Below are 63,399 nucleotides of genomic sequence, written 5' to 3'. Positions count from 1 at the left end.
AGTAAATAATAAATAAATTAAAAAAAAAAAACAAAAAAAAAAACTCCGACATTATTGACATGGCTCCTGTAAAGCATAGGGAATGGTATTATCTCTTAGGGGACAACACAACTCAGTATGACAACTGGTCCTGTATTCAACAAAAATGTGCCTCTCTGCACTTAAACTGCTGCACTGTCTGTGCCCAGAGTACGGACTGTGCTCTGAGAGTGTGGTACAATGAAAAACCAAACGGTATACATATTTCAGCAGCGCTCCTAATGCAGCAAAAAAAAAAAAAAAAAAGAAAAAAACAACAACAACACATAGGTGCTGAGTTTAAGTCATGGCAGGCCCCCACATATAAATGAATCTTGCTTAAAGCTACAGTGCCCAGCTATTTTAGAAAACCGAGTCTACTTAGCCTTTTAGGAAATTATAAATTTGTGATGGGTTAGACCTGTGTTTTGTTGACAAAAATTAAAAAAAGACACTGGTCATCTGCTTACAAATCAAAAAAATGTTGTCTTATCTTTTGATTAAGGTGATGTTGGGTTCAAAAGAAGTCAACTAACAGGTTTTTATGGTTATTTAAGACAGAAACAATGAGAATCTGTCCAATGTGCAAAATCAAAACTTATCAAGCCTGCATTTCACATGTATTTGCATTAATGTTAAAACAGTACAAGAGGAATGCTTTCTTTTGAATTGTCCTTTGTTGGATATTTTTTTTATTAAAAGCATGTGTTGCTAACTGTTGGGATGCTGATATTAAAAGAGGCTGATAGCATCACATTGTTAATCAAAGGAGACAGATAATGTAATTAGCAGTGAGGTAGAATTTCATTTTCTGCATGGTAGTGAAAAGGAAAATGAAAGTGTAATAATATGGCTATGAAATTTGAGATTATTAATCTTAACCATTATATTAGCTGTCGTAGTATTTAATAAAGGACTGGAGGCATTTTTTAATGTATTATTTTGACTTATTACGGTGATTTAAAATTAGGATATGCTCCCATCACTGTAGTAGGAATGGATATGGGGAAAGAAGGGTGTAAAACAGATACACAACAGACAAATACGTGTAAGCAAAAATGTATGATATCAAGCAAAGTGAGAGTACCTACACATACACACAAACACACACACACAACAGGGTCCATTAGAGTAATCAGTTGTTCTTGGCACTGATACGGCTGGTTATCAGGCCGTCTGGCTGTCATATTGTCAAGGCAGCGTCGAGATACAGATAGAAGAATCACAGCGTAAAATAAACACTGAAAGGCTCCTGAACAGCAAGACAGGAGATGGACTCTTAAAGCATTTGTGTGTGTGTGTGTGTGTGTGTGTGTTTTTTTTTTTTTTTTTTTGTTTGTTCATGTACGTGCTTACACATGCTCACTAATGTTTCAACATATCTTTATTTATGGAGCCTGTCAGCGTTATTGCGTGTGCATGTGTGTGTTTGAGGCTGAATGACATGCAGTGACAGCGACAGCACAGTGTGTTTTATCAGTGCTGGTTAAATGTTTCCTGCCACTCTTCCTCCACGCTTTCAGCGACTCTAACCTTTACAAGGCTGCTGTTGATACAATCAGACACACACACACACACACACACACACACAGATGCATAAACACACTGATGCAGACCCATCTACATGCTCTTTCTCAGCTGTGTTCTATATGTTTTATATGTTCATATGAACAGCTGGGAGCTTACTGGTACAACCACAGTACGGCAGGACACCCAGTATGAGGCTGCCTCCACACAAACGGCGAATGTTGTTGTGCATGCACGTCATTGATAACCTGATTTATTCTCTCTAGTTTGTGTGAGGTGTGTTTTTTTTATGTACATTTATATCTTTTGGTCCTCATTTTGAGCTGTATTTTTATTTCTGTGTAAGTACACTGAGAGCAACATTGGTATAATGTCTTACTTGAAGTCTGACAAGTTGATTTTTTCTCTGACCTCTAAGATCCTTGTATGTGACTTTCACTATGACATTAGTTTTTCTGGGGATTTTCAGTCTGGGTTTAGACTGCATCATAGCAGAGCTGCTTTTGATACAACTGACCAACCAACCTATTACAAAGACTAGTACATCCTTAAAGGAACTGCACTAAACTGGTTAATCTCAATTAATGTTAATCCTGTATGCATGCTAAAGTTAGATATGGAATTCCACTACATTTTGTGCTTGGACCATTTCACTTTGTATATATGCGTCTCCTCAGCAGCATTATTACAAATCATTTTGTAAACTTCCATTGTTATGTAGATGATATGTAATTCTATCTACCGATTAAGCCAGAAGAAATCATTCAGTTATCCAAACTTGTCATAAGGACATAAAAACTTGGATGACCTAGAATTCGCTGGGGCTGTACTCACAAACATTTTGGGAACACTCCCAGAGAGCTCCTAACTTAACCTAAAAGCTTTTAGTAAAGAGTCCTGGCTCAGGAGTGATTAAGGACAGTTCTCAGCTCAACTCTATTATCTTATTTAGGACGTGTGGTTGTGCCCTTTGCTTGGTATGACACATTCTTTTAACATATGTGATTGGTTGTCACAGACACGCCCCTTTGTGAGGCTGCAAGGTGTTGACACACAGTGGAAATAAAATGACCTGGATCACAGCATGAGACTCTGAAAATGTTGTCAGTGTTCAACTGATCACACTGCTGATGAAAAGTTAAGACAGACTGGTATTTTCAAATCAAAAGACTTAAGTCCAAGTGAAGTCACTGTTGTCCTAAGTGGAGTTGCAAGGCCTTTTTGATTTTGTCAGATCAGGTCTAAAGTCATTGAATTTGTGAATTGCTGACATTAGCTTTCAACTCAAAGCCCAGCTGTGCCAGAACTGCCCTAGTAGCTAGCATGGTTTCAGACTTATAGTCTTTATAAAAAGTTGTTTTTTTTTCAGTGCTGTGACCTCTACTCCATTCACCTCCGTTATAATGGGTGCAGACAGAAATCTTAGTGAAGTGACCCTCACGATGATTACAGCAAGCTTTAGAAAATGGGTCAACTTTATTTTTTAGTGGCTCAAAGAACTAAATCATTCCCGCTTTCATTCAGAATAAAGGTGTATTTACCTTGCTTTGTAATGCAAACATTTTCACGTTTTTTACACAACACGTAACAGGTAACAACCATTTCTGCTGAGATAATGTTTAGTCATTGGGGAGTCATTGTAGGTCTGACCTCCAGCAGGTGCTGCCACAATAGACAGACAGACAGCCCGAGGCTGTGAGAGAAGAAAGAGCTGTCACGTTTAATTTGCATCCAGACCCACTAAGGACTGCACTCTGACTCATCCTCTGCTCTGAGAAAACGCACCCGATTTTAAGGTCATGGTCATGGGTGGCTTGTAATGTGTTAAGTTTCTACCATTAAATGTACCTAAGCAGCTAGTTTAACTAATTTCCTTTTCTTCGAGGAATTGTTTTGCAGAATATTTGTTACTTTTACTCAACTACATTTGCAAAAAATGTACCTCTGCTTCGTTTCATTGGGCTAAACTTCCTCGTACACTGACTGATACATTTAGGTATAAAAAATTTTCATATTCAGCTGAGCTCACTGTGCGTGAGCTCAGCTGAGTACTATTGATAGGCTGGAGGTCTGGCCCCAACCCCTCCACGACCTCCCCTCAGTTTGAGATTTTATGCATTTTAAATTTAAATTGTTTTTGATGAGTGTTAAGAGACTGTATACACTGGTTGATAGTTTATGGGGAACCTCACTTGTTAAGCCCCTCAAGAGGTTTCTGGGTGTCCCATGCGTGTCTCCTTTTATCAAAGTGTATAACACTGTCTTTTTTTAATGTTTTTTAATGTGCTACATCAAATCAAATCAAATCAAATCAAATCAGATAATGGCACAAGATGAAACGCCTCCATCTTTTTCTGAAGACACACGTGCACATGGCCCAAAATCCAGAACCTGTTTGCCTTTTTAAAGGACAGGCACAACCATCACATTATGTGCCGCCTACTTTGTCAACCCAAACTGGTGAATATCTCGACCATCAAAAGCTCCACATCCACAGCATGCATTTTGTCATTTGTCTGGTATAAGATATGACACACTAATGACAATTGCACTTTTCATTTGTCAGCAACTTTTTAGGGACCTGTAATACATTGTTTTAATAAGTTGCATTTCATGAAGTTATTCACTACTTACGGAGTTCTTTACAAGATACTCTAATCTTACTCAAGTAGTTTTACTGACATTTTAGTCAATAGGATTTTTGCATGATGTCATGTCACGGTGAAGAACTGCAGATGGGGGGCAGAAAGTGGTTTCTGCATGGAAAAGGGCTTTAAAAAGGCCAAAGTTTTGTGCTGTCATATCCCGAAAAAAACAAAAACTACTTTTAAGTCCCTAAAGTGGTGGCACATACAGGCGAGAAGTTTAAAAAGTCGACACGGCAGCAGACATGTGACCAGAAGGGAAGGTAGGCAGTGCTCAGTCTACCTGAGTGCCTGACCATTTTATAAAATACAGACTCATTCAAAGGAAGATGACAGAGACGTGGTTTTCAAGTGCAAATAACTGAATAATTTATTTAACAGTTGTGGTTGTAAATAACTGTGAAATAAGATTAAAAGGTGCATAAAAACTTTATTAAAACAGCAAAAAAAATTGAAAAGTCAAAGTTCAACTTAAAATGTTAAAAAGGCCCCAAAATGGCAGATAATAAAAGGGTTAAAACAAGTGCTGCGAGGGGCTTAAAACTATGCTGGCTCTGGGTAGTAATATTAAATATAAAATGTAAAAAAAACGTGTGTGCATGAAGGCAGACCGTGAGGAGCTGGATCCCAAAAAAGAAAGAGCAAAGCAAAAGACAAAAAAGTGCTTAAACTACTTTCACCACACATGCTACCCTCAACGACACAACACAATACAAAACACCCTTACCCTAAAGTGACAAAGCACCACACTATGGGCCAGCTCAACACACAGTGCTGCAGGGAAAAATACAATAAAAAAACTAAACAAAAACCCCAGAGACAGCACAGGAATAAAACCACAACCTGGGGGTTTAACGCAGTGGTTTTACCTCACAAGCACTACAAACAGCGGAAACAAAAGAGCAGGATAAAATCAGCTGAACTATAGACAAAACAAAAATACTAAAATAGTAGTATTCAACCTGATGTCATTGACCCAGCCACACACAAAATAGTTATAAGCCTCAAAACTCTGGTATGCCTTCTCTTGGCTAGCCGTGTAGTAGGAAGTCTGTAGGACTAAGTCATTTGTGATATCGAATTTTCTGTCATTTCTTGTGAAGTTGCTCATTGGCTTCCTCCCATATTTTGAAAGACAGTTTTTCTCAGGGTTTTCTCAGGTTTCAAAGGGTTAAAGCCACTTAAATTACAGTTGCACCCAGCTATAATCTAATGATAATAATTGCAGCAGCAATCATATATACTGTCATTCAATAGCAGCTTATGGAAAAGGTCAATTCAGTGTGATAAGCAGGTTTATCGGGCTCAATACTACGTTCACTATACGATGGGCTCTACTTGTTTTGTGTCAATATGTTTCAGTATGTTTTCATTTCAATGTCATTTTCCAGGTCATTTCAGTTTTATTCTGTTTAGTATCGTTCAGTCCCCCTCTTTTTATTGCAAATGTTATATAGTATTTCCATCTTTTTATTTGCCTCAATTCATAGATTAGTGTGGCTTTGTGGGGCAAAAAAGGATCATTTGGCAGCTTTAACACGGCCTCTTGGGTACACACAAACACAGACACATACAAACGTCATAGTCAGTTATTGCTCTTTTAGTGAAGCATTATCACAGGTAAAAGTATTTGTGGAAGGAACTATGGTGTGCTGGCTTCTCCAAACACACCTACATTCCCTACCAAGTACACACACACAGACAGACAAACGCAAGCACACACACACACACACACACACACACACACACACACACACACACACACACACACACCAACCACACACACACACACACACACACACAGTAGGGCACTTGGCTCCTGTGTTTGCTCAGGGAATAGATTATGGTTGAGAGCTAATCTCTGACATGTTTGTACAGCTTTTATTGACTCTGAGTGTGCCATGGGGACAGAAAGAGATCATGGAAGAGGACAATTACACTGGATGAATGGATGGATGGTTGTTTGGATAAATATCTAGAGTACACCTTTTTTTTGCCATTTTCATGCCTCCGAGCCACCGAAAGCTGTGGCCTAAGGCATTGAGTTGTCCATCACTCTGTCCTATTCTCAGATTCTCAAGAATACCTTGAGGGTATTTCTTCAAATTTTGCAAATACATCCACTTGGACTCAAGAATGAACTGATTAGATTTTGGTGGTCAAAACTCACTGTGACCTTACATCCGTTTCCTTCTTGTAAATTGAATATCTCAAGATGGCCTTTAGGGAATTTCTTGAAACTTGGCACAAACGTTCCCTTGGACTCAAGGATGGCCTGATTAGATTTTAGGGGTCAAAGGATACTATCACCTTACATCATAACTCGGGAAGACCTTAAGAATATGTCTTCACTGATTAGATTTTGGTGGTCAGCGCTCACTGTAACCTCATGTGTGTTTCATACTGCTGGATGGGATATCTCTAAAAGGCTTTTAGGGAATTTCTTCAAATTTGGCACAAACGTTCACTGGGACTCAAGGATTGACTGATTCAGTTTTGGTGGTCAGAGGTTACTGTGACCTTTAGTCTATCACATTTGTGTTCATGCTATATCTGAAGAAGGCCTTGTGAGGATTTTTTGAAATTTGGCATAAATATCCACTTGGACTCAAGAATGAACAGAGAAAGAAGAAAGAATTCAAGATTCAAGGTCAAGATCACTATCACAAAACATGTTTTTGACCATAACATTTATACACTAATTATGACAAAATTTCACAAAAATGTCTAATAGGTTAAAATTATTACATTTTGACATTTTATATCCAAAAAATCATCTTCACTGTGACATCAAAATTATACTTTTCAAGTCATTAGTCAATGCCCTAACTCAGAAACAGAATGGAAGACACATGGTCTAATAAATGAATAAATAAATTAATAAATTGATGACACTAATTTTGGGTGTCCACCTTGAAACTGTGCCTCTTGTATAGATCTTTTGTGCTGCCAGTGGTAAACTGTATGTAAAGCATCGGCATTTTAGTATATGTAGCTTCTTTGCAGCAGTGTCCTTTTTTTAAGCATGTCATGGCTACATATAAATCTGGGCATGTTAAGTGCAACTTCGCTGGTTTGTGGAGGCATACAACTGCAAGGCAGTAATTCTAATTTGTATACAGGAAAAGTGACTTAGACAAGAAAGACTAAAAATGAGGGGATGAAATGCATTTAAACCTAAATTATCATTTCTTAGAGTAATGTATAGTAAAAACTGACTGATGTCAAACCTTGTGTGTTTTGCTAAGATGTTTAATTTTATTAATCTTTAAATTTTATTGTTACAGCTTTCACTCTAATTAGTATTATTTAACATTGTGCATTATAGTGAAAAATGACATTTCTATAAAGCAGCATACCTCCATTTAACTACAAGCTGTATTTTCTATCATCTACATCAGAATATTTAACATTTTCTCACGTTCCACACAGCTGTTAGTTTCACCTCATACAAACACAGCATGAAAATTTAATTGCAGATAATTTAAATTTGCTAATAGGTTATCCATCACACTGCGTAAATCATCTCCTTTATTTATTTTTATTTTTTTTTTGGTAGCTAATCACAATCCAGGAGAATAATTACATTTATGTGATTGGATTTCACACTTTGCATAGGAGACAGAAATCTGATTGTGTTTTTTTCCTCTAGTATTGGAATGGTTTTGTTTTACATATGTCAAGATTTATACATCTACCTTCTCTGTGTCCTTTAATAAACTATTGGTTTATGCTATCCACATGTCCAGTAATGAGGGTAAGAGAGATGATTACGTGTGACATAATAAATGAGCAGTGGGTTTTGATTATTAATATCCTTTATATTAGTTATGATATGCAGATATGTGATACCTCACCTCTGTTAAAAATGCATGCTGATATGTTAAGTGTAGTACAGCAGATGTCTGTTCATTTCTGTCTGTGAACTATTATCCACACTGGTATGTTAAATGGAAGAGAAGGATACAAGAAAGAGAAAATATCAGCTTCAACTGCTCAGAGATTGCAACAGCTGGAGGACTGATGATTCAGTTTCAAACTGACGCCACACATTTGTGAGGGTATGATACACCGCCGGGGGGCATACGTTTACAATAACACCAGACAGCATCAGTTTGACAAGCTGCCGGTAACAACATGATATCAGGAAATGGAAAATTTTAACCACTTAAAACACTTTTAAAGGGGCAATTTAGCCCATCAAATTCAGTTTTACACTTGCCAGGAGTGATTTCAGCTCTTATCTTTTGACTGAAAGGTTATTTATGCTTAAAAGTGACTTGATATCACTTGAATGGTAATATGTGTTATATTATAGCTTATCCAGTCCTTTTTACCAGTTGAAATAACTTTCAACCCATAAAATGCTGTTTGCACTTACCAAAAAGTGATTTCAGCATTTTAGGTTATTATTATAAGGTTATTTATGCGTCACAATGACTTGTTTTCATTCCAGAGGGGTAGATGTGAAAGATTATAACTCACCCAGTCCTTTTTACTAGTTAAAAAATACCTGTAAAGGGGTAATTCAACCATTAAAATGCTGTTTTACATCTACTAAAAAGTAATTTCAACTCTTATCTTGTGACAGAGAGGTTATTTATGCTTTAATTCACAAGGGTTATATGTGATATGTACAGTCTTTTTTACCAGTTGAAATACCTTTAAATTATCAATTTAACCATTAATAATTTACAGAAAAAATGTGTGCAATAGTCCACCTTCCACCCTCTCTTACACATACATTGGAGACCACCACAGCATCCCAGGGTATGTTTGTCCCTGTCTATACACAGACTCTTCCAGGAGGGCGCATCAGTATGGAGGGACACTGTGTAACCCCGGATTTCCACCAGATCCATGTGTGATCTGGTTCCGCTCCGTCACAGCAGACGGAGCAAATAGATTACACTCTAGGCTGCGTTGCAGATCGACTCGGTCTCAGCTCCGGCAGTCCGGAGGCTTGCGGATCAGATAAGCAGGCCTCCAATTACTTTTTCCTCTGTACTGATATAATGCGCGTGATTCTGTAATTACTGCGAGAACTCCTCGGTATCGCCACTCCAGCTGATCCGGCCATAACGCAACATGCACATGCAACCTGTGGAAATCTGCCATCAGCTCTGGCAGTCGGGACACTTGCAGATCAGATACGCAAGCCTCCTATTTTTGCTGGACGCCGTATCACTCCGCATAAATTTAGCCGAATTTAACACAGAGCAGATAGGAAACCGGACAGCGATACAACATTAAAACATCCGGTTAATTTTCAGAGTAAAACACTCTGTGTTTACGCAGATTTTGTAATTACCGCGAGAACTCATCGTTCTCGCCACTCCAGCTGATCTGGCAGTGCTGTGCCATGCCGGACTCAAAATGCAACCACTGGGGATTGACGGATGACGGAGCACTGAGCAAAACCATAGCGGAGCCGTAATGCAACGCATACGCAACCAGTGGAAAACCGCCGTAACCCATATAAGATGAACAAACTTTAATTTTATGCATCATTCCTTCCTGACCTCATACTCTAGAACACCAAGCCCATTTCCTTTGTGCCCTTGAGGGTGAGGAGGATGTGTTTATTCTGAAAGTGACAAAAGTCAAATGATGAGTAAAGCCATAGTGCACGTGTGTTTGTGCGTCAAAGCCTCAGAGCGTCAATCTGTCATTCAGCTCCATTGTTGCAGTTGAATATTAGTGTGTGTCATATGTACAGAGGTGAAAGTCCACTCTAATCAAATGAAAGCAACAACAATAACAAGAACAACAACAACAGAAAAATGCTTTTCTTGGTCGTTGCCCTCTTACAGTGGTCTTCGGTAGTCTACAGCTTAGCAAGTGTGACATCTAGGTGTCTCACCATCCATCATTCCCTCCACCTCAGGATAATAATGCCAGAAAATATATAACATCACTTTGGAACATTGATATTACTTGTATGAAACATGCAATTGTAACATATTTTTGGTGTGCAGAAACATACAGTGACATCATTTTCTTCTGGTGACTGGGTTGGGATGTCACAAACAGTGCATGAAATAATCCCTTTATGGACATGTTCTGGTTGAGTGATTAATTTGGACATAAAAGTGATATTTTATTGATTTCCCATGATGTTTTTCTCCTTTCTTATTATGAAGGTCATAGGTCAATATACTGCAGGGGTGGGAATTTGGAGTCTTGATCTAATGGAAGATTATAAAAGAGAGGATGATGACTGGGACCCAGTTTGGGTATTCTGGAGGAAACAGATGGAAATAAACATTCTGGGGTTTTTTTTCTCACACTGATGCAGCTTTTGAGTGTCATGGCCCAAAATGTCATCTGTTAACTATCTAAAACACAGGACTGCCTGATGCGTAATATCTCCAACATCATCACCATCTGACGCATTCGGCCCCCCACCCTTTCGCATCACACACGCACACGAAAACACGCACGCACTGTGGTGTAAGCGTTCCCTCCTCCGGTGCTGCTAAACTATATAAATCAACTCTGACGGAGTTTGGTACCAAAGTGCAGCGACCTGCAGAGTAAAAAGCAACAGGAGAGAAGAAAACAAACAGACCTCTGCTGCTACTGCCAGAAACCACCTGTCGTCCCGACTTCTACCTGAAACCTTCAAAGTCTCCTCAGAGTAAGTCTTCATACTTCTTTCTCACTTGCTTTCATTCGCTCCATCTTGAATGTTATTACGGATCCGACGGGCATTCAGATGTTTAAATTGCAGACAATGACATGTGTGATCATTGTACTGTGTGCAATGTCTATATAGAAATTAAATTGTATTCGAACAAATTATTTAACTTCATTAATACTTAGTTTTAATATTTTTTTTAGTGTTTGGCTTTGAAAAGCATCAATATTTGCCGTGTTTTACTGTATTTAAAAAAAACAACGTACATTTGTTACAATGTATGTCGCAAATTTCTCTTTAGCCAGTGTTTTTTTGTTCAACTATTGCATGTAAAATCAATTGCACGCCGTCCTACTATTTTATTCCAAAAAGCTCACACAATTTCTCTCTCTCCCTATCTCTCTCTCTCTCAACTTTCTTTATGTTAGGATGAGCAGTTTCTAATTTAAAATATAGCTAACGTTTTTAAAGTTAGAGTACATATGTGTCTTGACCTTGCTTTATAGTAAAGGTTCGGTGTTAAATGGACAGTAAATAGCTCCAAGTTTCCGCTGAAGGAAGTTCAGCACCGCGGACAACGCCGCATCCAAACCGCATCAGCACATATATGACAGATGTTCAGGCAAGTCTGAATAGTCGCTTCGCTTTGTTTAATATTGGCATAAAATTATTGAAGACATAAATAGTTGCGGGCTTACTGTTTTTTAGTATTCTGAAAATCTGTCTTATCGTGTGTAAACATCACAGGCAATTCAGTGTGAACCTGGAAAAGCTCCGCAATATAAGAGAGTATGGAGCAGACAGAGGGGCAGCAAAGTCATGAAGTTCACCTAAAGCTCATTATAACTGAAATTAATCTTTTAAAAAAATGTTAATACCTGGGGGTATTAGAAATAAAAAGAGCAGCCTTATCTGTTTATACCCTTTATTCATGGTTTGAGGACACAACACTTTTCCAAAGGCAGATAGCTAAAATAGGAGCCCAAAAAACTAAAAACCGCTTAATTATTTTAGCAATTATTTTACAGCTGAATAATGACAGTGGCAAGTTTGCATCCCTTTGTTTTTACTTTAATTTAATTATTTTTTTTATTTTTCACCTAATGTTTTCACAGCCAGAGAGCAGTCATCCAAGGATTATGAGAATCTGTTTAGCTGACTTTTCAATTACGTTTAATTTTACTTGCACATTTAGATGTGTTTATAATAATTACTGGGGGAAAAAAAACATTAAAAAAGGAAATAGATTACATTTGCAGGTTAGGTAGAGGTTTGGGCTTTTCTAAGGACCTCGCCTAAGGATAGATCTGTGCATACAGAAATATACACAGATTTGAAAATACAACATGGTGCAAAGTAAAAAAGATAAATATTCAGTGGTCATATGTTCTTATTGATTTGTAGATATGTCAAATTAGGTATTTTTGTTTGTTTGTTTTGTTTTGTTTTGTTTTGTTTTGCTTCTCCATAGAAACTAGGGGCCAACATTAGTATTATCATTATTAGTAGTAGTACTATTAGTAGTAGTAATCACAGCTCACATAAATGAAAACGATATTACTGTCTCATATAACACTAAAATAGACATCAAGCTGCTGCAATAGCATACAGAGTATTATCAACACATCTTTCATGTGCAGCACACTACTATAAACTATGTCTATTTTATAATTTCACTGGTGTTGTGTGAAATTAGTTCCTTCCACTGAAGTCAATCCATTTTATTCATCTTCCTCAGGAGCTTAACTGACCCATCAGTCACACTGCAGCCTGAAGCGGCTTTCATTTTTCTTTTACATGATACATATTGACTTGTTTAGCTGCTTCGCACACCTCAATTTACTCGTCAGTAAACTTAGCCTGAGCAGACGTTTCCTGGGAAAACAAATGATGCCATTTTTCCAAACTGCGTCCCTCAGGAGAGGTTTAGCACACACCAAACGTTTTTGGTTTGGTTTTTTTTCATCAGAAAAAAATGATAAAATGTCTTTATCAGCTCATCAATCTCCAATTCCTTCTGTGTTTTTGTGATGGGATGTATTCAATCAAACATGATAGAGGTTAATATTTTCTTTTAGTCACCGATTGAAGATTTTCACATCTTCTTCATAATTTTTGACCAATGTTATAGTCTAAGATAAAACTAAGACTGGCATTCCACAATTACCGAAATCGACCACTTATAGAAAAAATATCAAATAACCGTAATATTTATTATTAAAGATTTCTAAAATCATTCTAATTATTGCATTGGAGCTAATTCCAAACTTTGGATCCTTAACCTCCATAACACCCTGCTGTCCTGTTCCAGATGGCCGTGATGCTGAAGCCATGGACGGTGCTGGTGGCCTTAGTGCTGTGTGTGCTGGTGTGTTTGGGAACGCTGGCGGATGCCTACCCCCCCAAACCTGAGAACCCCGGAGAAGATGCCCCACCTGAAGAGCTGGCCAAGTACTACACTGCCCTGAGACATTACATCAATCTGATCACCAGGCAGAGGTATGTACACACATATAGTACATGAAGTACATATACATGGCACAGGTGTTACACTATTTTTGATAAGTGAATTTCTGTATTTCTGACACCTAAGTGGCATCATTAGGCATAGAAATTAATCGAAAGTGAGGAAACCTCGGGCTATTATAGGGGGGCATATTTATTGTTGTATTTTAGATATTCTGATTATATTAATGAAGTTTTATTTTGATCTTCCAAATGTTTTGATTTACCAAATCAAGTAAACTACCAAATGAATAGCCCAGTCGCCTAAAGAAAATGTTGCCATTATATGATTCTACAAACCTTGAATATGTTGCATATCAATATTTCTAAAGTGACATGATATATGAGCTGACTATGTCATCAGGAGGTGGAGGGGATGGTGGAAGGCATCTCACCTCGATAAGATGCCTGCCAAGCTGCAGACCACTGTCTGTTTTTGTAGCAACCCAAGCCACGAAGAGTGGTTATTTCTTACCGAAACATTGTGTCTTTTCCTGCCTAAACTATGCCCCCAACACCAGGCATTTCAAGCTAAAACATGATTTTTTTTTCCAAACCATAACCAAGTGGTTTTTGTACATAAATATGACCACATGCTAATGCTTTAAAACCCAGAAATTAACAAGAAATTTGTAAAAGCACAAGAAAACTGATGTCAGTCCAGGTTTCTAAGTGTTAACCACAGCACTGTCGATATGTTAAGTTTCAACATATCCCAGAGTTTCCCACACATTTATTTATTTGTGGCAGCCTGACACAATTAAAACATCTACCACCACATTATTTACAAAGACAGAGCAGCAGAAAGTCAAAAAAGAGCTCTGAGCACAGCGACTGATCACTTCATAATAACATGCAAAAGTAGTGTATTCGTGGTTCGCTATAATGTACGATGCAAACATTTTTTTGCCAATTGGATGTAAATATAAGCTTGTTGACTCAATTCCATCTCTAAATTGAATAAAAGTTTTCACTGTAGCCCCCAGTGTACACATCACAAATTAAATTAAAAATTGCCACATCCATGAGAAACTTAACAATCTAATGAATACTCCAGATAATGTTCTAATTTTTAAATAAAATTACATGTGAATGAGTAAACTGGGCACTTTCATCGCCAATGGTAATCTTATTGTCACCATGACAATGTGATAATGGAAGGCAGAGATATGATAAATCTACAGTTGCACCTCAATTCTTGCTAAAAAGTCAGGCTCCCCTCTTTTCAGCCAAAAGAAAGATGGCAAAAACCTCCCCCTTTTCTGTTCACCTCTCCCTTCTTAATAGTTTTTATCCAGTCCAAAAAGATAAATCTTGAGGCTATGGAGAGTCCCCAAGAGGACAGATGAAGGTATGCATCACCTCTGTGTAATGAACCATATATGGATCCCTGAAATTTAAAGGAACTCTTCCCCAAAATGATTTTCATGTGTTAAGCTCATAAAAGTGTAACAGAGTAAGTCTTTTTGGCTTCTTCACATTTGCTCCTTTATTTCATTTTCTTTTATTCAAGTCATTATAGCAACTTGAGTTCCATGAGTTTCCTGCTCATACTTAAGCCCGAAGCTCTGTCGATGTATGATGCACTCCCACACCTCCTCCCACACCTCCTCCCACACCTCCTCCTACACCTCCTCCATCCCCGCAGCCCTGTGCCCGCACATAGCAGCTCGGTAGATTAGATTACTGGCCACTCTCCAAAACCTCCAGGCCTTCAAATCAACGGGACCAGAGCAATAAAATCGACACAGATGGACCCAAGAAGGAATCCCAAATCCAGTTAGCGAGGCCTGAGCCGAGGCCTGCTGCTCTCAGGTATGAAAGTTGCCTGGACGGAATTGTCAGATGGAATATTTTTTGATTTGAAGCAGTCTGGCTCATGAGCTATCTGATCTTACTCATGAAAGCCAAATAGGTCGTTGATATTTAGATCTGTGGTTTAAAGAAGAACCATTATGCCATAGAGAGTCAAATGGTTCAGAGTAGAAGGTGTTTACATTTCACTGGAGAGTTGGAGATGAAGACATATTATATGCAGTGAAGGTAACTAATGGTTATATAAAGGTTTGGCTGTTTCAAATGAAATGCTGGGAAATGTGATGGCCGTCAGCTTTAGGCTATAGACTCCAGATAAAATTTATGGATCTGAGCAGTCAGGTGCCTGGGGTGCATTACTAGATACTGCAGTTTATAGTATTGTGTAACTGCCCTACTGAAAGCACCAGCAAAAACATATTATGCTGGTAGATGGTTTTAGTTGGTTTTAGCTGGACGTCTTGACGGTCCTGACCCAGTTATTGCTTGTCTTTGATGGTTTAGCTAGGTTGGCCACCAGTCGGACATGCTGGTGTGACCAGTCAAGCTATGCACGTTTATATTTACACATATGCCATGCCAGTAGACTTAACTGATTTATGCCCTTTGCCTGTCATACTCCCCCCTTATGACAGTTACTTCGCCATACTCAAGGAAATTGTTTTGGTTTCAATTTTACTGGACCTTCAGTGGATGAAGCAGCCAGACTGACCATCACAAGCTGGTATGACCTGTTAAGCCGTCAAAAGTTATGCAAAAACTGGTCAAACAAGCTGGTCAACCAGTTTAACCATCTTAAAATGATCGAGCTGTTTTTTCCAGCAAAGTGGACAATATACTGGTGCCTTGACTCAAGACATGAAAATCAGAACTGTAGTTTCCACAGCAACTTATTCTCATAGAATAGGTCATATGATCACCTACGAAAATGCACGCACAACAGTTCACATGTCACCATACATATTAGTACCCTGCGAATGACATTACAGCCTTAATATACAGTTAGCTAATGAAGTTACAGAGGTTGGGTTTTTTTTTTTTTTTACCCCTTCCCAACCAAAATCAGCACTAAATTAGTGTGGCTTCTCACGGCTAAACCCACTAAAGAAAGGAGCTTGACTGCATTCCAACTCCCAGTGAGCACATCACTACAGCACATGGGTTTGCCTATCTGTCACCTTTTTTGCATGTGTGTGTGGGGGTTGTTTTGTTAATGTGTCCATGTGACATCGTGGATAGGCAGGAGAACAGTTGAACAGCTGAACAGCAGACAGCAGCAACGGCGGTCTTTTCAGTGGCTTCTCTTCTTGATCTCTTACTTATTCAGTCTCTCTTTTAAACTCTTTGCAGATGTGTCTGGATTGTTGTTTTAGCTGCTTGGGAAGAGACAGATGGTAATTAGTGATGGTACGCCATTGCATCTCACCGGTTAAGGAACTGAAATTACCGCGTTCACCCAGGTGTTGTATTCCCATCAAGGCCAATAGGAGCCGTGTCTAGTGCAGAGTCATTTGACTCGTGTGTGAATGCTGATCGTACACATTCTCACTGCATTAAAAAGCCAGATCAATTGTATAAGGGGGGGTATGGCTTTCCCTAAAGAGGGACAGATTTTAGCCTAAATTTTAGAGCCAAAAGTTCTGACAGTAAATCTACTTTAGTTAGCTGAGTTTATAAGCAGCTGGGGATTTTTAGAATACATTTGCCGAAAGCACTTTTCTGAATTTAGATGAAGACAGCAGAAAATATAATTTAACAAATATGCCAGGGTGCTCATGTTTTTAGATATCTGATAGCTTGTGATGCTGATGTGGCACAGCAGAAGCTCAGACAGGGGTTATAATTCTAAAAACAATAATGAAGATTACTGCGATAGAGAGCAAAAGACAGAAAGAGACAAGCTGATCATTGGGTGGAAAGAGCAAGAAAGACGTGAACAGACAATCAGACCGATAGACAATAAGAGGAGGACCAATCAGAGAGACTTGAGGAGATATACTGACGCAGACGGGCCATTATCAGAGAGGAAAGCATTTTACATCCTGATGTGTGGCACAGTGTGGCAGCTGAGACAGAGCTGTATGATTGCCTTCCTACAGGGCACAACACTCACACAACTCCCTGTGTGTAACGAAGCGCAAGATTGGGTGCTGGGGGCATAGTGGGAGGTGGAACAGGTGGTTGATGGGAAAACAGAGGAACTGCAGGTTGCGCTGCAGGGGTGGTGTTAAAAAGCACTGTTTTACGCTCATACACACACACAAACATACACATTAGGAAGTAAAGTTTCTGTTAAACGGCTCTGTGGTTTTCACATGTGCAACTCTCTCGGTTTCCTTATCATGACAATGATGAGACATATCCAGACTTGGAAATAGCACCCTCTTACATGCCAGCATGAAAACACACTCATTCTTGCATGCACAGTCTGAACCTGACTATGAAATGAAAACCTAAGGAAATAAGGGAAGCGGAGAGAACCAATATATTAAAAGATAGGCAGACAAGATGACACAGACAATACACACAATATAGCTATGGCATAGTGTCTGTGCTTTGTTTCATAAGTTGGGTTACCATGATCACCCTGATCAAAGGTTTTAACCCTTGAAACCTGAGCAAATTGCTTTGATTTCTTTTGAAAACATGGGGAAAAGGAAATGAGCAGTGTCAGAAATTGCAAGACATTAAAAAATAGGTGACAAGAAAATTACCTGGAAATTAGTTTTACACAGCAGGGATTATTTGAATATTATCAAACAAAAACATACTATGGAAAATCATAACAAAACAATATTTATAATTAATTTTCTTATATATTTAAAATTTTGTCAGATAATTTGTTTTTCAGTTTTCAGGACTTTTTGGTGCCATTCTCTAGTTTATGTTTTTATTTCATTTATTTATTTTTTGTAAGTGATAAGTGAAAAGTCTGACCTACAAGTGGCACTAAATGAAAAGTCAGGGGTTCAGACAAGCCATCAGGATTCATCCTCTGGTAACCATGAATGCACAAACTTTTAGGCCAGTCTATCCAATATATGTTGAAATATTTAATCTGATAAGTGAAAAGTCTAACCTACAAGTGTCTCTAGAGGAAATGTCAGGGGTACAGCAAAATTAGTATGATTCATCTTCTGGCCAAAATTGACCAAATTTCACAGCAATCAATCAATCAATAGTTGTAAAGAACTTTGCTGCTAACATGGCTAAAAACTACTCTGCCTATCTCTCTCCCAGGTATGGAAAGCGTTCAACTCAGGAGGATGTGGTTGCAGAGCTGCTGTTTGGTGGCGACAGCAACAGAGACCAGAGATCAAGGTAAAGACCCTCACACGCATACGCTAAAGAAGTCATGTGACCTGTCGTGAACCCATATGAATGTTAAAAATTTATACAAGCAATGATACATTCTTCATTGTGTTCTTCCGCAGATACGACGACTCCTACATGTGGTGACTGCGCCACCCCTCTCCCTCCTCATCAGGCATTCCCTCTGGGTACAACCCACAATGCACCTGGAGGGGCCGACATGTGCCTCTCACCTCTGACTCCTGAACCCCAACGGAAAACCATCACTGGCCGAAAAATAAGCTCTCTCTGTCTCTCTTGCCACCGTCTCACATCTTTCTCATCACAATAAAATTGTACATAATTTATTATTGAAATAAAATATATATATGAGATCAGAGCTACTAATCAGAAGGTGGAACTGTGTCTGTGTGTGTGTGAGCATTACTGTCCCTCTACTGTCTGACACTGTTTAAAGGAGGAAATTCTTATTTTACTGTTGCTTCTGTAAAAAGTAACATCAGAATAAATGAATAAAAACTGTTCTGTGTGATTAAAAGTTGTTGATAAATCAGAATGGTTTTCTTTGGGGATTTGTGTAATGATGCTGTAATGCTATAAGGTGTATTCATTTTTACCTTAACCTCTGGATAATAGATAATTTAACTTTCAACATCCATTTATTGAGTATTCAAAACCACTTACCCAACGACCCTTAACAAGAACTTTCAACATGCCACACTTTAACCCTTAATAACCACTTTAATCTTACACACACTCATATCCCTCAGTGCAATAATTGTGCTTTTCAAAATCAAGCTTTAAAAAGTATTATACATTATTATTTTTTACTTTCATTTGGTTAAGTTAAGTCATAATTATTATATCACATATTAATCAATTTTTAGAATTTTAACCCAATTTGTCAGGATTTTGTCATGATGCCACTGTTTTTAGATTAAAAAAAAAGAATCAATAATCTCGATTATTTAGACCCTAAGTAAGATTTTTCTTTTCTAAATTATCAAAGCCTAGGATATGTCAGTGATAAATAGCAACATTGATTTTTATATCTAATTATTTTTTGTGCAGAGTTAAATACTCACACTCATACAAATCAGCACACAAAATGTGCTTTTCAAAATCAGGCTATAAAAAATATTTTGCACTAACATGCTTTTCTACTTTCATTGAGTTTTTTTTTAATCATCATCAGTCCTAATCATGAATATCAAATATTTAATATTTTTCAGAATTCTAACCCTTTAAATGACAGACTTTTGTCATGATTTTACTATGTTTTAGATGAATACTCTTAATGCAAATTAGATATCATTATATTTATTTATTTTAAACAAACTGACCCTCCTGTACATTGCAGACAAATTAAAATTTAAATTAAATTAACACAAAAAATTAAAGACAAAAGTAGCCTACCTTAGTATTACCCTGTTATTCCCAAGATATTCCTCCAAAAAAGTTTATATGTTTTTTTTTTCTTTTGGTTTTTGTTTCCCACTTTGATATAATGTAACACCCATTATTGTTGACCCCAGAAAATTTCCACAGCTGCCACACAAATCAACTTCAATCTGGTGTAATACTCAAATCTCTCCACTGCATGCTGCTGTTACTCAGTTTTCATCTTGGCACATAGAGTCTGTCTACTGTTATGCCATCCTCCAAACCATAAAACTGCATTGTTTTTTTTTTTTTCTTTTTTTGGTAATTGTTATTAATCTCCAATAATATTTAGTTTCTAAACAATAAAAATGGAGAGGCATGCGTGACAGGAAAACACACACAAAAAAATCACAACAAATTTGGACTTTTATACTATTTTAGAACTTTCCAGTTACTATTTTTGTTTTGTTTTGTTTTGTTTTGTTTTGTCTCACACAGAGTGTAATCTAACCTGCTGGATGACAGAGAGAAAATATTAATGAACTGGATCTCAATTTGTCAGATAAGTGTTATAAAACCCAGCTTTTGGGTTTGTAATAAGCCCACTGTTTTTATTCCCTCCAATCTATGATTGCACCTTACTTACTTTAGGTGTATGTTTTGTTTCTCGTTTTTTTTTTAATTGCAGAGAAAATACTACGAGCAAAATAACGCACTGGCCCTTTAAAACTCCCATAACACCACGTACCGCATCGATAGCATGGATGTATTATAGTGAATCGATAGGTGTCAAAATCCCAGCAATGTGCAGAATTGAAGCGGATATATTTCAAATCTGCCTTCAACATTAATTTTAAATCGTTTTAATTGTTTAACGTGCGAAACTCTAACCTACTGTATAATGCATATCATGTAGGTTACGTCTAAAGGGTGTATTCTAGTTTTAAAAGTATTGTTTATCATTAGTTTTTATAGTTAAAATTTAATACCGATTCGCCAAAAGCATTTTATTCTGAAATTTTTTCGGAAGTCATATGTGTTTTCCTGCTGGTATTGACACCATCTGCCCTGACGGCTACAAGAAGCCAGACGACAACAAGAAGCGCACGCGACATCACAGACAGCGGGAAGCTTGTCTCATTGTGTTGAAAGGTAGGTGAGCGGCATATTATGTAACTGGAGGCTTTATTCAAAAGCATCACAGTGACAGTTGGACATACTGGGCTTCCTTCTCTCCCTTTCCCGCCGAGGCTCGATTACCGTAAGATATTAATGGGACTGGTTTGACAATGGTGCGTGCGTGGTGCGCGCGTGAGTTTCTCTCGTACAGGAGGAGCGCTAAAATAACGTTAGCCAAATTGTATTGCGTTAGCATTTTGTTTTTCGGACAGCCTTTGTGTGTGTGTATGTGTCAGGCTTTGTTATACGTGACCCCTGAGACTAATTAGGAGACCCCTCAGCGCGCGCGTGTGTGTGTCTGCGTACTATGTAGTTGTGTGTGTGTGTGTGTGTGTGTGTGTGTGTGTGTGTGTAACTCACGTATGTTATGATGGGATAACATTAGTCTAATGCTTACAGTATAAAAGTTAACATAAAAAAAAGGTCTAACAAAGAAAAGAGGCTATCAAACACAGCCTGAAAACACTGCTGATGGGTTTCAGGTGACGTCAGAAAACCGTGACCACGCACTTCACACCCCCTACCCACACAGACACACACACACACACACACACACACATACACACACACCCTGCCTATTACACCCTTAGGTACTGTACTTTATTAATCAGAGGACCAGGGTGGCTGGGGTGTGACTTAATTTTATTTATTTATTTATTGTATCCATTCCCAAAGCTACATTTTTTTTCTTGAGCCTCCCTGAGTGACTGCAGACAAAATGTAGACCCTCCCTTCATCATAAACAGCCAACTTCTATTATATAGACACCTAACATAGGTTGGAGCTAGTGCAATGAGCAAACAGCACAGCAGTGAGAGTTATTACCAAAACACACAGCTGATTTCTTCAGCTAAATGCAAATTCTCAATACAGATCATATAAACATTAGCTGTGTGTGCACTTCAGCAGAAAAGTGGGGCATAACAGAAGTCATTTAACTCTTTGTTACCTCAGCAAATTGCTGTAATTTCTTTCAAAAACAAGGGAAGAAGGCAGTGAGCAACTGGAAAAAAATGAACCCAGAATCTGCAATAATTTTGTAAAAAATAAATAATTCAAAAAAAGAAAATTAAATTTTCTTGTTCCTCCCCTAAGTCAAATGCAAAAACAAAAACTAAGTCCCTCCCCAGTTCTTAAAAAAATAATTTGAAATGCCTTCCCCATTTTGCACCCCTCGCTCCCCTTATAAATAGACATTCCCTTATACAGTATGGATTACACCCTAATCGGCATAAAGATTATCATGGAAAAATGTCAGAAAATATGAGGGAAACAACAGCATCAGGCAACTAATACTTTAAAATAAATAGTTTTCAGTTTTAATTTAGTGTGTGTGTGTGTGTGTGTGTGTGTGTGTGTGTGTGTGCACCTGGAAAGATTTGCTTCTTTACATATTGGAGCAGCTGAGCAGATGGATGATGGTTGGGGGGGGGAGGGGGGGGGGGGGGCAGTGGCGGAGGGGGAGGGGGGGGGGGGTAAAGAAGGGAGTAATGAAGGGGAGGATGGAGTGAGAAGGAGGGAACATTAGGAGGCACGTGAGCAAAGGGAAAGCATAAAGAGGGAAAGGAGAGGGTGGGGCGGAGGGGGAGTTGTTGATGTTGGGGATTGGAAAAGGAGGAGACGTGTGGAAAACAGTGAGGAGACAAAAGTAGGAGGAAAGATAATGGAGGGAGTGAGGAGGCGCAGGAGAAGCAAGATGAGGAGGAACAGGGCAGCAGATGGGAGTGCACAGCAGTGTGAGATCAGTGTATGTTTGGCTGTTTTTTTTAATTTAGGTAAACAGTAGCTGAGCACGCTTTTTTCTCTTATTTATTGCTCTCCTTATGTTCTGTATATTATTTTTACTAACACTGAATTGTTTATCATTTATTTGGGTTCCCATTAGCCATTGCAATTGTTATTCTTCCCGGGATTCACAAGAGAAAAACAAACAACAATTTTATGATTTAAATCAAACTGAAGTAAAAATATATTATGTAAAAAAATACATATGCATATACATATACATACATAAAGACATATTGGTAATTAAAAGGAATAAACCAATATGCAGCACTGTAGGATAGGGTACCAAACTCAGCACTTTGCTTGTTGAACAGCACAAAGTATCAAGAGAAAAAGAGAAAGAGAGACAACATCACTTCTACAGCTTGTTACAGAGCATACAGAGAGAAAGTACTGCTGGGTAAAAATTTCAGGTGTAGAAGTTTGGTTCAGAGGAGTGCTACTTCACGTGTGGGTCTCAAAAACAGGTGTTCTTTGGATTCAAGGACAAAAATTACCAAAAAAAAAAAAAGAATGAGAGGTTAGACTTGTTATTTCTTTTGTAAATAAGTCAAAACCAAAACACCAGAGCAGACTTTTTTTTGCAAGTTAAAAAGCCTTTAATAAATGGGTTTGACCTCTCTTTGTTTCAACATACAGTCTTCACAGGGCCTGATGAAGACTGTATGTAAAAGTGCCAGGGGCATTAAAAGTTTCAGTTTTACTGACCTGGCACTCTGCTGCTCCGTCTCTGCCTGAGTATGCTCTGCGCTCCTATAATGTGGTACAATGAATAATCAATAGTGTATTTCAACGGCGCTCCTAATGGCCCAGCTCCAGAAAAAGAAAAACTATTTGTGGCAGCAGATGTTTTAATCATTGCTGGTGCCCACAAATAACTGAATGTGTTGGAAACCCTGATATATATGTTGGCCAGTGAGTAAAAAGAAATTGCAGCACAGAATCCTAAAGATATATTTGAAGTAATATAAAAATAGTGTTAGCCAGAAAGTACTTGCAAGTATATTTTTCATCATAAAACAGTTAAACTCTTATGCTGATATTGGTAATCCCTTGACAAATCCAGTTTTAGCCGCCACTAATTTTTATCACGGTTTCCCACTGCTGTCCTATGTCTCACTGAAAAATTGACAACTAGTTTCCTTGATCCAAAAATGACAGGAAGCTCTTCATCTGCCATTGGATAGGATTTACAACTATTGTGTTGTAACGTTTCACACCACACTTGCTGTTGTCAAGTTGTATGTAATAACTAAACAAAGATAGATAATAATGGGTGATATAGATGTATGTCTCATTTTTCCAGATATTGTGATATGATTTACATCCTTTTATTATATTTCTAGGTTTTCTTTCTACATCATCATCTTCTTCACTCTCCTACCCTTGCCTGAGGTGTTGTGTAATGCCTACTCTAGCATGAGCAGCAACGGAAGTGTGTGTGAAGGCAAAACTGAAGGAGCACAGGTTTCCATGGCAGCCAAGAGCTGTAGCTGGAGCTTTATTAGACAGATAGATAGATAGATAGATAGATAGATAGATAGATAGATAGTATTAAAGCTTTAGAACAGATTGAAGAGTTACATGAAGTGTGTGTGTGTGTGTGTCTTTGTTCTCCTCTCTTTCCCAATTTGCCATTGTATTGTGGCGGTTGTCATGGCAATGTATAAGGTTTACTACACGCCCCCGCCACACCCCCCCGTCTTGCGCTTTTGGTTTAGATGCTTGATTCCAGAACAATCGTTGGCGCTCCGCCCCACCTTGCTGATGTCACTGCCTGCTGTCTGTGTGTATGTGTGTGTTTTTGTTGTGATGGGAAAAGGGGGCGTTTGCCGTAGGGAGATAATACAAACATGCATGCACACACTCTGCTGGCGACAGTAGTTTCATATACAGGGTACAGACGGAGTGGTGTTGATCTTCTCATCTGACTCTCAGCAAGAAAGCATAAGTGAATTTCCATAAAAGCTGATGTAACCTCTAGCTTTGTTTTGAAGGAGCATATAAGGACAAGTAGATTTTATTGAAAAGTATTTATTTTCTCTTCAATCGGTGTAAGGTGAAGTGTTTGTGTTCAGTGGTTTCATTTCTACAATTGACAGAAAGTAAGATAAAATAAGATACAGCTTCATTAATCCCAATAGAAATTCTTGTGCCAGATTGCTCCAAAAATACAGTAGCAAAAAGAATACAACAGATCATTAAATAAGTGAAAATAAAATCCAAAGTAAAACGTTTATATTGCACATGGAATATACATACAAACTAAATTTCAGCAAAATCTTTTGAATACAGAAACAAATTAACAGCTTTTAATGACATCAGAATACATCTTTATTTTGATAAATCATAATGTCAAAATGAACTAGAGAGATGTGATGGAATACTAAACACATTACAGTAAACTACCACCTTAAAGTATGACGCACTGGGTCTACCTGCTTCAAAAGAATGAGCTCCTGTGTTCTCCAATCCAGCAGTCATGTGACTGCAACCCACTTAACGTCAGCATTACACAAAATGACTTTTCAAGCGATTCTCTGTTGCAGACAAATTTCAAATGTCGGAATAAAATTGTGAGAGTTTAAGCTCACTTGCTGAATGCTCCTGTGATCTTGATTGTTTGATGTAAAGAGTTTGTAAAACGCAGTCTGAATTGTTTGACGTTGCAACAAAATCAAATAACAGGGTTTCCCACACATTTAGATATTTGTGTCGGGCCCGCATGATCAGAACATCTGTCGCCGTAAATTGATTTCATGTTTTTGAAGCTGGACCGTTTCTTGCAAGTGCTACTGGAACTTATATAACATATCAGTTATGCATTGCATCACACTCTTGGAGAGCAGAGCGTCCGCAGCAGATACTTACTGTTCTGGGTTTCAGAGTTTACAGTCATCACCTCTGTAGCAGCTGCTGCTCTCACCAATGCATCTAATCCAATGAGAATGGATCAGCAGATCAATTATCCACCCTGTGACTCAAAGTAGGCAGGTTTCCGTTAACCCTCAAATTGCGCAAATTGTAATTGCCAATATAAACTATGCCTAATGGAAATACATCAGTTTTGAAAAAAACTCCTATTTATCGCTAAAAGGTTTTTACAGTCGCCTGAGGTGGTATTTCAGCTGATTTGAAAAAGCCATGTTTCACTAAACTGCAATGGAAACACCTTTTTGGCTTTTCTAGGTCACATGATGCTATGGCTTTGTGCTTGTCAGTAGGAAGTGGCTCCCTCATGATGCAGCAAGAGCTACAAGAGCTGTTACTGCATCACATTACTCTTCAAAAGTTGAGCAGATCATCCGGAATTTTTGAATCCACAATTCCTCTGTGAAATCATGGACTATCACCTCTCAGAAATCCCTCATATGTGGTCGTTCCCATGTATAAGGAGCTTGCCTTTTCATTATTATCCGCATCATGTGCCTCAATGGAAATGCAGTCATCTCGCAATTATATTTTATTTATTTTTCAGAAATACTGTTGAAGTTATTTGCAAAACTGTAATGGAATTCTGCGTAGTGCTGAGCTCATGAAGAGTGCCTCTACAGTCATGGACCCAGAAGACTGTCAGAATTTAGAGATACACACACACACACACACACACACAAACACACACACACAAGATAAAATCAATGGGAATCTCAAAAAGGATCTATTCATAGTCTTGCAAATATTGACCCTGTAAGATCCCCAGTCTTAGCAAAATCTCATTGTCTTTAGATGTTAGAGAGCATCAGACTTTATTCCTTAAAGTATTATCAGAGTCTTTTAGTGTATAGTAGGCAAAACTGAGTTGTTCTTTGTTTTTTTTTCATTTGTTTTTGACTTTTGGGTGCTATAGCCTCAGTGGAATGATGTGAGGGTTAAGTGTAGTAGTTACAGTCACCTTCACAAGTCATTTAAGGGTCAGTGTTTCTTTTCAAACTGTTCCTTTAATTTCACCAAAAGACTTAAAATGTTGGATTATGTTTGCAGCCACGCTGATTAAAATAATTTGTCTGATCAAATGTAAACGTTAAATGTTACTCTACAACTGCATGTGTATGGAAGTGGTTTTTGTCTTAATATGGTCACCATAGGATGAAAAAAAACCCTTGTATTTCCCCAGTGTCACCTGCTTAAATTAAAACCATAATTCACTACAAAACATGGACTATTTCATCCCCCCCTCTCTTCCTTTCTCTCAGATTAACTGAAGCTCTACCATGCCTGTGGCCTCCACCAGGACCGAGCCTGGTGAGTCCACACACACCTCTGTTCTTATTAGCTCCCAGCACCATTTGTTCATGCCATCACATGTTGTTTACAAAGGGGCTCTTGAAAGGGTAAACACAGGTACAGAAATAGTAAAAGTAATGTTTCACCCAAATGATATTGAAGTGGAGTTGGGTTTCTGATGAAAACTACCCATGGAATAGTAGCCTAAGATGTAGCTTTTTGGAGAAGAAAAGGGCTTAATATTTAAAAAATAATTTAATTTCGAATGCTTTAACAGCGTTTCAGCAGGATGCTCTCTTTTTTGCCGTTTCAAAATTATTGTGCTATAGAGTACACCCACATTTACAAGGAAAAAAGCTGTTACTGATGGTCATTAGATTTAATTAATTACTTTAAAACTGTGGCCTAAATAGTTTTTTTTGTTTTGTTTTTCTTAACACAAAAATCAGTCTATTGAAACCTTCTTTAGGATTTGTATATTCGTGACAATGAATTGACTCAGTGGAAGCATCAAAGAGAAAAAGTAACACCTGCATTTTTTTTTAACTTTTCTACCAATAAAAATCTTTGCCATCGAAAGAATGTAGAAGATTTTAAATTCATACACATAGACACACAGTGGATTTAACATTTAAGGAGATACATATTAAAGAGCTTTGACCCCTATGATAAGTATGAGTATAAATGAAGCCAACAAGATTAATATTGGTACCGTACTAGGCATTCATTTAAAGCAATCCTGCAGTTCAGCTAGAGGAGCTCTGCTGCTCTGTCTTATTTTTCTTGGCCCCACCCCCACCCCTGTTGTCCCTCTGCCCCTCTTCTGTGTGCCTTTGTGTGTGTCTTATAGTGCCCCAGGTGTTGGACGCAATGAGTGATAGCACCACCAGCTCCACCACGGCCAATGACCTGGACCTCATCTACCTCAAAGGCATCATGGAGAGCCCTCTGGTGTGGTACACACACACACGCACACACACACACACACACACACACACAAGCACGCTGCAAATACACAGAGAGGAATACACACTTTTAATGAAATCAAAAACAAAAATGAACTTACAGGTATTTGTATGTAGATTCACAGCGTGTCCCAGAGGTTGATCGCCATGGGGGTTAATGGGTGTAGGCTAACCCAGTTAATTACGAGGTTTACAAATCAAGTTTCATCACCATATTATTATTATCAATAAAACTGGCTCCACTTACACTCATAAAACCTAGTTCAGCAGCAAGAACATTTAACAGAACTTGGCTCAGTAATAACTGTCAAGGTTCATGGAGAAAACAATTGCTATTTGCTAAACATCATGATAAGTGTGAGCCTATGGCATTTCCTTTTATTGCAGGTAAGGCAACGAGTTGTCAGCAACTCAAGTGAGGTTGACGTCACCAAAACATTCTTTCCCCTCTCGTTCTCTACTGCAGCTCTTTGTTTCAGCCACATGTGTGTTTGGATGGGTGAAGCTCCACCCTCAATGAAACACAGAGAAGAGAAACTATATGAAAGTATTTTACTTCTTTAAAATAAACTGGCTAAAATGACAGGAAAACATCGTTAAGAATCTCTCCAACAAAAGGACACCACTGATGTGTATAGCATCAACCTTTTTAAAACTTAAGCAAATTGGCTTGATTTCTTCCAAAAATACTTGAAGAAGGCAATGAGCAATGCAGTGACCAACAACAAAAGGCCCAGAAATGAGCAAGAAATTAGTAAAATGTTACAAAAAAGAAAAAAGGAAACAATAAGCAAAATAAATTAATTAATTAAATTTTAGGTAATTATAAATTAGGTAATTATATTAAGAAAATGCTAGTAAAGTAAAAATTCAGTTTTCTGTTGTATGAATTAAAATTTACAATTATAAGCATTATGAATATTTCCCTTTTTTAAAAAAAAATTAAATCAAATCGAATAATACACTTGCAGCCAATTTTTCAAGTCAATTTCTTGTCACCTTTTAATTATTTTTTGCGATTTGCTGGTTATTTCTGAGTAGTAGCTCATTGCCTCTTGTCAATGTTTGTAAAAGAAATCAAACCAATTTTTTCAGGTATCAGAGGATTAAATGCATGTGAAAGACATCAACAGCTGTAAAATGTCTTTGAGTTTCTTGAAAAGCGCTCTACAAATAAGATGTATTATTATTATTATTTTTTAAAACTTTATTTTTATTGGTTTGACAAAAGTGTTAGAAGAAGAAAAACAAAAAAAACAGTATAACAAAGTAAACAAGTAACAAGTAAACAAAGAAGAAACTCTGGATTGCCATTTCTCACTAAAATCATTAGTTCCTATTTCATATTCAGTGGTTCAGTCTCCCGTCTCGTCGTTGACGTGTAAACATTGTCCTTTTCTCCTACTTTTCTCAACACTGCTCTTCTTGCTCTTCTTGGACCTTTACCTTATAACTTAACAATTCCGTATAATAAATTTATTTCACAATATTCAGCCATTCGTCTTGTGTTGGTGGCTCAGCCTTGTACCACCTCACGGTGATGGCTTTTTTGCATGCTGCCAAAAGGATTTTTAGTAAATATCTGTCTTCTCTTAACACAGTGTACCCTGTAACAACACAAAAAAAGAGAACTACACATGTTCTCGATTATAACATAGCACAGGATTTGGTTAATGGCCCAATGAACATTTATCCAAAATTGTACAATTTCAGGACAGATCCAAAATATATGGCTATGATCAACATTTACTGCCCCACATTTTCTCCAACGTGGTTGTGTAATATTTGCTTTTAATCTGGGGTGTAATAAAGAATATGATTACATTTTTCCAACAATGCACTCTCTAGGTATGTGAGGATGTTGTGGACTGTTGTGTTTTCCAAATATGCAACCATTCATCTTCTGTAATATTCACACCCAGTTATTTTTCCCACTTCAGTTTTACATTCAGTGTTGTATTTCCTCCTCTCTCTAATAGGTATTCATATAATGTAGATATTATCCAGTATTTCTTTGAATTGTAAACTCCAATTATAGTTCTAATTATCCCATTTTCATCCAAATTTACATTATTCTTTATTTCTGTATCAAAATAGTCCCTCAGTTGCAAATATCTCATGTGGTCCTGGTTGCTTAAAGTATAGTTTTGTTTTAACTCCTGGAAACTCATAACATTCCCATCTTTTATTACAGTGCAGTGCCGTTATACCATGTGGAATCCATTGTTTGAACCTTAGATCAAGAGTAGCTGGGGTGAAATGTTCATCATAGGCTATCCATTGAGTTAGCTTGAGTTCTTTCTCGAGTTTACATTTTCATATTAAATTAAACCACAATTGTAATGTGAACCGAGTGACTGCATCTACCTGCTGAAGTATATCCTTTGCATCATTCCCGTCTCCTATGAAGCTGTATATTTCCTTTCCTTGCATATATCGCTGTAAATCTTATTATTTTGCGTCATAATCCTTTGTACACCAGTAGACTTTTGGTCTGACTTGTGCTGCCTGACAATATATCTTGAGGTTTGGTAGTGCCATACCTCCTGCACCTTTCCCAATCTGTAATGTTTCAAATTTGATTTTAGGCCTTCAACCATTCCATATGAACCTTGAAATAATTGTGTCCCAGGATCGAAATTGATTTTCATTGATTTTTGAGTATTATTATTATTAGTATTATTGGTATTATTATTATTATCAAAGGGGAAACACTAATCTGTTTATTTGTATGTACTTGTGAAGAGACGTATGCTTTTGTGTGTTAGGAGCAAGAGGAGAGCCTGAAGGAACCGCGTCCCTCGCCAGTGAGGGAGAACAATGTGGAACTCCTGCAGGAGATTCTCAGAGACCTGGATCCCTTCACACACCACTCCGACACTGCAGCTGAGCTCACCCGCATACTCACACAGCCTCACTTCCAGGTGTAGAACACACACATATTCATGTCATTCATGTCAAAAAATGAAAAGATATAGCCCAATATCAAAATGTCCTTCATGTGGATTGTAACTATAACCAACAAAATAGCTGTTAACCCTCTGCACGCAGGAAAGATTTGAGTCTTTTTTCTTTACACACTTTGTTAAAAAAGAAATAGTGTTACGGATTGTGATATTCTTTCTAATATTAAATTCTTCCATTTGGCTTTTCAGTCTCTTCTGGAGACTCATGATTCAGTGGCGTCGCAGGCATGTGACAGCCCACCCCCCAGTCCATGTGATTTTGTGGATCATGAGCAGGAGGACAGCCAAGCACACAACACACACCTGCCGCCTGACGCCATCCGCATGGTGGGCATACGCAAAGTGGCTGGGGAGCACCTGGTAGGTAACGTATTTAAGAATAAAACACAGTCTACGCAGCTGAGTTAATTTCATGCTGATTTGCACTTTCTCCTGTAAACACTCTTCATGTTTGTTATATAAGCATTTATTAAGTAAATCAAAGACACAGTGGAAATACATAGAAATAAGTAAGTTGGGAAAAGTTGCTGATTCCTGACTGCTGTGATTTTAATAAAACAATAGATCATGTGTAGTCTGGGTTAAGTTCCTATTGTAAATGCTGATTTATTTTTTTGAACTGATAGAAACAAAAGCAAGCATTCATTGTTTCAGGGAGTGACGTTCAAGGTGGAGGGTGGTGAGCTGATAATAGCCCGCATCCTCCATGGAGGGATGATAGACCAGCAAGGGCTACTGCATGTAGGAGATATCATCAAAGAGGTAAGGTAGCCCGTTATAGACCCCTTATATCAGGCATGTCAAACTGGTCCACAGGGGGGCCGGTGTGGCTGCAGGTTTTGTTTCCAACCAAGTAGCAGCACACCAGACTTGACTCATTTAATCAACTGATCTCCGTCTTCAGACAGTTGATTGGTCAAACTGTGGCTGCAGGTTTTTGTGCCAACCAACCAAGAGCACACAGTTTGACCAATCAACTGTCTGAAGACGGAGATCAGTTGATTAAATGAGTCAAGTCGTGTGTGTGTGTGTGTGTGTGTGTGTGTGTGTGTGTGTGTGTGTGTTTTGGGGGGGGGGGGGGGCTGGAAATTACATTAGTTGTTCCTTTACTTTTGAAAGTTTTGATCTTTCCAGACACATAATTTGAGGCGAGTAAGCTTAGTCACTTTCTTCATTTGTTAGATAGGATATTGTTAACTCTATCTGTAAACTAAATATGAGGCTACCGCCAGTAGCTACTTAGCTTAGCATACCATAGAACTAAAGCAGTGGAAACAAGGAAAAGATGGTTAGGGGAAACGGGGGGAAGGCCTGGCTCTGTCAAAAGGTAAACACATATGTTAATGTCCTTGTCTGATCTTAGTTGTGGAGTGCCTCAAGGCTCTGTTCTGGGACCTCTATTGTAATGCTTTTGGCTCACTATGCTCTTCCATTACAGGTGCACCAAATTCAGTGATTAATACTGATATCCAAATGAAGCTTCATGTGGAAATCACTATGAACTATGAACTTTTTTTAAAAATTCTCTGAGTCCACTAGATGGCAGCATTTCTTCAACAAAGTGCTAAAAGCATTCTGAATTGCCATTTCTTTAGCCTTTTTTTTTTTTTTACCAAGCGTGTTATCTAGCGGGGTTAAAAATACAACTAATGTTTGATGAAGCTTCATTTGGACATCATTAGCTATTGATGTGTCAGTTTATAAATTTAGTTTACTCATGTGCTTGCAGGTGAATGGACGAGAGGTGGGCCAGGATGCCAGGGTGCTGCAGGAGGAGCTGCAAGCAGCCAGTGGAAGTGTAGTTCTGAAGATACTGCCCAGCTATCATGAAGCCATACCGCCAAGACAGGTGACAGATACAAACACGACACACAGTGTAGACACACATGGTCATACCACCAGTGATAAGTGTTGCTGGTGACTGTGGATAACTGAATGTACCAGAAATAAAATTAAATAGATAAAATTGTCAAATGAGGATATATATGTCCTTATCTGTTTCTCCAGGTGTTCTTTAAGTGTCACTATGACTATGACCCAGCCAACGACAACTTGATTCCATGTAAAGAGGCAGGCTTAAGGTTTGAGACAGGAGACATTCTGCAGATAGTCAACCAGGATGACGTCAACTGGTGGCAGGTGGAGTACAAAAACAACATTAGTACAAACGTTCACTTTTTGTGTCCTGGTGATTCTACAGAAGGCAGAAAGCTGTTCAGTCTCAGATCTTACTCAAATTAAAATGTAAGAAAGCCACAGGACCATTAGTGTTTCTCATTCATTAGTGTGTGTGTGTGTGTGTGTGTGTGTGTGTGTGCGTGTGTGTGTGTGTGTGTGTGTGTGTGTTATACAGGCCTGTCATGTGGAGGGTGGTAGTGCGGGACTGATCCCCAGTCAGATGCTGGAGGAGAAGAGGAAAGCGTTTGTCAAGAGAGACGTTGAACTGGCGCCAGCAGGTAACTGAAAAGAAGGAATAAGTAGAACAAAGAAAAGATAATCATGATCAACAAAGAATTGTTATTAATTGCGGAAAAATAAAATAATAAAAAATGAATAGAACAATGTCAGGGAGCAGATTGGAGAATTAAGTAAATAAACCTTTTTAATTGTTTATTTCATGCATGAGTGATACATGAAAAGCCCTTGACTGCTTCATGTGGGATTTAGGGTTAACACAGTCTGCTTGAGAGTTGAAGATGTAGCTTCAGTGTTTGGTACTGTACATGGTGTGCCATTGTTCCCATCTTCAGCTGTTTGCTGTTTTATACTGTCATCTGGTGGTGGAATGCCATGTCTGCATACGCAAATGTCATAAAAATTTCAATTACAATTTGATCAGAGATAATGTGCCCATTGTGAAATTATGGGCTGGTAACAATGTTAAAATAACAATATGGCCCATCAGCTTTACCTATCTTTTGTTGTTGTTGTTTATTTTGTTTTTCCTATTTGATTTTTAATTATTCCCCCATTTGAAGGGGGAATCAAAGAAATCTTCATTTTGAAAAAAAAAACCAATTTAACATTTTTAGTCAGTCAGCTTCATTACACTACCTTTAAATGAGCGGAAATTCAATCATGCAAATTTATGAAACAACCTGTAACATAACCACTCTCATGCAAATCATTATTAACAATAATAACTGCATCAAAAGCCTTTCTACTATATATAATCATTTATCAATCAACAGTCATAGGGTTGGGCAAATGATAGATATTATATGAATATCATGATATGAGACTAGATATCATCTTATTTTTTTGATATCATAGTAGAAATGCTGTCTTTTCATGTTATTTTTTCAAAGGCTGCATGATATTAAAGTGATGAAATTTTCTGAAACTACCAGACTGTTCTAGCTGTTTCAGATTTTTGCCTCTATCACATAATCATTATATCTACATTACTGATATATATATAAAATCTCATTATGTAAATCAGTTACGAAAGCACCAATGATCAACTTTACAATATCTTTTAAATCTAAATACTATAATATTTATATTTAATATCATAATTTCTATTATATAAATTGCTGTGAAAACATCAAATTTCTCCCTCAAACAGATTTATTTATTTAAATGTTTCACCAAGGACCGAATTCACAAGATTACATTGAACACATCACAATAACGTAATTTACCTTCACCAGGTCCTCATTTTTGCTTAATAGCCCTTCAGCACATCAAAATGTAGCTCAGTGCTGCCTCCATTAGCTGTTTGTTCCGACCACTGGCCACTAACAGCTAACATTAACTAGCTCTCCTGGTGTTGATTTCAACACGATTGGTTTCAAATGTAGCATTACCAGGGAAACAAAAGGTTGCATGCTCTGAGGCATCAATAGAGTTTACAGCTTTCTTTGTTCTCAAAGACATTCTGGATAAGATCACTGTTTATCTCTGTTTTCTGTTGTCTCCGGGAGGATGGGACACCATTAGTCTCGAGTTCTGCTTTTTAGTCTAAACAAAATTGATGTGACACAACAGAAAACCATGGGCCACTGCCATCAGCAAACGTCATCTCATTTGCCAATAGGCTGCTGCAACAAGGCGAATAATGGAGTTAATAAGAGTTACGGTATTTTCTAAAATTCAAGATCCCCCAAACTCCAAATGTTGTTGCTCTGCAGTAGGTGTAAAACAAGTAACATGATGTCTAAAGAAGCTGTAGATGTGAAAGACAATCACCATGACAGAGTGCCGCAGAGGATGACATCAAAGGCAAGAGATGTGAGAGTCACATATTTCCAATTTAACACACTAATAATAACCACCAATCATGATGGGAAAGTCAGAGGAGATGATTGATACCATTGCGTCTTGGGTGGTTTCAGTGAATTACCATCTACTGGTAGCGGAGGAAATTGTCCCGACTGAGAAATAATTTGGCACACAGCTCCAATGAATGAACTAGTGATAGGAAGGCATGAAAGATGACAGTCAGCTAAAGCAAGCCTGACCTCAGTGTCCTCACTAACACTATGCGCCATTAATGTGACAGGAAATCTTTGTACTGGTGTTGGAGGGAAGAAGAAGAAGAAAATGATGTACGTGACCACTAAAAATGCAGGTAATTAAGCGTGTGCTCTGAAATGTGTTAGTATTTGTCAGTCCCTGTAGTGAAATAATGTACTTAAACACAAAAATGCTAAGACTTTAAGTTTTGCAAATTTAGTTGATTACTGTAAAGTTCATGTTTAATGTTAAAATGAACTTGCTCCTCAACCTTTTTGCAACAACATCAAGAGAACATTTTTTGCTGAGACAACTTTTCCTGTAAAAGGAACAAAGTTCAGGAACTTGCAAGCTGATTTCTTGAAATCCGCTGCAAATCTCATGGCTTTTAAGAGAGCTACCAAACCTTGGTCATTACATCAACAAACCTACACTCATGTCAAGCTGTTAGATTTAATGCTTTTTGTGTGCTATTGTATCTCACTGTAAACAGTTCACCTCCTTTTTACCTCACTGAATTTTCTTTTTATGCCTCCAGGTTTAGCTGTGGTCAGAAGCATTACGCTTTCAGAATGTCCTTCCATCCAGTGGTCATAAACTTGATATCTTAAGAACACTTTAAGGGAATTTCTTTAAATTTAGCACACATGTCCACTTGGACCCACTTCTAGACAGATTAGATTTTGGTAGTCATAGGTCCCTGTGACCTTTTCTCTCTTTCTTGTGAAAGACATATCTCATAAACACCTTGATGGATTTTTTACAAATTTGACAGGAAGGTTTACTTACTGGACTTAAGGATGAACTGGTTCGAATTTGGTGGTCATAGGTTTAAGGTCAAGGTCACTGTGATCTTGCATTTGTTCCATTCTTGTAAAAGCAATATTTCAAGAAAAACCTTTAGGGAATTCCTTCAAATTTAGCAAAAACGTCACTTGGACCCACTGATGAACTGATTTGTCTTTGGTGGTCATAGGTCTGTGACGATGTCATCTATCTCATTATTATGAACACGGCATCTCTAGAAGGGGATTTTTACAAATTTGGCACAAAGGTTCACTTGGACTCAAGGAGAAATTGATTCAACTTTGATGGCAATAGGTCAAAGGTCGAGGTAACTGTGAACTTGCATTTGTCCCATTGTTGTGAAGGCGATATCTCAAGAACACCTTGAGGAAAAATTATTTGTTTGAGACATCCATGTTTTCAGACATGGATGTAAACTGTAAGTGTAACTTGACTGATGCGTGGAGGCATAAAACCAGGTGACGGTAATTTTATTAATCCTTTCTCTCTTTCTTCCTCTGTCAGAGTTCGACAGACATGAGATATTGCTCTACGAAGAGGTGGCCAAGGTCCCACCTTTCAAGAGGAAAACTCTGATTTTGATTGGTGCCCAGGGTGTCGGGCGACGGAGACTGAAGAACAAGCTTCTGCTGAGGGATCCACTACTGTTTGGCACCACCATTCCATGTATGAAATTTGATACATGAAAGAATTCTATTGATTTGATATGCTAAAATACTCTGTTGCTAGGTACATTATGGTGGAAATTTCATTAAATTTCTGCGTAAATAGAAACAAGTTGATACAGATGTTATGTGTCATACTGAGGGAAAGTTATATGTTATGTAACAAACTACAAGCTTCGTTATGAGAATCATAAGGGGAGATGAAAAGCATAAGTGACTGACTGGGTTTTTGTGTCTGTGCAGACACCTCCAGGAAGCCCAAAAAGGAAGATCGTGAGAATCGGATGTACGCCTTCACCAGCCGCAGCAAGATGGAGACTGACATCAAGAACGGGCGCTACCTTGAACACGGAGAGTATGACGGCAGCCTGTATGGAATCAAGATCGACTCTATACATGAGGTGGTGGAGGCAGGACGCGTCTGCATTCTGGACGCCAACCCTCAGGTATGCACACAACACATTAGACAGCAATTTAACACAGTGTTTTAACATATAAAAAAGCCAATACGAATTTTAAAAAATGCATGCAAAGCCGACTCAAATAGAAGTACTACTTCTTTATGTCAACACTAATAATTTGAAATGAATGAATGCATAAACTGAACTATATACATTGTTGTAATTTGTTGTCTCTTTCTCCCTGTCGTCATGCTCTGTATTTTCCCTGTTGTATGAGAAACGCCATCTGAGTGGAGACTTAAAGTTTACTTTTAGCAACGACAGCTGGTAAAGGGCACACTGCTGTGTATTTAGCAAATCAAGCGGCTTATTTCACCAATTTTAAGTGTGAGCTACGGATATAATCCGAAGCAGATAGGCTTAATTGTGTCTTTGGACTGTTGCTTGGCCTTAGTAATGTAACCGCTACCTGTCTCAGGATCCTGAGGCTTAAAGATGTTTCAGCAGTGATACCACTGATTGTGCTAGTTCAATCGAGTTTCACTAGCAGTCCTTGATGCTTGCATCCTTTCATCTTCACATCATTCAATATGTTTACATGCAGAGTTTAGTCAACCTACGGTTATAGCTCGATTAGGCCATTTAACTGGACTACTGTTCTTGTGCCAATATACAAACACCAGCGGAGAATCAATTTATTGATGGAAGTATGTCCAACTCCACCACAGCAGGTGGAGATATGCCCCCTTTCAGCTAATTGCTATGAACGTATATTATTTATACAGTCGATGGTATAGAGTTCATCACAATTCTAACTGTTTATTTACAATAACTTTGGGTTAGAAAACCACTGTATCATGTACATATAATTGAATGGTGCTGAGAAAACTCTGCCTTAAGTGATTAGTTTTAAGCACCTAAAAAATAAAAAATTTACGTGTACACTATATTTAGAATATTTTTACTGCTTTACCTTGCTGTAAAACAGTCCTTACTGACAAGGATTTGAAGTTGTTCAAACAGACTCCATTGAGAAAGAACAGTCATTTCACTCCACTGAACAGCGGAGTTGCTGCTCTACCGCTGCCTCAGTCAACTATTGTATAAGGTAACGAGAAGAAAATATTCAAATGTAGTGTACAATTAAACTGACATTGATTTTTTTAGGTGGCTAAAATATGTTTTGCTGCAGCTCCATCCCTTCAACAAGTGAGCAGTTCTCATTGAATAATGGGTTGAATAGGATTTCAGATCTTTGTTGATGCCACAACCCATTCACCACTGTTGCATCATTAACAAAAAAAACACAGATATCTCTTAAACTAACAAATGTAAAAAGTACAAAATATAAAAAGTAAAACTACTGAATCCATCACTTGTACCAAATAAAAAGAACCTGAAAAATGTATTTCTTGATTTAAGCTAAAAAGCTTAACTGTGTGTGAATCCAGTATGTCTCTGTGCAAAGCAGCAAATTAACTATGTCACCACCCCTGGGAGATGGTGGAATTTTTTCTATTTCCCTATGGCTAAAATTTATTAGACACTACTCTAAAAGTGTGCAGGAATTTCCCACATTAAAAGTGCTAGACATGTGCCAGAATTGATGGAAAAACCCACCATCCCACAGTGTAATTCAGCCCCTGCAAAGTTAGTCATGCATTGTCACCAGCCTGGAATCCCCTGTGGTTGAAACTCTCAAAGACTCTGTTCCAAATAGTGTGTTTGTGTGTTCACGCTGTATTTCAGTCTCTCAAAGTGCTGAGGACCTCGGAGTTCCTGCCCTACGTGGTGTTCCTTCAGTCTCCAGATTTTGAGGTGCTGAAGGCAATGAACCACTCCGCTGTAGAGGCAGGGGTGGTTACCAAGACACTGACGGTGAGAAACACTGGTGATATGTTTGTACACATAAAAAGGAAACTAACATTTTCAGCTCAAGATGTAGCACCATAGCTCAGTATGATCTGGGAATAGTTAAAAAATGAGGTGCTATGGCTACAATAACAATCCAAAAAGGACATGCAAAACCAAATCTTGTGTTTTCCATTCTTAGGATGAAGAGCTGCAGAGGACGTGCAATGAAAGCACTAAAATTCAGGCAGCCTACGGTCACTACTTTGACCTCAGCATCATCAACGACAACCTGGACGAGACCTACCGCACCGTCAAAGCCGCCCTAGAAACGGTTGCTAAAAACCCGCAGTGGGTCCCTGTCACCTGGGTGTTCTAGAGAGGCTGTGGAAGGCAGAGGGGTAACAAAGGCACTCAAAATATGCCTCTGTTTAAATACTGGAAGTTTCAACACAGATTAAATGTGACCATAGCAGTAGCTTAGCACCAGAAACCCATTTTCTTGCTAAAGTAACTGCTTTGTGGAGAAATTACAGGATATTTCCTGAAAGTATTTGAATACAACATCCATTATTTAAACGGGATGGACAGAAGGACAGGAAGGAGGGACTAGAAATGGGGTGAATGAAGTTGTTCACAGATTTTACCTGGACACAAGGTAAAAGGACAATGTGTGAGTGTGTGTGTATGTGTGAGTGCGGTTGCAGGTGTGTGTATGTGTGTCCCTGTTTGTGCATGGATTTTAGAGCAAAGACTTTTGTACGTTTTTAAATGATTTGTGCCATTACTGACGATCATCAGCAGCAGACTGTCATTGTTTACATTTCATAAATGGAGAGGTTGATACTGATGGTCGCACTACATCTCTGAGCTGCGAGGGCTAGTTTTTTGTTTTTCAATTGATTTGCTAAACGTATGACCTTAAGTGATTACAATAATGACAGGACACCACAAAAATATCTTAAAATGCTTATATATTCAATTTACAATAATTTACAATAACATGAAATCGCAATAGATAAGCAATTTCTATAATTGTCAACACTACATTGTTATGATAAATTATTTTACAAATTCGTCCAGCCCTCAGAAACACCAGCTTCAGCACTGAAATAATTCTAACACCGACACTTGCAACTCTTCAGCTGCTGTGTAAAGCACAATAAATGCAGATGCCAACAGATTTCCTCATGTTGAAAATGTTCATCAGAGAATGTTATACTTGACAAATCACGTGTGATTGAGCGCTAGTATCACAAGCAAACCTCGCAGTCCATCTGTACTCTTTTCTGTGCTGCGAGCATAGGCCGCCTTTCATATCTTGTTCCTTGTTTAATGTAGTTACATAAACAAACACACACACACACACACGGGCGTGAAAAACACAAACAGTTACACAGGAAATGAAAAGACTGAAAGCCCTCAAATATGTACATATATTGAAGTCAGTTGTCATCTAGCAGATGGAGAAACAAAATGCCACATCTAGAAACACCCTGGGGGTCCAATGAAGAACTGTTTATTTGTATTGTGATCAACTCACAGTGGAAGACCTGAAAAGGGCAGTATAACAGTCATTCTGAAAGTCCACTTAGGTAGTTATTTCCAGCTTTATTGTGAGTTTTTACAGGATACTGGATAGGCTCGTGGTCGACTACATTTTACTTAAATCGCCGTCTATTTGCCATTGATGGCTCATTGCCAGTAGACAATTTTTATAAACTATGTACTCATTCTGTCTGTAAACAAGGAGTTTGTTAACTGAATGTTAATAATCTTTTTAGCTCAGACAACTTAATTTCCCCTTTATTTTGAATAAAATGGTGTACAATAACTTACCAGATGGAGTAAAAAGGGCAGTAGAGAGAAAACAAGGAATCCTAGAGAGCTGTTATGACCGACTAACTAGAGAGTAAGCGGTTAGTTGACCAGGTACAGTTCACCAGATAGCCCTGTGACTAAACACATCACCGCAACCCAATAAGCAGAAAAATGTTGGCGCTGTACATTTCTGTAAGCCATGTATACGTAGCATTTGTACATTACTGTGTAGCAGATACAATGAAACTTCTTTCCTTAGTTGATTATTAGTAAAATTAGCAGTCAATTAATTGTTATTTTAAAAAACAGAAAAAAATTGGCTTATTTTACACAGTACCAAAAGTGTTTTTTTCGTCAATCAAAGCTCACAGCAAAATATTCGATATAACTGACATCATTTAATCGCTTAAATTTCACGTGTTCGATTAGATTCTTAACAACCATTTCAATGAACATCCATTAATTGTTACCATCCCTAGATTCAGCAATGCCGTGGTTTACGCATGGCTATGTTTAGGCCCAAAAATAACTTGGTTATAGTTAGGAAAACAAGTGCTGTCTCGGTAAAAAGCAATAGCTTTTTGTGCCACTCCTTCAGCAGGAAATAAAGCGATGTGTCGGCTAAAAGCAACTGCTTTTCATGACACTATCCCTGCTGGCAAAACAATGGTGGGTCATTACAAAACATCCATATTTGGAACCTAAAAAGTCTCTGAAAACACAGTAATGACTCACTAATGCCACATCTAGATGAGAACAGCCTGAGTAAAAAGGGAAAAGTCTTTCCTTTGCGTCTAAAAAAAAAAACATATGATATGTCCATATGTCCATGTCCATATGATAACATTGTAAGAACAACCCTAATGTACATGGATCAGCAAAAACAACTGAATACGCTGTAGTATCCTTGCCAGGCGAGGTTACTTTGTAATGACACACGCAAAGTGACGTCACCATTCTCAAAGGATCCACACATTGCCAGTTTACATGGCAACAGAAAGGGTTGCGTTTTTAAAAGATTACAACCTGGAACCCGGTTTGGAAAGTTTATGGTTTCGGGCCACCAAAAACGCAGCTGTCATATGAACAAAAGGCTAAACCGCTACAAAAGTTTGACGTTTAATAACAACTCTATACAATATAACAACTGTTAAATCTGTTAGGGATTATTGTTTGTTGGTTTTGAGCAGTGGTCTGCAGCTTGGCAGTCATCTCGCATAATAAGCCATCCATCATCTCCACCTTGTCTTGATGACACACAGCTCGTATAGTATGCCCCTTTAGAAATGTTGATGTGATATATGCAGGATTTGTGTGTTGCAGTAACATACAATGCCAATATTTTCTTCCAACATTTGGGCTGGAAACAGCTTCTAGAACAAAGTATTTTGCTGTACCCTATTTTGGTGTGACCATGCCACACAGGCTCGGCAGATGCTGCACCTCATCAACCTAAAATGGCTTAAAAAACTCATAGAACATACATTAGAGGTTATCTCTTCGACAGAAAGTTTGCTTCTTGGTAATAGACTTTACAGCACCATTGCCTTCTAGCAGTATCCCTGTTAATTTATTGGTGCTAAAGCAGTCAGCCATCACATTCAGTCATCAAGCAGAAATCAAATATGTGAGAATACATTAACACAAAAGTACCCAGTGACCCCCAGTATGGTTGATAGAGGAGGCATTGCATAGTTTTAACCCAATCAACATATAAATACACACATAACACACAGAGGTTCTCTTTCACTACAGCATTGTATTTCACTAGATGGATTTTGTTCAACACTCATAACATCATTCCTAATTTGCACTTTTTGTTTTGTATTTTTGATTTAGAATAAGACGTATTGTTGTATTTATGAACTCGGTTGCAAGCAGTTTGTAGATAGCATGTAGATATAAAACATATAATAGATACTGATTCAGTAGCTTTGAGATTCTTGCCTAGTATTTACAGTATGTGACACTTTTGTGATAACTCTCAGTAAAGACCTGTATGCAGTCGCCTAGGAGTTAACAACACAAACAAAAATTGTTTCAGAAACCCGACAAACTGAAGTACTCCAAAATAAAAGCGAAAAAGTATGAAGACCATTTAAATTTCAACAAACTTGCCCTTTTTTTCTTGCACTTTTCTAATGTGTTGTGCACTCCTGGGCCACTGTACATGTAACACTGTACATGGTGCCAACTGCAGAACGCTCCTTGAGCAGCTTGTTTGTACTAAGATCTTTTATTGTGGCAGCTACCGAACTGAATGCTTTTGATGCACAATGTTCAGCAATGACTGAGAAAAACAGGTGTTTGTCATATACAAATACCGACAAGTAAACGCTCCTCAGACCAGTTGTTCTCAGCTGTGTCAAGGAGAAATTTTTAGTGGCTGACATTTATATTGATGCTTTAGTCTTTAAAAGTGGCGTAAAAACCGCAGATATTTGTCTGGCAGCTATATTTGGATCTCTCAAGTGTTTGATGTTGAGGACATTCCAAAACCTCACTGTGTCCTTTTTCTATGAACTCTCACAAATGCAATAAAAACATTTTTTGTCACTTTATCTTTAATTACTTATGTAAATTTAAGTGCAACCAAAACACTAAAGTAATTTGAGATTTCAAATTGGTCTTCAGTTTCTAAAAAACACTCCTTACTGTCAATTATCTGTTTGAATCAATGAAATATGAGATAGCTTGAAGTAAAGGTTTACGGTACATATGTACACTGTATACCATATGTACTAAATACTAATACACTTGAAGGATTTTCATTCTTAAAATGCTCCATAGCAAGAGCAATAAATTTAAAATTAAATATGAATGTTACCTTAAAGGTATTCTCCAGTGATTTAGTACTGCACTTCCTTTAAGTGGGAGAACTCACAGGAGACATATTTAAAACCTTTTTTTTTTTTTTTAAAAAAAAAAAGTCAGAATTGAAGCAGCATAGATGGAGATATCCTGCTTTTTATTATTTGTTATGTATCAAAATCCCTGAATGCTACATTTCCCATAAGGCAGCTCAGCAGCATCTCCATTAAAACTTCTTGCCTGGTAAATGTTCGTGTCTTTCAAACCCCACTCCCCCCAGTTTATAGCACAGGTTGGCTGTTATACAATTTATTCTTGAGTCCCAAACCAGCATAATCCTGATGACATCACTTTGACATCATCTGGATTCATTTCATAGGTTTTACAAAAGGTCCTCCCAGCGTAGAAAAATATATTACAAAATTGTTTTAACAGGGTGAGTATTGCTCCACCGCTTGTTTAAACTCAATAGTCTACATTTCAAATTAAAACCTTAAACAAAATCTCAGCAGTCACACATGGCCCTAAAAATGAACAGTGAATCGAGCTTGAACTTTGTGACCTTGTTGTTCATGCTTCTGTCTATACTGAATAAATTATTAATTCTGAATAAATATTGATTCTGTGCTTTTTACTGTAGACAGTCAGTTCTATTGAGCAGACCCACATTTTAGGGTAGATTTAAGACTTTTCCCTTTGATAAAGCTTACAATTAGGGCTGGCTCAGGCTTGAGTTGAACCAGCCCCTAGTAAGGCTGATGAAGGCCCAGTCTTCCAGGGGACTTCTTATGATACACTGAGCTCCTCTCTCTATTTATTCATAAACATTTATGTCCTATCACTGCATATCACTAACTCTGCTTCTTTTCCGGAGCCTTTGTGCTGCCTTGTCTCATAGGTAACCTCAGATGCTGGCTACACCTACTACTACTGCTATTGTTACTAGTCAAGAAATAGAGAGACTCTTTCGCACTCGCACTCTTTCTGAGGTTTGTATACCATTTTTTGTCCGTGTTCAAGGGTTGCTATGGCTATACCCTTGTTGGTAGGAACTGGCTTCCTCGGGCGTGATGCTACAGACACTACATAAGGTGTTATTGCATCGCATATCTCTTCAAAAGTTGAGTAGATCATCTGGACGTTTTGAATCCATAATGCTTCTGCGAAATTGCGGACTTTCACCTCCCAGGAATCCCTCATGTGGACACTCCCACGTGTAAGAGGCTTGCTTTTCAATTATCATTCGCATAACCCGCCTCTGTTACCTTCGATTGGAAATAATGACAACTAGTGCGGTGGCCACAATAGATATAACCTTAATGCGGTGAGAGGAGAAGTCCCATTACATCACTCAACAGAAACACTGTTATCTCGCATATGTGTTTTATCAACATTTCGAAAAAACGTCCCTTAAGTTTTGCACAAGTCTGTAATGAAAATCCGCCTGATAACTCTTTATTGAGGTACACACATTTGCGATTTCAGTTATTAAGACAAGTGCTGTGAGTGTAAATAACATGCCCAAGAGTGCTTTAAAAAAAAATATCAAAAAAATTCCCAAGGGAAGATCCCCCTGGACTCCCCTACACAGGTCCTGGCTAAGTCCTGAATACCCTGAAACCCAGGAAAGGCCGATTTAACTTTAGATGAAAATATGAAACTGTACAGGTCATAGCTCACAGACCTAAAGAACACTGATGTTGACCTGAATTAACATGTACTGATTTACAGTCTTGTGGAACTTGATTTTTTATCACTCTGAAACAGCCGTCTGGGATGCTCAGTTGAAGAAGTCATGAATATAAATCTTGGCCCATTTACTCAGAAAGCCAACTGGCCAAAACATATTTCATTCACACCATCTCAGCTCTGAAAGCATCTTTGTTCACAATCATGTGTCATTTTAGCTATACAGTGAGATTTTTGTACAAACAAGTCATCCTAAGGCAGTTTGATAAAGGAATAACGAATTGGTACTGTGTGCGCATGCCAGCTGAGTGCAGTCTGAAGAGGTAACCAAACAATTGGCCCTCTCTTCCCTGCCAGTCTCATGTTCTTGGCGAGGCAAATGCATTATCTGCTCTGATCTTTGTAAAATGAGAATTTCCATCATGTCATGTGTTACATGTCCTTTTCATTGTCCCATGAAACTTATAAGCATCTATCCTCTACTTCCTTCTCTTCACCCCTCACTTATCTCATTTCTGCAGTTCGGTGCTCTTTTTGAGGGAAAGCCTTGCTTGCTCTGTGTTTCTCTTCAAACTCCCCTCCTACCTCATCCTCTGCCCTTTCTGGAATATTCTCTCATTCTGTGCTTTTGTCTGCATTTTAACTAGTTCCTCTATTCTGTATTGTTGGTGCAGTTTTCTATAGCGATGTGGTGGTGGCTGCTTGGTATTTTGAGCTGCGTACTGCTGCTAGCGATTGTCCTTTTCTTCCTGATCACCGGGCAACGCTACAAGGTGTTCAACGAAAAATGCCTAAGGCCACCAGGACCCTTGGTCATCGACAGCAAGCAGAGGGACGACAGACTGAAGAGAGGTAAGAAAGGTTCTTTCTGATGCAGAATCTTGAATATTGATGATTTGAATATGCTGAATTAACTTTCAACACTCCACTACTACTAAATAGCCAGATTTTGGAATCTTTTTGGAAGTGATGGGAAAAAGGGAACAGAGAGACTTGCAGAAAGGTCTGTTAAAAATCAGGCAAAAGCATGACTTACTGTTGATCTCTTGGTGGCTTCAGGCATGTTCTTAAATTAATCAGCCCAGACAAAAACAACTCAACAGCTACTAGGTGCATACAGTTTATATTAAATTTTCCTGGGATTCAAGCTGTCATGGTCAGAGGATGAACCCTACTCACTTTTGAAGCAAATTTCAAAAATCAGATAGATCATGGAATTATATCTTCACCCATTCACTTTCTGATGCAACGCTGTAGTCATGTTTTCCTGTTCTGCTGTTACGGATCAGTGGGATTTGGTTCACATCGAAATAGGACAGCTTTTGTTTGAAAGCATGGTCTCTGGTATCACAAATAAATGGAAGTACAATCACGGGGCACGATTTGCTTCCACTTTAAGTTATTTGAATGAGTAAGTGAAGACTGATGAATGGTGCTGAAAAAGTATCCACTGGGGACCATGAATAAGCATTTATGACAAGCAAATCAAGCGGTGATTATAGTGGAGATTCCTGTGTTCGGAGGCTTATTTTTTAAGGTGAAACCAGACAACCTAAGGCATCCAGTGGACCAACTATGTCGGCATAGCTTGTCTGAAATGTGGCAAAAAAAAAGTCCAAAGTTGGTGTAAATTTTGGAGAGGGGAACAATTGGAATGGGTTCCAATAAGTCTCCCCTAAACTCGAGGCTTGTTCCCAGTAAATATTTTATACCTTACACTCCATATTCTCCTTAAAGTTAAAGCTGTTTATTTGTCTTTTTAAGGAAAAGGACAACCAGCCTATATGAGGAATAATTAGTTGCCTAACGATAGCATTTAACAGCATAATTAAATTCCTTTAATCCTAGTATGGCTTTTGGTTTTGGTGTACCATCCAAAGATTTTCACTGACCCCATCTGGCCACCCTTATGAAAGCTTTCTGGGGAGCCACTGTTCCTATATTCTCATTAGGAATAGATTGTTTTGATGCTTCTGATTTGATAAACACTAGCTTAAAGAAACTTGTTTTAGTGCTGATTGTTTTAAATTGTCTCAAATTCATGCTTATTAATCAGTACAGCTGGCCAATGAGACATCGTTCTCTGGAGTCACATCGGGTAGAAAATCTGTGCAAATGGTGATTTTTGCAAATGCCAGTAGGAGCTTCAGGAGGAGGCAGAGGAACATGGTTTTTACCAGCCTTTCTGCCTCATGTACTACTGTCAGTGATAGTCATTTTAAAAATCAACATATTGTTATATTTGGTAAAACCTTACCCACTGTCACAATTACACTGTAAAAATTCTAAGGTTCTGACAGCCTTCCTTCATCTATAGCGTGGAGAAAATACTCAGAAGTAGTTTTCAACCAGTTTTTTGGAGTTATCAGCAAAATTCTGAGAAATGTCTACAAGAAATGAGTTTCTGGGGAAGTGTTGCTGCTCAATAAGAGTGGCGCCTGTTACTCTACATGTCTGTGACCGTTTGATTTCACAGTTTTACAGGCTAATACGACAAGGACTATTTGTACATAGCCCCAGGTCCTTTTGAATGTGGTGAAATTAAAAATCTGGAGAGACGGGCAGAGCATAAGGCTAAGTTCTTGCTGCAGTGGTCCTTGGTGTGAGTCCATCCCAGGCCCTCACTCTCCCTTGCCTTTCATGTTTCTCCCTCTCACTTTAAGATACAGCAAAAATGCCCAAATATCTTAAAAAAAACCCCTCTCTTTAAAGGGTTTTGAAAAAAGGTTTCTCAAGACCAGCCTCAAAACTTGCCATCAGACTGATTTTAAAACTCAATGTGTGCTCTCCTGCAGGGTTTCGTGTGGACCGTGTTCCCCCTTCTCTGGATGCAGTAGTGATTGGCAGCGGTGTCGGGGGTCTCACAGCAGCAGCGCTTTTGTCCAAAGCCGGGAAGAGAGTTTTAGTTCTAGAGCAACATGATCATGCTGGAGGCTGCACACACACCTTTGAGAATAAGGGATTTGAGTTTGATGTTGGTAAGAAAGTATACGCACACACCAGCAACATTCTTTCTTTGCAGCTGCTACATAACCTATCAATTGCAAAGAAAAATTTAGTCTCAAGAATGATTTGTAGCGCTGAACACTTTGGGTCAAAGTACCTTTATGTTTTACATGTAAAAGCATTCTATGAATTAATTTGATTTAACACCATCACCAGGTATCCATTACCTGGGTCAGCTTCACGAGAACAGCATGCTGAGGATTGCTCTGGATCAAATCACAGAGGGACAGTTGCAGTTCACAAAACTGGAGCAGCACTTTGACACACTGATCCTGGGCCAGCAAGACCAGCGCAGGTAGGTGACATAATTAGCATATAGTACATATTGTACAGTTATATTATTTATATCTTTTAGTGGGATTCTATATTTTATTTGCAATGTGAACTTAGTAGGAGTAATCAGCTACAATAAACCTACAACAAGAAAAACCTAACCACATTAACTATATTGTGAATATTCTTATAGCTTCTAACTCATCCACATTTAAAAAGTGTTGTATTTCCACACTTTTGAGAATATCAACTGAGGACTATGCATCCTAACCGGCTTTGAACGATAAAAAATCTAACCATCTCTGACTGCCTTACTTCTCATTCTCAGGGAGTACCACATCCATGCAGGGAAGACTGAGATGGCAGAGAGTCTGAAGAAGCAGTTCCCAGGAGAGGAGGAGGCCATTGACGAGTTCATGAGATTGATGAAGGTAAAGAGGGAAGGAGGCTTTGAAGATTATGACTGATCGATGAATGAGTATGATAAGAAGCAATGAAAAGAGAAAGTAGGAAGAGGGTCATTAACAAACAAAATTTTGATTTGTTTTGATAAGCCTTTCTGTTACAGACATTTGCGCTCAACAAGGCTAAAGCTTGAGTTCAACTCTCTTCTTGTTGTTTGTGCTACCATTAGTGTTCATCATTTGCAAGCTCATCATTGGTTGTCATACTATGCAGATGAAACCAAATTGTATCTGTTGCTCCTGATTGTCTTAGCTGCCTTAACAGACTGAAAAATGCACATCTTTAATCCAGAAATAAATATGTCATGAGCATTTAAAGTTTAAGTCACAGAAGTTGGCTGCTACGATATACAGTTAAATCAGTATATGTGTCACAGCAATCCTTTTGAGTTTGAGGTCCAGTATTTTTCCTCATAAGGCTTCTGACAAATAGGGCCTTGTGACAGTGTTATAGTTATTAATATCATATCACAGCAGTGCAGTGGAAATTAGTCAGAGTTTAAAATATACCACTATAATTGTTTTTAAAAGACTGAATAAAATTATTAAATGCATGCACACTCTTTTGTACATACCACAGGAAGTGTGCCTGGCCAATTTTGTATGGGCCAAATAGTGGAATTACATCCATCACATAACATCATGTGGCACAAATAGACTTTTTTTTCATACATTTACATTTTAAAAGAGACATCTGTAAATCAGTGGGGATCACAACCCTTGCCAAATGACAAGTTTAATTATCATATTTTGATCTCTTTGATTTGATAACATTTGGAAAGTCTAGATGAGCCACATGGAGCTACTTCAGCCAAACTCAGGGGCAAGGGGCAGGTATTGCTTTATCATTGTGGGGCACATATGAAACTCTCAGTTTGGGGTCCTTCAGCAGTTTAAAAATCAATTTATGGTGGGAATATCCTTATTTCTGTCAAAGAAAGGTTTTATTGGGCAGAGCAAACACGCACAGTATTCTAAATGTTTCTAATATGTGTCCTGTTCACAATTTGCGCCTATGCAGAGTTAAGTAACTCTTCAAACTGCATTTTTTCATTTTGAAGGAGCTTTAAAAATGGAGTAATTTGTTGTTTTTGATTTAAAAATATGCTTGTATGTCGTCTTTTTGCAGCTTGCCTCACGACGAACGCCACTTATTGCCACCTTGAAGATCCTACCTTATTGGCTGGTCAACTTCCTGATTCGGACCGGCCTGTTATATCGCATCTCTTCAGTGTTCCGCTTGGCATCAACCAACCATTCAGAAATAATGTCCCGCCTCACAAAGAATAAGGACTTGCAGGCACTGTCTGCCTACCTCTTCTATGGTGATTGACATTGCACTATCACATGCACCACAGATCACGGTCAGTCTGTACATCCTCTTCAATGTTCTGTTATATGTCATTTTAGGTGTCCCTCCTAAAGAGTCCAGCTTTCTGATCAATGCTCTCCTTCTGCACCACTACAAGCGTGGTGCATATTACCCACGGGGGGGCGCCAGCGAGTTTGCCTTTCACATCATCCCTGTTATTCAGCAGGCAGGTGGTGCTGTGCTGGTCAGGGCTCCTGTGCAGAAAATCCTGCTCAACAAGCAAGGGAAGACCTACGGTGAGAGGGAGCGGAGGGAGAGAGGTTCTATGATGCAGAGCTATCTGTTGAGTCCTGTGGGGAACCAAATCAGAGGCCTTGATAATCAAATTACAAGTCAGTTGTGTGTCTTTGTGGTCTCTAAGATCTGAATAAAATGAAACAGGTTTTTAACATTTCCCTTTCAAACCTGTGTCGCGGGTTGGACAGCACTCATAAGATGCTTGATTTTTTAATAATATTTCTAGCCCCGTCTCATTCAAAAGTCCTCAAATACTGCCACTTTTGCAGTGCTTTCAGCTTAAGATCCTAATACCAAAAGCTACCCTTCGTGTCTGCCGGCAACAACATAATATAAGGAGCATGAAGGTCCCTATAGGGTGGCTGGAAGGAGCAATATGTGACGATTTGGGATGAGAATGTGTTGATATTTTCTTGTGATTAACACTGTGTATGTGTGTCAGGTGTGACGGTGCTTAAAGGACAAGAAGAGATTGAGGTCCATGCTCCTGTTGTCATTTCCAATGCTGGAATCTTCAACACCTTCCAGAAGTTTCTGCCCAAGCCTATACAAGACACACCAGGTAACACAGTATGTGAACTTTATCACTTGAAGTCAATAAATGGCAGAGAGGTGACCAAGTCATTGTTTTGCAAGTCAAAAGCAGGTCTCAAGTCTTGACATTGAAGTCAAGATGGACAAATCCCAAGTCCTAAACTTTTAAATGTTTTTGTTTTTTTTTTTAATTTGTATATATTTGTTAAAACAGGTTTGTTAAAAGTTGTTGCACCTGTGTCATGTTCAGCTTGCATTGTTGTGCATACTGCGATTTATTTCTTTGTTCACTAGCACATAGTTTTTGTATAGAATTGAAATGATCTTTGGTATCATTTTCTCCAACCGGCATTCAGTAACGTAACTTTAGTTCTTCACAGTTCTCTCTTGCAATTAAATTGAATGCTGTTGGATTGGATCAGACGAAGTCAGACATCTGGCGAATTCCATGTCAAATAGATTGGAATGAATAGTGATGTTGGTGGCTGACTCAGGAAATTAATGGGAAATTTTGCCACACTTTTGCCATACTTTTTAAATAATATACTTTTAAATCTTTGAGACTTGGGGAAGGTTTCAAATTTTTCAAGTCAAAATACTCACAAATCATTGATGTTAAAGTCCAAGTCCTGTTGCAAGTCTTTTTCAAGCCTCAGTTGTCATATTTGTGACTTGAGTCAACACTCCTGCGAAATGGTACATTGCACTTTTTTCACACAAACCATGTTTTTCATGGCGTATTTTCTGTGTGTATATGTGTGTGTGTGTGTGTGTGTGTGTCTGTGTGTCTGTGTGTGTGTGTGTTTAGAGATCCAGTCACTGTTGGGTATGGTGCGTCATGGCATGGGCTCCTTCTTGGTCTTTGTTGGTCTGGATGGAACCAAAGAGGAGCTTGGCATTGTTTCAACCAACTTCTGGATGTATAAAGACAATGACTTGGACTCACTGTAGGTTTTTTAATATTAATTATGTTAAAATAATCAACACATTCACATCCCAACGTGACGAATACCAGCGTTTTGTCAGGAGACCTTCACATCTACACATGATGCGCTAAGTATCCTGATGCATCTGTTGTCTTTTAAAAATACACTGCCATTTTCAGAGGGAATTTACAGTTCTTGCTATTTACATACATTTTAAAAATATACTTACAACATCGATAAAATACCTCATTTTCACATTTTCCATAGGTTTAGGCTACAAAAGCCATCATGGTTTGGTTTACAGTTAACATGGAGGTGAAGTGTGGGCTCCTGGGTGAAGTCCAGATGAAAGTCCTGGGTTTGCTGGACCCGTCCAGCCTCTCTCTTGCCTGCCCTATAGGGACTTTCTATCTCTATATATTACTGCAGTTGCTGGCAGCTTTACAAACTGCTGCCTCCTGCTGCATATCCTACCACCACGAAATGTGCCTGTTTGCATCGGTATCTGACGCTGACATCACTGACAAAGCAGCAGTATTTGACAAGTTGGGAGTGAGAATGGGCTGAAATGGTCTAACACTATCTTGTTTAAACTAATCCCATGTTATTTTAACAAATATGTGTCTGTGTTTCCTCTGTGTGTGTTTGTGTGCCCACAACTGTGTGTGAAGTATGGAGCATTACTCTTCTCTGAGCAGAGAGCAGGTATTGGGGAATATTCCCATGATGTTCATCACCTTCCCATCTGCTAAAGATCCTACATCCAACATCAGACACCCAGGTAACACAAAATCATATGTGCACAAATGTTCAGTGTACTTAAATGTGATACTGCCTTCCGCGTCAGTGAGTTGTCTTCACCGCTGTATTCTTCTCTGGCAGATATGCAGTCTTAAATTCATAGTATCATTATTATTTATTTAACATGTTTCTCCCTCCTGCTCAGCCCAAAACTTCCCGCTTGGCCCATAGACTTCACATTGTGATGACGTCAAGTTTTTTTTAAATAATTTTTTTGTAGCTAAAGGAATGTTTTACAAATATAAGCGACCATGGATCAAAAGAATCAGGGAAGTTTACCATAGTACATTTATGCATTCTACCGAAATTGTGGGTTTTCTGTTTGAAAATCAGCAAATGATCCTTTTAAGACAAACGTTTGTATCACTCTCTCTTTATCCCCCTTGTTACCTTCTTGCAGGTAAGTCCTGTATGACGTTGCTCACCATGGCTCGCTATGAGTGGTTCGAGGAATGGGAGGGGACAAAGCTTGGCAAGAGGGGACAGGACTACCTGGATATGAAAAACAGCATGGCCCAAGAGCTACTGGAATGGGCACTAACAATTTTCCCTCAGCTGCGAGACAAGGTAGTATCCCATCAAACTTCAAATAAAAGCCTAGTCCCAATTAAATGCCCAGTCACTTTTACAAGCCCAGGCTATTAAGTATTACAATATTCCAAACTCAGTGTCCACCTATTTGCTTTTTCTGGAGCTTTTGCCTGTATGCCAAAGTTTTGCGCATGCAAAGATGTTGAAGTGTAAAATATCTCCTGTTTATGTACTTTTGTTTTCAATCTGCTTGTATGTTTATGTTCAGGTGGTGATGGTTGATGCTGCCACTCCCCTAACTAACGGTCACTATTTGGGTGCTCCGAGAGGTGAGATGTACGGTGCTGAACACAACCTGGAGCGCTTCTTCCCAGACACCGTGGCTAGGACAAGACCACAGACACCGATCAATGGACTCTACCTGACAGGTGACCTGACTGACAAACATTTTTATCTGACCTGGACTGGACAGAGACACCTACTCAATGTCTCTGTGTGTTTTTGCAGGTCAGGATGTGTTCTGTAACGGCATGGCTGGGGCGCTGCACGGTGGACTCCTCTGCGCTTCAGCGGTCCTCAATCAGATTCTCTACATTGACCTTCTGGCCCTGAAGACCCGCATGAAAAGCAAAAAGACCAATCATAGGATTTACTGGTAGGCACGTGGCTGTTGTGGAGCAACAAATTCAAGAATTAACGAAAAAAAAGACAAACAAGAAAAAGATTTGATAGATTGATTAGTTTTGCCAAGAGTCATGCGATAAAGAAATATGAATACATTCTGAAAGAGTAGAGAAACTCATATGACCTAGTATTGTACTATGAATAAAGGAAACCCAACTAATAGGAAGATTGGACGTGAACGTCCTGTAAAATGATTGATACGTGTTTTAATGATACAATGACTATAGAGTTTACAATAATCCAAGTGAGACATTCGGCAGACAGGAAACAGGAAGACAGGTAACTTGTAGCAGGCAGGTAACAGGAAAACATATTGCAACTGATGACAAACTGAGGGAGAAACAAAGGATTCTTTGTTCCTGACATAGGAACAAAGGATTTGTGTTACTGTAGTAATATGGTGCACCTATGTTTACCATCCAGAGTAGTACTTCCCATGTTGTTTCAGTATGTGTATAAGTTTTTGTTAAAATAGGATCATTTTAGGTGTGTAGATGGGTATGGCAGTCAGGTGTTAGGAAAAGAAGGGAAAATTCAAGGATATTTGGTAGATGGCTGGACAATAGGAATGGTTTGGACAACTGGAAATGTGGCTGCAGAGGAGAGACAGAGACAACAGCCAGTTCTCATTCCCAGGTCATCAAATACCAACACTCAAACAAATCAGTTAAGGTGATAGCTCTATTAGGCAATTTAATTGGACTTTTGTCCTTGTCCCAGGGGGAGAATCAGAAGTGTGTCCGACTTGACCACAGTAGGTGGTGATTTGCCGCCTTTCAGCTAGTTGCTATTGGACCATCCTCTGGTCGTATTAGGACACATACCAAACAAGTTAGCAACTTTCTGGTGCTGTCCCTTTCGTAAGTACTCTGCCCTTTACTTTTTTTCCTTTGTGTCTTTCTTTTTTTCCATCTTATACAATTTTATGCTTTTGAACTTGCGGGTCAAAGCCCAGTGCAGGGACTGTGGGGCATGCCAAGTATGCCTAGAACAGCTCAAGTCTGGTTTAGGCGTATACATGAAAGAGTAAACTAACCCCAAACCACATTATCTAGGTGTGTCATTGCTACTTTAAGAAATGCTACTTAGGACGATTTCAGTTGGACTAAAATGTTTAAATGTATTTTAAAAGTCCACTTTTAGTTGGACTAACACAATAATTCAGCTTTTTCTAAAAACATGTTAACGTACTTGCTGAAAGCATCCATTGGTGTCTCTATCACTCATTTTCCACCAACATGAAACAAGCTCCTGCACCTGATTTTCAACCATTTAGGGCCCTTTCTACCATATAAATAAAATGGTTCAGAACCCAAATAGTTGATTTTCAGCTAGAACAATAAATAAATAAATAAATAAACAAATAGAAGGTTTTGCTTGAACTGAAGTGAAAACTGTGATGACATCAATGGGTGTGTCATAATTTACAGGTTGGAAGGAGAGGATTTAGGGGGTAACAAAAGAGACATTAACAGAGAAATTATCAACAAAAGATTGCGCTTTGGTCTTTTTTATAGTAGGTCCACGTTTTTTGGAATAAAACAAAAGTTTGCAGTAATCGGTGTGATCTGTCATCTTGCTTGCATTGTACTTTGAGTAAAGCCCTCAGTTGATGATGCATCCTTGATTGGTTCTGATCAAAACTGGTGGAAACACAGGCCAATTAATAATGAATAATGTTGCTGAAGACACCCTGTGGTATCTGTCCCTTCTGGCCTGTGAAACCATTACCAAACTTAAATCCGTACATACTTGTGTCACTCACTAGACTTATTTTTAGTTTTTTCCAAGAGACAGCCGTGCATCACAGAGAGTCGCAAAAGGTAGTGAGGTCTAAACAAAGCTTCATTAACTATTAGCTGTATTTGTTGACCCCACTACATGGTGGTCTTGCTTTTCAGAGAAAGGCTCAGGCAATGGCATTTCAGCTTTCAAGCCTTTGTTTACAGAAAGTGCCATCTGTTGGACTCAGAAAAAAGAAGGAAAATTGCTTTGTAAAGCTTCATTTGGCCATCACTTGCTAAATGGTGCGTCTCATAAATATGCCAAAGGGTGCCGTTCGCATCAGACAGATGGGCGAGAGAAAGCTTTGTTATTTGACAACCTGAAAGCATTGGTATTTGACAACCTGGGGTGAAAATGTGTTGCAGTCAACACGTCAGAGGGAAGACATAACTGTAATTATGCACAATAACTTCCTTAGACAGAATAGGTAATTATAGTGATCCACTAAACTTTCACTTTCACTTAAGAATTGTTTGTTGGTTATCAGTCACATGCTTGGTTAAATGTCCATAGATGTGAAATGAAAATGGAGCTGCGTTGACACAAAATTGAATTCTGAGATTGGACCTTTGCAGTATTAAATAATTAATTAATTCTGTCATTAATGGATAATAATAAAGATTTATTAAGGAATACTATTGCTCATTTATTAAGAACAAACCACTCACCCAAATGCATGAAAACTATTCATTCCAATTCATACTGACTTTACAGTTCAGCAGCATTATGTTCATAGAGGTACATAAACAGGCTGGTTTTGTATTGAGACTTTCATATTTCAAAGCTTTGGGACATCAGGTAAAATGGGACACATAAGGTTACATATTGGGCTCTTTACATATTAGTAGCCAAACATCAAAAATGTGTTGCATTGTTCTACAAATTCGCTTCACATGAAACAATCATTTTGGTTGATTTGAGTTATTAGGATGGGCAGGGCAAAGAGTTAAAAAAAAAAAAAAGACACAGATCCCAAAAGTTGGCAGGTAAGCGATGTGGCATGTTGATTTCCTCTTTTTGGAGATAAGAGTACTGCAGCTAAATCAGAATAAGACTAAAATTTATTACCATGCAGGTGTTCACTGACAAGGACTTTACTGGGATAACAATGGGGTATAACACCAAAGTGGTTGTAGAATGTTGCACTTTCTTAACGTTTTAATTTATCATCAAAATATTTTTACAATGCACTTTACTTTTTATTAGAAAGGATTTTAAGTGAGTACTCAATACATTCTGGTAAAATGTAGCAGAGATCCACAACAATGTCTAAATGTAACACGAAAGGTAGTTCTGAGAAATTCTAGGTGGTAATCTATCAAATTTGCAGATTTCCCCACATTCTATATCAATCAGGACATGCATGCATATTTACCCGGAAGTCAGTTACACACTCATAACATGGAAGGTAATGGCAGTGATAAAGTCATGTGAAGTTTCTCCAACGCACTCAATGACATCTATGAAAACATGTAGAAATTCAAGGCAGACAACTCTACTCTACTTTTATGCTTCTCACCAGAAGCAGCATTGAAACTGGATCATAATATTTGTTAGGGTTAGGGGTTAGGATTAGGGATCATTATATTTCTATTAAGATACCATCAAATTCATATATTTGAGGGCAGATCGGAGAAATTGGTTAAATATAAAACATTAAGAACATCTTTATTTTTCCCTTTTTTCTTCTTTTTGTCTCACCTGCTAACTCATAATAATGTCCATTAAGGATAAGGATATCCTGTAATATGAAACCTATCTATCTATCTATCTATCTATCTGTCTATCTATCTATCTATCTATCTATCTATCTATCTATCTATCTCAGTTGTTTTTATATGTTAATTGTTCGTATGTATTTATTTATTTTACATAAAAATGCTGAAAAAAGAGAAAAAAAAAATAGATCATCATATACCACATCAACTACGGCCATAAAAACCGAAAAAAATGTGTCACACTACAGTGTTAAATTTGATGAAACTAATATCATTAGGTCAAACCAAAATTATCTCAAAAATTGTATGCAAAGAAAGCAGAATTATTAATCGAAACAAACATCAGGCTTTTTTTCAGGTGTCCATCACTTGCACCTTCATGGTAGGTGTGGAGCAGTCAGACATGGTGGCGGCGATGGTAACAGCATCACTTCTGTAGGTGATGCTGGGGCCTTTAGCCAGACCTCTGATGAAGCTTGCGTTCGTGTCCTTGGACATCTTACGGAAAAGCTTGCCATCACACTTTGTGCTGATGTCAAACACTCCCAGTGCGTATGCGTTTGACTTTGCTTTGAGGTTAAACGGCACCTTGTACATAACAGCTATCTTCTCAGTGGACTGTTTGGTAGAATTGTTTAGGAGATCAAAAGTGAAGACGCCGGCAGATCCGCGTACTGTGCTGGGACGCTTGGCGAACTTCGCCTCCCCGGTTGCAGACGGTTGAATAATCGCCGGGAAAGGAACAAGGCAGCGTCCAATCTCTGTGTGCACACTGCAAACAAAATGGCAGACATTCATGAAGACACATTTTCATTTTCAAGGAAAACTAGTGAGAATGAGGTAGTGGTGTCCTCGAGGACTGACTTAACCATTTGAAACCAGAGAAAAATGACCTGATCCAGAACATAAGAGGGCAATGAGTACTTTTTCAAGAACTGACCCAAAACATGGCAAGAAAGTAATTAATAATTACTTGAAATTTTCCAAAACAAAAGAAAAGAAAAAAAATCAAGGAATTAACCTGACCCCTAAAGAAGCTGCAAAATAGATTTTTATTTCTAACATAATGTGACATACAGAATTATAACAATTAAAAGTATTTATTTATTTATTTTGTTTTTTTATCATGTGTAACTCAAGAAGAAAACAGTCATTTTGTGCAACAAAAAAACTTCAGGTAATCATGTGTGGAACAGCTACACATGCATTTGAATTGAGTAAAAAAAAAACAAAACATATTGCTATTATTTATTCAAAATATGGTTACTCGCATTAAAAACACCAACTGTTTTCAACTCTAAAATCTTGGGGTGAAGGGTGCAAAAGGTTGAACAGGATTTCTGCTAATTTTCAGGTTATTTCCTTGTGCTTTTAAAAAGCACTGGGTCATTTCTTCTGAAGTCGCACTTTGCCTTCCTATTTTTTATTTTTATTTTGTTTTATTTTTTAAATAAAGCCACTTTTATCAGGTTAAAATGAAAAACATCACTACAGGCTCTGTTTGTTCTATTTTTAATATTATATGTTTTCGCAAAAATGCAATTTAAACACCTGTGGAGGTGTGTTGCTTTCAAAATGGCCTTTCATTGTGATCTATTTCTGTCACCCAGCTGCACTCACTTATCAGTCAGATCTGGTGCCACCCTCTGCCAAGTGTATACATTGTTTGCTTGAAACTTGCTCACTGTTTTGCACCCTGATGAAGAAATAGGGTCAAAACCGGTTGGTGTTTTAATGCAAATAGTTTTAAATTAAGCCATTTTAACTTTATGCAAGTGCATTTGTTCCTGCGTCCTCTCAGGAAAAAACAAACAGGAAACAGGAAAGAAACAGGAAGCAGTTACCTGAGATTACACAGGGTGTAGTTGCGACACTCGTTGGTAATGTCAACGTTGCACTGACGATGTGTTGGTAGCGCTTTGGCAGTGTCTTTGCCAATGTCATACACTGCTCCCAGAATCTCACTTCCTATGGTCTCAGCGATATCGCATTCCATCTCTTCCATGTCACCTCCTGCTCGGACACACAGCACAGAAATCAGCAAGAACACTCCAGTGTTAAATCAAGCACAAACAAATTCAAAGTGTCAAGCTATCTTAAATATTTGAAATCCATAAAGAACTAATCGGCATGTGAGGACTAACCTGGCTATTCGTTGATGTAGATGAAGACCTCTGAGGAACAGCTGAAAGCTCTGGCTGTCAGAGTTGATTGTTCCCATCTTTTATAGCAGATGAAAGGAAAGACCTGTTCTTGCAGGTAGATTCCCACCAAAAGGAGGGTATCAGTTTACTGTCAACGAAAGCGTCACTACGTGCATTCCTGTGCTTTCATTTCCAGGAAAGAAATGCTGACTCATCTTGCAAAACACATACCACATACTGTTTACCAAAACAAAAAAAAACTTTTTACAACTTTTTTTAAATGCCACTTGGAATTAAGTTTAAGACCAGTTTTCTAATAACCAAAATTGAAGAGGGACATTTTTTTTTAGCCTCATATCATATGACTTTTTTTGTCCAGTGAAAACATTAGATCATCTACATTAAATGTAAAACAAACAAAAAAAAACTTTTTAGAGTGAAAAGACCGTCAACATATTATATCATCATAAAGTATCAGTTTGGTTTAAATATAGAGATGGGAAATATCTGGCATTTCTGGACATTTTTATCGGGTATTTCGTGATTTCACTCTGGTGCTTAGATTCCTATCATGACCATCTTAAGAAGAGGAATTTATTAAATCATTTAACAAAAAATAGATGTTAACAATTAATTTGAGGTTTGACTATGTAATAGCAGAAAAAAATCTACTTCCCATATCTGAGCATTTTTGAGATACTTTCTTCAAGATTAATTTAAGTCAGTTTAATGCAAATTAAGGCTTATTTTTAGATCAAGGAATTGAATGCCTTTTAAGATTTTTTAAGGATCCGCGAGAACTTTAGATTGTGTTTGTTCGTTGTTGTAACTTAGATGTTGTAACTTAACTTAGATGAAGGTCAGGTTCAGGTGCTTTGGAAGGGCGAGTCGGGAGGAGTTGCTGCCAAGTTTTTTTGGCAGGTTGCTCTTATTTCTGGTTTACTTAAGCATGGCTGTATGCCTGCTAAAGCTGCACCAACCAGTTCCATGTCAATTTCTTTTAAGCGCTGTTTCCCTGAAGGGGGGGAATTAACTATGATACTGAAAACAGCACTGAAGGCCTGCTGTACACATTGGTTAAATGTTTTTATTTAGTAGTCGGCAGCAACGTTCTATCATTTATTATGATTTTTTTTTCTAATTGCCAAAAAAAGGGAAGTAGAGGCAATCTTAACCCTTTAAAACCTGGAGTGACGTCACTTATGTTGTGCTGCTTTCAGACGCCTTATTAAGTATTTAAACCTTTGAACCCCAAGCAAATTGGTGCATTTTTTTCATAAACATATGACAATGAGGTGCTTGTCAAGAAATGTTCTACAAATTAAAGGAAATTGGTTGATTTGGGAAAGTATTTTCAAAAAGCTTGGAAAAAATATATAGGACATACAAGAAAAAGGTCAGGGGAAAATGTCAAGGAACCAAGGTTGGGAAGGAAGGAAAAGACTATGTATCGTTAATAAATTATAGCTAATGAACATAAATAAATATTTTTTAAAAATATGTATTTCATTATTTATTATAATATTTCTTTTAATTCATTCATTCATGTAAATGTCTGACTTTTTACTAATTTATTGTGTATTTTGGGGTCATCTCTTCTTTTGTCACTCAGTGCCTTCTTCCTATGTTTTGAAAGAAATCAGGCCAATCTACTCAAGTTTCAAAGGGTTAACTGGCTTTTAAAAAAAAGTTTAGTAATCCTTATCATCGGCCTTTTTTATCTGTATGTGTTATGTATGTTTAATGTCCAGTTTCTCTTCTTTGAGTCCGCACACAAGACTATGCTTCCATAAATATTTGTAATACCAGCTCTGTGTATGATCTCTTGTCCAGCACCTAGTTTTTTATCATCTGGATGTGCTTGTTTTTGCCAACTTTTGGTTTCTCTGCTTTGTCTTCAGCATGTGGGTCACATTTAGGCTGAGGCTGATACTATTGAGTGTGATGGGTGTGTCTGCAGGAACAGGAACTAACTTTTAATTAGAAAATTCCTCTTTAATGATGTCATTCTGCAGACTGGAAATGCATGGCAAGTATATTCTTAGTGGGATATGACAGTCTTTACACAATAGACATTTCTTAATTCTCTTTCTTCTAACTGCTCTGGCAAAATTCCGACACTAATAACTAATTTTCATGCCTGGACTTGTCAAGAAAAACTGCTGTGACTCTGAAATGTCTGTACATGTGACATGAAATTGTTTACAACTGAACTGTTGACAAAGGGCGAGGACACCAGCAAAGTGAGACAGGGGATCTTTTGTTTAAATGCAGTGAAATGCATTCATATGAGTTTGCTTTAATATGGTAGAATCTTGCTGAGTTTGTTCCAATCAGCAGAAGCAGGACCAAGTCACTGACCAAGTCATTGCAAGTCCCAAGTCTAAAGAGACCGTTTCAAGTCCCAGACATTTCATAATGCATTCTTCAACCAAAAAAATATAAATAATAATTATAATTTATTTATTTATTTATTTATTTGTATTTATTATTATGTATTAAGTCTCAACTTGCTGGGAATGAATACCTCTGAAAACCCTTCACAATAAAAGCCAGCATAGAGTACCTCATGCAGGAATGAATCCTAAAACCCAAACATGAATTAGCATTCAGCACTCCTGGTTCCCTCGTCTCTCAGCCTGGAAAAAAGGTCTGTGATCAGCACATGCTGAATGTGATGTTGTGCTCTATGGTGGTTCAGCATGAAACTGAGAATCTATAGTTACAGAACTAAAAGATAACATCCCTTCCAAATGCACAATGAGCAGATGACAGTTGTTTTGGATGCTGCCGATAAGAGAAAATGTTTATAAAAATTCTCGATGTTGTCTGTTGTCAACATTGTGTGTTGTCTCATAACAATGGATTTATGTTGTTTTCTGCCCAATGAAAAGAATCACAACATGCAATGTGTGAATCTGCTGATGAAGGTGTTGTGACACAACACCTTAATGAGGCTGGTTGGACGCTATAAAGTCTCCCAGGGCATCAAGAACTTTTTGAAGGCCTCACAAAAATTAAATCAAACCATGTAACAGTTGTGCTTTTAAAAATATTAGGTCCCCTTGGCTGTCTTTCCCACACAGTCAAAATGGTCTTGTTTGGTTCCAGGTGCCATAAAAGCCCCTCTCATCACTACAGGTCAGAAACAGACTTGATTTACAGAATAGATTACATTTTTTATTAATTATCTTATATCTTCCCTGATGTTCATAAGCAATGGATATACACACAAAAAAAGAATCTGCAGAAGAGACATTTCCCAACTTGATCCTGAGTTTATTTCCTGTGGTTTCATACTTCTTGTAACTGTTTGGTGAAAAAAATGCTGTATGGAGCCATAACAGGTTACAAGCAGTGCAGCTGTGGTGTGAAACTGAACAGCCACAAAGCAAAAGTGTGATACATAACATCCATATACGTGTTCAACCAAAGTGCAATTAGACCACATGTCTGG

At 38.2% G+C, this 63,399-nt stretch overlaps 3 protein-coding genes across 4 annotated transcripts; all 3 read left to right on the top strand.

Annotated features, from left to right (window-relative positions):
* The first annotated feature begins 10,727 nt into the window (after window positions 1-10,727).
* Window positions 10,728-18,902, top strand: pyya (peptide YYa). Its single transcript, XM_042504604.1, has 4 exons — window positions 10,728-10,830; window positions 13,142-13,329; window positions 18,391-18,471; window positions 18,585-18,902. The coding sequence occupies exons 2-4, from the start codon at window positions 13,142-13,144 to the stop codon at window positions 18,607-18,609; spliced, it is 294 nt and encodes a 97-aa protein (XP_042360538.1). The 5' UTR covers window positions 10,728-10,830; the 3' UTR covers window positions 18,610-18,902.
* Window positions 18,903-20,933: 2,031 nt separating this feature from the next.
* On the top strand, window positions 20,934-40,538 carry LOC121956357 (MAGUK p55 subfamily member 2-like). 2 transcript variants are annotated; one of them, XM_042504526.1, is made up of 14 exons: window positions 20,934-20,997; window positions 27,003-27,051; window positions 27,884-27,984; window positions 30,767-30,922; window positions 31,154-31,324; window positions 31,619-31,726; window positions 32,694-32,813; window positions 32,972-33,103; window positions 33,318-33,420; window positions 35,469-35,537; window positions 36,734-36,895; window positions 37,138-37,340; window positions 39,045-39,173; window positions 39,349-40,538. In XM_042504526.1, the coding sequence occupies exons 2-14, from the start codon at window positions 27,021-27,023 to the stop codon at window positions 39,523-39,525; spliced, it is 1,662 nt and encodes a 553-aa protein (XP_042360460.1). In that variant the 5' UTR covers window positions 20,934-20,997; window positions 27,003-27,020; the 3' UTR covers window positions 39,526-40,538. The 2 variants fall into 2 exon arrangements, with proteins under 2 accessions (XP_042360460.1, XP_042360461.1); XM_042504527.1 differs by lacking the exon at window positions 20,934-20,997 and adding an exon at window positions 21,080-21,106.
* A 5,325-nt stretch (window positions 40,539-45,863) lies between these two features.
* On the top strand, window positions 45,864-56,794 carry LOC121956356 (all-trans-retinol 13,14-reductase-like). Its single transcript, XM_042504525.1, has 12 exons — window positions 45,864-46,319; window positions 48,263-48,445; window positions 48,630-48,768; window positions 49,075-49,177; window positions 50,340-50,535; window positions 50,621-50,818; window positions 51,262-51,381; window positions 52,162-52,300; window positions 52,951-53,060; window positions 53,481-53,647; window positions 53,880-54,039; window positions 54,119-56,794. Exons 1-12 carry the CDS (start codon window positions 46,154-46,156, stop codon window positions 54,268-54,270), a joined length of 1,833 nt encoding a protein of 610 aa, XP_042360459.1. The 5' UTR covers window positions 45,864-46,153; the 3' UTR covers window positions 54,271-56,794.
* The last annotated feature ends 6,605 nt before the right edge of the window (window positions 56,795-63,399 follow it).

This window comes from Plectropomus leopardus, chromosome 17, assembly GCF_008729295.1.
Source record: "Plectropomus leopardus isolate mb chromosome 17, YSFRI_Pleo_2.0, whole genome shotgun sequence".
In the NCBI taxonomy this organism is placed as follows: domain Eukaryota; kingdom Metazoa; phylum Chordata; class Actinopteri; order Perciformes; family Serranidae; genus Plectropomus; species Plectropomus leopardus.
This window is presented reverse-complemented; position numbering and strand designations above follow the sequence as displayed.

Excerpts from the sequence above, each read along its gene's own strand:
- pyya (XM_042504604.1), top strand. The coding sequence starts at position 13,142 with ATGGCCGTGATGCTGAAGCCATGGACGGTGCTGGTGGCCTTAGTGCTG. Across the intron at positions 13,330-18,390 it reads AATCTGATCACCAGGCAGAG|GTATGGAAAGCGTTCAACTC; the intron begins GTATGTACACAC and ends TCTCTCTCCCAG. Across the intron at positions 18,472-18,584 it reads AACAGAGACCAGAGATCAAG|ATACGACGACTCCTACATGT; the intron begins GTAAAGACCCTC and ends GTTCTTCCGCAG.
- LOC121956357 (XM_042504526.1), top strand. The coding sequence starts at position 27,021 with ATGCCTGTGGCCTCCACCAGGACCGAGCCTG. Across the intron at positions 30,923-31,153 it reads TCACACAGCCTCACTTCCAG|TCTCTTCTGGAGACTCATGA; the intron begins GTGTAGAACACA and ends TTGGCTTTTCAG. Across the intron at positions 33,421-35,468 it reads CGTTGAACTGGCGCCAGCAG|GAAATCTTTGTACTGGTGTT; the intron begins GTAACTGAAAAG and ends TTAATGTGACAG.
- LOC121956356 (XM_042504525.1), top strand. The coding sequence starts at position 46,154 with ATGTGGTGGTGGCTGCTTGGTATTTTGAGCTGCGTACTGCTGCTAGCG. Across the intron at positions 46,320-48,262 it reads GGACGACAGACTGAAGAGAG|GGTTTCGTGTGGACCGTGTT; the intron begins GTAAGAAAGGTT and ends GCTCTCCTGCAG. Across the intron at positions 48,769-49,074 it reads GGCCAGCAAGACCAGCGCAG|GGAGTACCACATCCATGCAG; the intron begins GTAGGTGACATA and ends TCTCATTCTCAG.